Source organism: Myxine glutinosa, chromosome 2 (assembly GCF_964187855.1).
Source record: "Myxine glutinosa chromosome 2, kmMyxGlut1.1, whole genome shotgun sequence".
Classification (NCBI taxonomy): Eukaryota; Metazoa; Chordata; class Myxini; order Myxiniformes; family Myxinidae; genus Myxine; species Myxine glutinosa.
In genome coordinates this window covers 64,273,825-64,345,913 of record NC_136262.1, presented here as the reverse complement: position 1 = coordinate 64,345,913, position 72,089 = coordinate 64,273,825, and the positions used below count along the sequence as shown (strand labels likewise).

The 72,089-nt window shown below is 44.9% G+C and overlaps 1 protein-coding gene across 1 annotated transcript; it reads right to left on the bottom strand.

The window, feature by feature from the left end:
- Window positions 1-22,350: 22,350 nt before the first annotated feature.
- ECHDC1 (ethylmalonyl-CoA decarboxylase 1) lies at window positions 22,351-58,741 on the bottom strand. Its single transcript, XM_068108054.2, has 5 exons — window positions 58,461-58,741; window positions 32,809-32,951; window positions 27,407-27,459; window positions 27,232-27,312; window positions 22,351-22,911 (listed from the first exon to the last, which is right to left on the bottom strand). Exons 1-5 carry the CDS (start codon window positions 58,699-58,701, stop codon window positions 22,506-22,508), a joined length of 924 nt encoding a protein of 307 aa, XP_067964155.2. The 5' UTR covers window positions 58,702-58,741; the 3' UTR covers window positions 22,351-22,505.
- Between the last annotated feature and the right edge of the window lie 13,348 nt (window positions 58,742-72,089).

The window sequence follows — 72,089 nt, the reverse complement described above, 5'->3', positions numbered from 1 at the left end:
CATGTCGACGGAGAAAATAGTGACCTAGTAGTACTTTTGCACATAACATTGGTAAAACCATTAAATGCACATCCGGAAACATTCGGCCATTGATCACTAGCTTCAGCGGGCATTCGCCTTTGGTACACAGCCAAAGAGCTTGGGAAGCCATGAAAATCCTGCGCGTTGTCCCGAGAATTGGCCAGCCATGCTTCTGGACGAGCCGCAAGTCAACATAGCTGTCAGTAGAGCCCATGTCGTTCAAGGCGTCGACCATCTGTCCCTCAATCATGACTGGAATAACAGCGTTGGACAACACGGGTGGCCCTGTAGTTGTCGAAACATCCATTGGTGGCGATCGAGCCACGCGCGCAGGACCGACGCCAGCTAGTGTCGAGCGTGGTGCGGATCGCCCCTCGGGCGATGAAAGAGTTCCCGTCAAGGGCGTTCGGCATCCGCTCGCTCCGCTGCCTCAGCCCTCTCCGGTCGCTCACTGGTTAACCCTGCAGTGACGTACGGGCGATCGTATGCCTCCGATTGTGTCTGCGCCTCATAGTATATGAGCGCCAACTTATGAGCTGTCTGAAGAGTTAGGTCGGTAGTTTCCAGCAATCTTTGACGTATTATCGGCAAGTGTATCCCGGAAACAAATGAATCTCTCATTAAATCGTCACAGACCTGTTCATGGGACCTAGGTTCACCTGTACAGTCCTTCGCTAATCGGCGGAGGTCCTGAACGAAGTGGTCGATGGATTCCGAAAGATCCTGTCGTCGTGAAGAGAGCAGGTATCGGGTGTAACCCACGCTTCAAGTCTTGATGTAGATTCGACGTAGGTCGGCTTCAGCAGTAGTGTACGTGACGCACTGAGAAATGTAATGATAAACAGAATGTGAGACGCGAGAGTTAAGAACTGCGAGCTTGGTCTCATCCGTGAGATCAGCTTGGGCCCCCAGGTAACTTGTCAGCAGTCGAAGCCAGTGCTGGAACTGGGCAGCCAAGTCCGATGCTTGAGGATCCGCTCCGAAGATCAGGACGAGAATCAGCTTATGAGTCATATCGTTGTCAATCAAGACAAGAGATGATTGAGATTAATTGTTGTAAAAATCAGAGTTACAACATTGGCTCAGTTCATGAGTTTAATTTTAAATCGATCCCGAGCAATACCTGTAAAGAGAACCAGCGAACATCATATCAATATTCAGCATGCATATGAATCAGTAATGGGTTTACAGATGAGCACAAGCAAGCCTTAAACAAAGTGGCGGTACGTACCATCTATTTATGCACCTACGTAGCATACATTAAATGTCTCAGGAATAATCATTGCGCTGAATGACCGAGTTCTTATAACGGCGGCCTCGTGGACAGAAGACGCATGACACCTGGGTACAGACTTTAGACAGAATTTCATAACAAAAAGAATACAGAATGAAACATTCCGACTATATGAAGCATTCAGCTCAAATGGAAAAGTCCCTGGGAAAAAAGTCCTATGGGCGGTGTATAAGAACATTACATTGCACCTTTCTATCCCGCGAAAACCAAAGTTACTCTTTTCGTTACAGCATACAAAATTACATTTTTTAAATTAAAGATTTCAAATAAACTTCTTTAAAGTTTACATGCACATAGCTTATAAAATAAGAACAGAAAAAAATCTCTCGGCAATTTCCCGTCTGTGTTTATTTCTTTATTTTACATATGTGAATTACACGTCCATGCACATGTGAAATAGAGTTTGTTTATTAATTCTGGATGTGAACACGATTCAGCCTTGAAAACTCGTACGAAAAAAAAAAAACATCGATGGAATGAATGGAGTTTAAAAAGGATTACCTTTACTTCCGTATAATAATGATGAATTGAAATAGGAACGAATAAATATCTGTCGACAATTTCCTGTCTGTCGCGATACGGGAATGAAGCAATGCCCTCTCCCCACATTGTTGACTTTTTATTGTGACGACTGTCATCAAATGGAAAAGTCCGCCGCGAATTTTTAATACATCTCGGCATTTTCCCGTCTGTTATTTCAGGGAGCGTATGACATACCGTGCCGCGAATTTCAAAAAATGTCTCAGCAATTTCCCGTGTGTGCATGAATTTTCTCAATTATTGTTGAAACCGAGTCTAAAACCATCGATAAAGATGAAATCAGATGGTGAATTCGAGTCGAGATAAAGCTGTGAGAGAATCACAATGGTCTACAGGCCTTTGGAAATGCATTTCGTTCTATAAATGGTAACTTTCATCGAATTTTATTCCCATTTTTTTTCAACCGAGTCTAAAACCATGTAAGCAACTCTGAAAAATGAAATGAGATATCGAAATAGAGTTGAAATAAAACTGGGAGAGAGAGCAAGAGAGCAAGGCTTAACAAAAGAGGCCTCAAACCTATGCGAGTAAACAAAATGGTGGATATTTGTTTTTTAAGCCCCTCCCAGCCAGCGTAGCCACTCCCCCAGACAGACGTTTCACAGACAGACAAAATCACCTCCGGATAATGTGATATAGAAGACTAGTGGGGTCACCCAGGGGAATCCCACGGGCATGGACAGGTGTGACATTAGGACATATTGAATTATATGCTGCACCTGCATATTCAGTTTTACAAACTGGTTACTGGCAATTTATCAGATCCGCAAATGATGTCATCTACACAATGTATTTATTTCTGATAACATGTGAATGCATTTGCGTGCACATGGGAAATGCAGTTTGAAATGTGTATTTACATCTCGTGTAAAATGTGACTTCAAGAGCTCAAATCCTCTCCCTTCCTGCCCCCATCCCTCCCACTGCACCGGGGAGTGGATCACCCACAGGGGAATGGGTCACACACACACACGCACACACACACACACACACACACACACACACACACACACACGGGGGAGTGGGTCACACACACACACGGGGGGGGGGGGGGGGGGTCACACACATGTGCGCACACACACGCACACACACGGGAGTGGGGCACACACACACGGGGGAGTGGGTCACACACACACACACACACGGGGGAGTGGGTCACACACACACACACACACAGCAGAGTGGGGCACACACATACACATGGGGGAGTGGGTCACACACACACACACACACACACACACACACACACACACACACATGGGAGTGGGTCACACACACACACACACACACACACACACACACACACACACACACACACATGGGGGAGTGGGTAACACACACACACATGGGGGAGTGGGTCACACACACACACACAGGAGTGGGTCACACTCACACACACACAGAGTGGGACACACACACACACACACACACACACACACACACACACACACACACACACACACACACACACGGGGGAGTGGGTCACACACGCACACACACACCTAAGGGAGTGCGTCTCACCAGGGCCGGCGCCAGACTATTTTGCGCCGTAGGCAAGGCCAGCTACTTGCATCCCCTCCCCTCCCACACCCCCCCCCCCCTCACCAAATTTTTTTTTTGCCAACTTCGATTATTAAAAACAGATGTCTTGTAGAAAAAATAAAAAGCAGAAAACTTGAAACTGCTAAATTTATTTTAACTTGCAAGAATAAGTACCGTAAGATGCCAACAGCACCAATATTAAAGGCACAATATCCATAAATATGGCAGTGGCCCTGTTACCCCACGCTTTGGGGCAAATGGGCTTTCACTTAAAAAAATATGACACAACATGTGGTTTGCAATGCAAATAAAGAAAGTGGTCCCTTTACGAGTGTGTGAATGGAAATTACAGATAAACAAAACAGTTTTTGGTTTGAGAAATAAGTTTTAGATATGCAAAATCAAAATTTTAAATAATCAATCGTTGATTTTATCTTTCGCAAATACAAAATAAAATATTTTGGCACACAAATCATTTTGAACTAAAGAGCACTCGGTATACTGTGACCTGTCTTAAAACAATAATTTGTATAAAACTGTGACCCTTTAATGTTCAGTAATGCACTCCTCTGATGTCTGCGCCCTCGGCAGCTGCCTAGTTGGCCTAATGGTAGCGCCGGCCCTGGGTCTCTCTCTCACACACAACACACACGGGGGCGTGGGTACCACACACACAGGCATGGGTCACACACAAACACACACACACATGGGGAATTAGGTCACACACACACACATACATACACACACGGGGGAGTGGGTCACACACACGGGGGAGTGGGTCACACACACACACACAGGCTGAGAAGTATGAAGGTTTGTTGGAAGGGTATGTCCCAGATGGTACGTAGCTTCATACGCAGCTGCTCAAGGTGCCAAGAGACTAAACCCCTGTTTCAGAAAAAAATCAGGAAAGATGTCGACCAAATCTACTCGAACCTGGGAAATAGTAGAAGTACACCTCATGGGACCATTTCCAAAGAGTTATGCTGGCCACGAATACATACTCATGGCTGTGGACCATTACACCAAGTTAACAAACACTGCCGTTGATGATGGCCTCGGGTCAGACAGTTGCATGCGGACTAGTACGACAGTGGTTTTGCCGATATGGGGCCCCAAATTCCCTCCTTTCTGACAATGGTCCTCAGTTCAGGAGTAAGGCATTGGCAGCAGTCTGTCTAGAATGTGTTGAGCAAGTCCTCATCACACCATATCACCCGCAAAGCAACTGGGTGAAGCAAATCAACAGAAACATCAAGTTGATGATCCAAGCCTTCACTTCAAGAGATCATCGACAATGGGATATCCATCAAGCAGAATTGGCCTTTGCCTTGAACACGGCAACTCATGACATCATAGGTGTTGAACCTGTTTCCTGATGTTTGGGCGTCGACTGAGGAGCCCACTTGTGAACAGACTGGGTTTCGACGAGGAAGGCCTAGCAGCTGTCCCAAGCAAAGCAGTGGTTCATGGTAACTCTCAACATGCAAGGTCGATGTCTAAACGATATAACGACAAACGACAAAAAGATGTGGATGTTCAAGTGGGAGATCGTGTCATGGTGAGAACCCACAATCTAACGCCAAGAAACACTTCAGTGCGAAGATAGCACCACGATGGATGGGCCCATTTGTCATCAAGCGACAACTAACACCTGTGAACTTTCAGCTCGCGAGTGTGGAGACGCCGCAAAAATCAAGAATAGTGCATGTGGATCAATTGAAACCCATGTCATGAGGGATGAGGGCAAGCCATGACTCAACATCTTTTTTTGTGCTAGAACGTTTGAGCATTGCATAAAATGTTATATTAATCACCTGCTTGGGGACAATTTTATTTGAACTTGTGATTGATTCTTAGCAGCGATTCTTAAATTTGAACTAAAATGACAGTTTAAAATTGGATTGCAAATGTTCAAGTTGAAAGGTGAAGTTTTGTTTGTTGTGTTTTCCTTTGTTGATAGGATTGAAAAGACAGTAAAATAACCTGTGGGTTGATTTTGGAGGGGGGAGTGTAAGGGGATGTTGGGACTTCCGGATGTGACGCTTTGGAGAGGCTTGTGCAGCCTTGTGCAGCAAAAAAACACTTCCATGTGCATTTTTAGATTAAAAATTGCAAACATTGATTTTTTAATTCGGCACTTTAAATGGAACATTAAAATGTATGTTTGCAAATGTGGTGCGCTGGGCTGGATCGTTACCAAGATTGTGATTAAACCCCAGGCTGATGAATGCAGCTGCATCCTGTTTGAATACCCCGTTTCTCGGTCTTCACATACGAATCCTTAGTTTGACCGATGGACAGGAAATTTTCACCAAAGGAGCACCTCGGCCTGCAGAATATTTTAATGGTAACTATGACATCGTAGGTCACGTGGTACTGGTGCCATCTTGGAAAAAGCAAAAAAAATTGCACCTTTATATCTCCAAAAGTGCTGCGTAGAAAATATAGAAACATGGCTCATTGTAAAGAACTATCCATGGAGAATAACCCATGTGAATGATGATGTCATAAGTGCCTCCATTATGATGTCATAATTCGACAAGTACAAAACTTCAACCAATCAGGATGAAATTTATTGGGCATCATCGAGGGATAAATTGATGGAGAAAAAAAAAAAGAACAATGTGAAAACGGGGTTGTTATAAAGTGTGGGGATGTGTGTGTGGATGCGGGTGTGTGTGTGTGTGTGTGGGGATGTGTGTGTGTGTGTGGGGGGGGGGGGGGGGGGATGTGTGGATGTGTGTGTGTGTGTGTGTGTGTGTGTGGATGTGTGTGTGGATGGATGTGTGTGTGTGCATGTGTGTGTGTGGGGGTGTGTTAGTGTGTGTGTGTGTGTGTGTGTGTGTGTGTGTGTGTGTGTGTGTGTGTGAGGATGTGTGTGAGAAAAAAAAAAAAATGTGAAAGCGGGTTGTATCAAAGCGGGAAGTCGGAGGAAGCCGGTCATCACTGCCAGCAGTTATAAAGTGACAGATCTAATTATTATTATTATTATTATATAGAAAAAGAAAAGAAGAAGACCCTCCCCCAAAAGAAGCAAAGTCCGCTACGACATTGTACACTGTTGCTCAGCACACTGATGGGGTGTGAAGACCCGAAGAAGTGAAGTTGAGCCTTCAGCTCTGAAGGGACCAAAAGGATCAATTATAATATCAACGAAAATATAATAAAGATTAGCATATGAAAAAGAAGAAGCTTTATAGTTGAAGATCTGACAACCTCCTCCTCCCCCCCCCTTCCCCCCACCCCTACAAACAGATTGTAAATCATTTGTAAAGTTATTTTAAAGCGTTCGCTCGACCATGTGAAAGGGAAGGAAGGTGGTGTAGTCGTTTCCCCAAAGCTTTATGATGCTGTATCACATAAGTATCATTGCATCAACTCAATTACCCAGCATCTCGTTGTACTAATGGACATTGTTGGCCTTGAAAACAACTTGAGAAGTGGCACTTCTATTTTAAATAGTGATAGCTATGCAGCTTTATGGTTGATCGATTTCCTGCCTTACCAAGAACACCTGCTTCCTTTGTGAGGGGATTTCCTGTTTCCACAATCAGCACCATTCTGCGAGGAGTCGTGTTTTTGCAACGAGAACTAGTACATTGGACTGTTTAACTTTTCCAGGATTTTTCCTTTGTACAAAGGCACTCTCTTTAGCGGGACAAGCTCAGGATGTTTGGAATTAGGTGAGAAAATACAATCACATGCATTTGATTTACTTTCTTGGTACTATGGGATACAGTATATGGGATCTTTCTTCCACACTGCTCCAAATATGGTGAATCATGTGAAGCTTGCTTTGCAGACATGCTGGTCTCAGGTTGGTGATGCAAACCAACAAAAAACTCTTGGTTTGAGACACTTTTCTTTGAAAGACATATCAGGTGTTAGATTTATATTTTTATATCTTTAGAACCACGGGCCACGGGTCCTAAAATCCTGCTCTGCCGCTCTATCTCACCCTCTCTCTGTTCTTTTCACCCTCTCTTTTGCTCAAGGTCATCTGCCAGCATCTTGGAAATCAGCAAACATTACCGCTTTACACAAAAAGGTGCAAAAACAGATCCTTGCAACTACAGACCAATCAGCCTGCTTCCAATTATCAGCAAAGTCATGGAATCCATCATTGCTTCGGATATCAAATCCTTCCTCTTCTCCAATGGCTTGATCTCTGATCATCAATTTGGATCCAGACCAGCTCATTCTACTCTGGACATGTTGCTTCTGCTGTCTCAACAATGGATGGAGGTCCTCAATGCCAAACAGGAAATCAGAGCTGTCTCCCTTGACATATCACGTGCCTTCGATACAGTCTGGCACCCAGCTCTGCTCACCAAACTCTCCTCCTATGGTATCCATGGAAATCTCCACTCATGGCTTGCAGACTTCCTCTCTGGTCGAAGGCAACGTGTGGCCCTGAATGGATTTCTCTCATCTCCCCTTCCTGTTCTGGCTGGAGTTCCCCAAGGTAGTGTTCTGGGCCCTGTGCTATTTCTGCTCTTCATCAATGATCTCTCCGACTCTCTGGAAAATCCTCTATATCTCTTTGCTGATGACTCCACTATCTGCCGCTCCATTCCTCATCCCTCAGATCGGCAGTCTGCAGCCTCCTCACTCTCTGCAGACCTGGAAAAAAACAGACTGGTCAAACAAGTGGAACATGTCTTTCAATCCTGACAAATCTCACACTCTGACAATGTCTCTCCGAAAGGACCGGCTGGAAAACCCTCCCATCTACTTTCTCACCAATCCTCTCCAAGGAGTTCTGTCGCTCAAGCTTTTGGGTCTCACTATCTGCCATGATCTTTCTTGGGAAAACCACATTTCCAAGCTGGCCTCCAAAGCCAGTCGCCGACTGGGCATCCTCAGTCGTGCGAAGTCCTTCCTTGGCACACCTGAGCTCCTCACCACATATAAGGCTTTCATCCGCAGCTCAATGGAATACTGTTCCCCCCTCTGGGCTGGTGCTCCTGCCTCACACCTACCTCGGCTTCACGCTGTTGAAACCAAAGCTTTCAGAATCATTGGAATCTCCTGCGATGAAGTTAACTCCGAGGGCCTTTCACTCACTCACCGCAGGCAGGTTGGTGGTCTTTCTGTCTTCTACCGACTCCTCTCCGGCCTTGCTCCCCCAGCTCTCTCTGTGCTCTGTCCCCCCAATATTCCTTCAGGTCGCACAAGATCTGCATGCAACCCTCTTATGGTTAAACTGCCAAAATCTAGGCTCTCTGCTCACCATCACTCTTTCATTCCCCTTTTCTCCCACCTCTGGAATAAACTCCCCCACTCCCCTCAATCCCACTCCTCCCTCCAGGTCTTTAAAACAGCTGCTCACCACCATCTCTTATCTTCCCCCATCCAAAACCTTGATCTTTTCTACCCCCGCTAATTCACCCGATACACTTTTTTTTGAGATTCCAACTTCTTTCCTGGAAGTCCTTGCAGTGTTCATATGTTTTATACCTCTCCCACCTCCCCCAAAGCCCTCCCCCTCCCACATTTCTCCCGATGTCCCTGCTCTCAAATGTTGTGTTTGTGTCCTTCCCCCTCTCTCCCCATCTTGTCTGCCGCTCCCCTTATTTTTTGTGTTTTGTGTGTCGGTTTGACTTTTTGTGTGATTAATGTTAGCTCTTTCACGAGCCTCGATCTTGTACACAAAAAAAAACAAAAAAAAAAAACCGTTTCATCCAAATGTTGAATAGTTGGAAAAAAACTCGTTTAGTAATTCATTTCGTGTGAATAGAAGGAGTGAAGTCTGTGGCTACTGGTTCGCATCATTGCTGGAAGCGCAACTGTGCCGTTGATGCAGTGCCCCCTGCTGGTTAGGGCAGGAATTTCTTAACGAAGGATGAATATATTCAAAGGGTTCTTTATGAGTGTTGAAACAAACTTTGCACCAAGTGGTTTTGTTAATAACCACCGAGAGTTTTCATCATGGAAATGTTGTGCGGTGTTGTTTACAAAAGCGGTATCATAGGACCAACCTCCACCACCGGCCTTTCATTCCCATGAGGAAGACCATTTGAAGGACATTATCTTCGAAACATAATTTTTGGAACATGTGAAATTCGACTTTTTCCTTCCAAATTTTTTGAGGGGGAGAAATAATTTTTTGACTAACCGTCATCCTAAAATTAATTTGCAATTATTGGTCACTGGCTTTGAAAAAAAATACATTTTATATTCCGGAACCTAAGCGTCTAAAATCAAAGTTTTAAATGGAACTTCTCGCCACAATTAGAGCATTTAAACTGAATCAGATGCGGCAATAAATGTGAATTGCCGCTCCCAGCTTGCCGGCTCGATGACAGAAGACGCCATTTGCATTTTCACCGTCTCCATCCCTACCCCGTTTAGAACCCCATGCGGGCACGGGCAACTTGCTAGTTATTTGTAACTTTTCATTCATTCGCCGAGTGAGCATTGGTGGATTTTCGACATCGGTCAATTTTTCCTCACGCAGAAAACAAAATACATTTTATCATTCGCTCACTAAAGCAAATGACATGCATGTTAAATAACATGTTGCAATTATTATACAGCAATAATTGATTCAGTATGGTTTTAGCTCACCTGGATGTTTTTTTTTTTTTTTTTTGTATACAAGATCGAGGCTCGTGAAAGAGCTAACATTAATCACACAAAAAGACAAACCGACACACAAAACACAAAAAACAAGGGGAGCGGCAGACAAGATGGGGAGAGAGGGGGAAGGACACAAAAGAGAGGGGGAAGAGGAGGAAGGACACAAACACAACATTTGAGAGCAGGGACATCGGGAGGACTTGGGGGGAGGTGGGAGAGGATTAAAACATATGAACACTGCAAGGACTCTGGGGTGAATTACCGGGGGTAGAAAAGATCAAGGTTTTCGATGGGGGAAGATAAGAGATGGTGGTGAACAGCTGTTTTAAAGACCTGGAGGGAGGAGTGGGATTGAAGGGAGTGGGGGAGTTTGTTCCAGAGGCGGGAGAAAAGGGGCATGAAAGAGTGAAGGTGAGCAGAGAGCCTAGACTTTGGCAGTTTAACCATAAGAGGGTTGCAGGCAGATGTTGTGCGACCTGAAGGAATATTGGGGGGACAGAGCACAGAGAGAGCTGGGGGAGCAAGGCCGGAGAGGAGTCGGTAGAAGACAGAAAGACCACCAACCTGCCTGCGGTGAGTGAGTGAAAGGCCCTCGGCGTTGACTACATCGCAGGAGATTCCAATGATTCTGAAAGCTTTGGCCTCAACAGCGTGAAGCCGAGCAAGGTGTGAGGCAGGAGCACCAGCCCAGAGGGGGGAACAGTATTCCATTGAGCTGCGGATGAAAGCCTTGTATGTGGTGAGGAGCTCAGGTGTGCCAAGGAAGGACTTCGCACGACGGAGGATGCCCAGTCGGCGACTGGCTTTGGAGGCCAGCTTGGAAATGTGGTTTTCCCAAGAAAGATCATGGCAGATAGTGAGACCCAAAAGCTTGAGCGACAGAACTTCTTGGAGAGGATTGTTGAGAAAGTAGATGGGAGGGTTGTCCAGTCGGTCCTTTCGGAGAGACATTGTAAGAGTGTGAGATTTGTCAAGATTGAAAGACATGTTCCACTTGTTTGACCAGTCTGTGATTTTGTCCAGGTCTGCAGAGAGTGAGGAGGCTGCAGACTGCCGATCTGAGGGATGAGGAATGGAGCGACAGAGAGTAGAGTCGTCAGCAAAGAGATAGAGAGGATTTTCAAGAGAGTCAGAGAGATCATTGATGAAGACCAGAAAAAGCACAGGGCCCAGAACACTACCTTGGGGAACTCCAGCCTGAACAGGAAGAGGAGATGAGAGAAACCCATTCAGGGCCACACGTTGACTACGACCAGAGAGGAAGTCCGCCAGCCATGCGTGGAGATTTCCATGGATACCAGAGGAGGAGAGTTTGGAGAGCAGAGCAGGGTGCCAGACCGTATCGAAGGCACGTGAAATGTCAAGGGAGACAGCTCTAATTTCCTGTTTGGCGTTGAGGACCTCCATCCATTGTTGAGAAAGCAGAAGCAGCATGTCCAGAGTAGAGTGACCAGGTCTGAAACCAAATTGATGATCAGAGATTAAGCCATTGGAGAAGAGGAAAGATTTAATATCTGAAGCAATGATGGATTCCATGGCTTTGCTGATAATTGGGAGAAGGCTGATTGGTCTGTAGTTGCTGGGATCTGTTTTTGCACCTTTTTTGTGCAAAGCGGTGATGTTGGCTGATTTCCAAGCAGATGGCAGATGACCTTGAGCAAAAGAGAGGGTGAAGAGAACAGAAAGAGGGAGTGAAAGAGCAGAAGAACATGATTTTAGGACCCGTGGGCTGATGCCGTCAGGACCAGTTGCAGAATCAGAGTCGAGGGTTGACAGAAACTTTTCCACCTTGTCAGGAGGAAAGGACACAGAGTCCAGGAGCAGCTGGGTACGACTGGGTACGGTGGGTACAGAGAGGGATGGGTTTGGGACACAAGATTTAGAGGCAAACACAGAGTTGAGGCATTCAGCTTTTTCACGTGCGGAGTCAGCCGTTAAGCCGTTTGAGGTGAGGGAGGCGATGGAGGGGGAACAAACACCAGAAACAGATTTGACCAGACGCCACCAGGATTTGGAAGAGGGAGACAGATAAGAGAGTTCGGTCTTGAGAATGGTGAGATATTGTTTCCTGGCTCTCCTGAGGGTGGACACACACTTGTTTCGGGCTTTGTGAAAGGAAATGAGATTTCCTTCCGTTGGATTTGCTTTCCAGGAGACGAAAGCAAGTTGTTTCAGGGCAACAGCCTCACCACAAGATTCCGTGTACCATGGACGGGAGGAAGGGTATGACAACTGAAGACGAGATGGTATAAATCTGTGCATGAGAGAGAGCAATTTACTTTGAAAGAATTCCCAGGATGAGTTGATGTCAGAGGCGGTAGAGATGGGAGACCAGTCCAGATGATTGATGGCTGCTTGAAGACCGTGCCAGTTGGCCTGAGTGAAATGCCAGACTCGTCGACGCTGAGGAGGCTCTCTGAGAATGGTCAGAGAGATGTCCACTTTGACAAGCACATGATCAGATGAGCCGATTGGAGCAGAAGAGCAGCAGACATTTTCAGGGAAGTTTGTCATAACCAAATCCAGAAGAGAAGATGCTCCGTTGACTGAGATCCGGGTCGGGAAATTGACAGATTGTGTCAGTCCCAGTGAGTCGCAGAAGTCCTTTGCTGAAGAGCCATGGCTGGTGAGAGAGGTACCCACACCCAGCCAACTGGCATGGTGACAATTGAAATCACCACATATGAGGAAGAGAGAGTTGGGATGGGTAGATAGAAGTTGGTCCATATTATCAGACAGTGAGATGTAGATGGAGTCATCGCTGATTGGTGGACGGTACAACACACATATGAACAAAAGGTGGGAGCGAAGGGGAAGCCGTAGCCAAAGGTATTCCTGGGGGTGAGGTGGAGAGAGGGCAGTGGAGGGCGAGTGAGGAAGAGAGTTTTTTTATAAAGATAGCAACCCCCAGGAATACCTTTGGAAGGGAGTTCAGTTCAGGGGAAGTTCAGGGAATAGTTCAGGGGAGGAACAGGGAAGGAAGTTCAGGGGAGCTTCTGCAATGGCGTGTTGTCCGTCTGTCCGTCAACACTTGAAACGTCTTCTTCGAAACCGCTGATGGGATTGTGACCAACTTTGGCACAAATTATATTTGTTGTTTTGTGACTAAAGTTTGTTCACGGCATTAAAAAAAAAATCAGGGTCTAAGGGGGTTTACCGGGGGTCAAAGTGGATCCAGGTTTGACCCCCAAAAATCGGTGTTTGCTTTCTTCTCAGAAACTACACACGCAATTCCAATGAAACTCCACCACAACCTTCATCACCCGTGATGTACCAATATTTGTTCACTGCATTAAAAAAAAACTCTGCTCCTTTGGGGGTCTTCTGGGGGGTTGCCCCCCAAAATAGCTATTTCCTTTCTTCTCAGAAACTACACACGCCATTCTGATGAAACTTGACCACAACCTTAATCACCCGTGTTGTACCAAAATTTGTTTCTGGCATTAAAAAAAAAAATCAGGGTCTAAGGTGGTCTATGGGGAGGGGGAACGGGGTGGGGCTTACCCCCCCCCCCCCCCCAAATAGCTTTTTTCTTTTTTCTCAGAACCTACACACACATTTTGATGAAATTTCACCACAACCTTCATCATCAGTGATGTACGAATGTTTGTTCAAGGCATTGGAAAAATTGGGGTCTGAGGAGGTACACGGGGTGGGAGGGGGGATTGCCCCCCAAAATAGGTATTATTTTGTTAGTTTAAAGCCTTATGATTATGTTAGTATGATTCTACATGCTGCCCTGTCTTCTAGCAAATATTGAAATTGGTTTAAAATACCTTTAGTCGGTGCAGTATACTGTTTATTCTACCAGGTGAGCGCCAGGGGCATTGCCCCTACGTTTATTATTTTTACAGTTTGTATGTTGGAATAACAGATTTACGTGAATTTGTCATGCCATACACTACACCTTGTATACAATGATGCATCGAAAAAGATTATTGAAGGTTAAGGGTTTAAGATTCTTCATAAATAAATAGTTACTCGAAGCCACACTCTTAAGTTTGAGGAAGAAAATTGTCAGGTTCGTTGGATTTTAAAAAATAATCAAAATACCCATGCCATTGGGTGTCATAAACAAAGTTCAGAGTGCAGTCTTGAGTTTATAAATAAAATAAGGCAGGAAACTAAGTTTTTGGGGTGAATCCGAATTGGTGGGAGCAACCAACATGCAGCTGTATTTGTCGCGTCTCCACCAAATAAAGGTAAGTTGAACGGGTGAACCAAGCAATATGCTTATCAAGTGTTAGTAAGAAGCATAGCATAAGCATGCCTACATTGTTTTTCTGAATTAAAATGAATATTTTGAGATGAGCACTTTGTTCCTGACCTCGGGCCATGAAACCGGCGCCACCTTTAAATGTGTGGATGCCAACTTTGAATGAAGCCACAAATGTCAGTAGAGTCACTTGTGTCAAGTTGTGTAACCCTACTGACCAAGACTTCCTTACAGTGTGCTGTCTTTCAAACATATTACTGTGTCGTCATAAACAAAGAAATGTGTGCATTATTATTTCATACGATTATTATTACCAGTGTTTATTATTACTTATTTTTATTACCGAGTCAACCCCCTTGGCGTTAATTCAATCCCGGTCGATCACTGAATTAACGCCAGGGGGGTCGACTCAGCCTGTCATCCTTCCGAGGTCGGCAAATTGAGTACCAGTTCACTGGTAATTCCCTGTTTGTCGTAAAAAAAAAAGGCGACAAAAAGGGTTGGCGGCAGGAAGGGCATCCGGCCGTAAAACATTGCTTCAAAAAGGGGACCAAAAAAACAACAACAACCACGGTCCCCGAAAAAGGCCAACCCCCGCTTGCGGGGAAAAATGGCCTCTAAAGGTGTTTTTATTTATTTATTTTTTATTATTACCAGTGTATACCTGAATACCATTTTGATTTGTTTTGTTTCTAAAGTAATGCTACAGAAAGGGCATGTGTCATGTACTAAAGCCACCACTATCCCCATCCATCCACACCTTTGGAAACATACAGTATCAGGACTGACTCAAATAGTCCTTGAGCCAACCGGCCATTTTTTTAAAGTGAATGCTCTGGGGGGGGGGGGGGGGGGAGTAATTCTCATTATGATTTTCCATTAGACCAATGTCTCAAGTGTCAGAAAAGGTGTGATGGACATCTGAGAACGGTAGCTTAGTGCCCGGATGGACGCCATCTTTGAAACCACCCAGCTCGAAAATGCCCATTTGGTGGGGTACATTGTTGCACGTGTATCTGGACTTCTATACTAGCTATCGATGTGCGGTTGACGACTAAATATACGTCCGATGTGTACCGTCTAAATAAAAAATAATATGAAGCATTTTGTTTTAGATTAATTATTATAAAAATCAATTATCGAAAAAAAATCATATATTTTTCAATATTTTATTATTAGACTTGTACTTTTTTTAGTGAAACAACACTGGTATGATTTTCCAAATTATGCATTGTGCTACACCGTTTATCTGTCTATAAAAATAACTCAAAAACTAAAACATATCATCCACCACGAGTGTACACAAAAAATATATGAAAAGGCATGCACTTTCCACAAACCGAAACTATGTCAGTTGGAATTTCCCGCCGATAATCAACCCACAGAACCCAGTGCCGAAAGTGACGTCAGTCTATTCTATATCTATATTCTATATTCTATATCTCAGTCTGAGATTTGTTGCGGTGACCTGATTAATTTCTGAGGGGGGGGGGGGGGGGGGGGGTGGGTGGCTTAAGAACTAAAAGTGAACATGTTAGATGGCGCCACATACAACTCTATTATAGAGTTGTATTGTGGCGCCATCTAACATGTTCACTGACTTGGATGAGTATGTCTATGTAAGCTGGCGAGCTTTTCGGATATCGGAGTAATCTAACGTCAGTCTTTTTGTTCTTTCAGCTGAGATGGCCGGTGTCGAGGCGAAACGGGCGAAGATTGAACCTGAGTCCGGAACGTGCATGCTGTGCAGCAAGAAGTCGCCACTCTCTGAACTAAGCAAGGCAGCGGGCAACAGTTCTTGGAAGACATTGTGTGACGCAGCCGCAGTTAGAAACTTTTATCCAATTCTAAAGCTAGTCCAAGAAGGCGCAGTTGAACTTCCTAATATTCCAATATTATACCATAGGGCTTGTAGATCAGACTTCACTCACAAAAACCACCTAGCTACTTTGACCAATGCAGCTATAAGTTCTTCAGTTGATACTGGCGATGCGGTGCGACGGCGATCATCACGGGAAGAGACAGGATCAACTTCAACGGTCTACGATGATAAATGCATTTTTTGCCAGCGTGCTTCAAAATTCATAAAAGGCAGTCGTACCCGTGAAACAGTTGTCTTGGCTGTTGAACTTCGAGCAGATAAGACAATAAGAGATGCTGCGACAGCTCGCAATGATGAGAGAGTTTTGGCATTGACTACACGAGATATGGTTGCAGCTGAGGCTCACTACCACTTCTCCTGCTATAGAAACTACACACGGCCCCAAAAACCTCAAGTAGAAACTGACATTGAAGATAATATCGAGAAAAAAGAAATGATACGATGTATATTCAATTTCATTCGCACTGACTTGTTCTTGAACCCGAGGATTGTTCCAATAGTTGATGTTGCAACAGATATCCTGTCTTCAGATACATTTTCAGTTGATGTTCGTGACTCCATCAAGAAGAATCTGCAGCGAACATTACAAAGAGAGTTTGGAGAATCGCTCATCTTCTTCAATGTGAAACACCGTGTATACTTGATGCCCGATAATCTGACAAAGCGAGAGATTGCTGCAGAGTGCGTAAACCTGAAAGCAGAAGTGAAAGCATTTGAACGAACGGATGGTGAAAGTAACATTGTGCATGCAGCTACTTCACTGCGACACCAGATCAAAGATGCTCATTACAATGAACGTTGGCCGCCTCAGCCAGCAGAACTCACTTCAGATTATGTGAAGATACCAGATTCTCTTCGTGTATTTCTGCATACTTTGATTTGCGGGAGTGGGGGTAGCTCTGCGCGTGCCGACACACTGGTATGGTCGATGGCTCAAGATATCATCAATGCTGTACACCGGGGTACCATCAGAACATCGAAGCATGTCCTACTTCCGTGGGTCATGAAAACGCTCACCGGTAATACAAAGGTCATCAGAATATTGAATCGACTCGGGCACGGATGTTCGTACACAGTTCTGGAAGAAATCGAGACAGCGCTATGCATAGACAAATTAGCAAGTGTGGAGAAAGATACAGTACCACTTCCGTCACATGTGCACCCTTCGGTCCCGACTGTATTAGCATTCGATAACATCGACAGGCTAGAGGAATCGCTGAGTGGTGGCGGAACATCGCATCGCGTCAACGGTATCATCGTCCAACCGAAGTCGCAGTCGTGTTTGCCGCCCCAACCTCCATCGGCAGTATCCAAAGCAGATAAGAAGCGATCTATCCCGTCATCCAGCGATTTAGTTCCAATATACAGCGGTGGGAAACGAGAGGGCCCACCTGCAATCAAGCCTGCAGATCTTTCTGACACTCTTGCAGGCGCAACATCCCTTGCGCAGCGCCGAAATCACGTATGGATTATGACTCGCATGCTGGAACCATGCGACCAGACAATCAGTTCGTGGACTGGTTTCAACATCATGACTAGAGATCGTGTTCAGGTGACGGAAGATGTAGTTGGCTACCTGCCGACTATAAACGCGCCTGCCACAGATATGGCAACAGTGCAAGAAATCCTCAGAGAAGCTCTGAACATCATGTCATCACTTCAGCTTGAGCGTATACCGGTGGTGCTAGACCAGGCACTATTTGCTAAGGCGACCGAAATAGCATGGAAAGATGTCGATCGATATGGAAGAATCGTGCTCATGATGGGGAACTTCCATACCATCTGTAACTTCATGTCGAGCATTGGGAAAATGTTTGGAGATGCAGGCCTTCGGGATGTAGCTGTTGAGTCAGGAGTAATCGCTGAAGGTTCCATCAACAGGGTTCTGGAAGGCAAGCAATACAACCGTGCTGTGCGACTCCACAAGTTGATGTACGAGGCACTAATGCGCATCATTTGGAAGGGCTTCCAGGTGTGGATAGAAAGCAATCATCCTGACAAGGAACCCCAGATTCGAAGCACTGACCTCAAAATTCGCAGCATCAAGGAGGATGTTTGCCACGAGACTCTCGCTGCTGCTCTCGATGATGATTCATGTGTACAGAGCTTTGACATGTTCGCGAAATACCTACATTTTCTGCGAACCAAACATGGAGACCTGGCTCGCTTCTGGATGATGTATATTGATATGGTAGAGACCCTGCTGGGGTTGATTCGTGCGGATAGAGAAGGCGACTGGATGCTTCACTTGGCTTGTGTCAGAAGAGTGATCCCTTGGTGTTTCGCAATGAACAAGGTGAACTATGCTAGATATCTACCAGTGTACTATGCACAGATGACGCAACTCCACGAAACATGCCCCGAGTTGTACAGGCATTTCAATCAAGGCTACTTCTCCGTACAGCTTAGAACAGGGAATCCATTTGCCAGAATCGCTGTTGATCAGACAACAGAAGAAACAGTAAACAAAGATACGCAAACAGCTGGAGGAACACGAGGTTTTAGTCTTCGCCAAGGGGCTGTGTCACGATACTATCTAACTGCAGAAAATCGGGCTACTGCACTGAGGCAACTACGAGAAACTATCCTTGTGAATGGCAGCGACACATCTCATGCCAAGCACCCTGACTTGTCTACTTCTCGCATCAAACGTGATGAGTCTGGCGTCACAGCTATCTGTGATCTACTGGAAAATGACTGGACCAATCCATTCGCCGATGATCCGTCATGTCTTCTCAGTATATCTACCGGAGCGGCTGCGAGGGAGGACGTTTCTAATGACCTACTCAACACCCTGCAAAAGGGGGAAGCGGCGTATCAAAGCTTCCAGAAACGTCTTGAAGAGGGAACAGGCTTTCATGACACATTGAACAAGCTAAACTTGAAGACCTTTGGTAAGATCAAGCAGAAAGTTGTGAAGGGCACAAACAAGGAGATCGTCCTGAGAGCTGACAGACAACTGTTTGCCACCATGATACTCATCGCCAAGACAAGGAACCTCAACATGCAACTTGTCCTTTGTCACCCACTAGGGCCGTTACCATGGTCTTTGGCAAACGTTGATGGGTCAATGAAAAAAACGAACAAAGCTGCACTTGCGAAACACATGGAAGGTCTTGTGGAACCAGCCGAGAACGTTGACAAGCGAAGTGCAACAATAATTGATGCGATGGCTCTCATACAAAAGATGCATGGCGAGAACGACACGTTCGAAGAACTATCTGACCGCATCCTTGCTGCAGCGCTTCACGCTGGTCAAGGCAGTGAGCGCATCGATGTTGTCTTTGACACATACACAGAAGAATCCATCAAAGCAGCTGAGCGTGTGAACCGCGGTTCAAATGAAGGCATCAGTTTCAGCGAGATCAGACCCGCACACAAAATCATGAACTGGCGGCGTCTCCTTGCTTGCAGCCAGACAAAGGAGAAACTGGTTGTGTTTCTGGCGGAGTCGTGGAAACATGAAACAAATCGCGAAAAGCTAGGCAACAGAACACTATGTCACCTGTGGTGAAAAATGTGTGGTACTGACCCGCGATAGGTGGAAGTTGGTGCAAGCACTCGAATGTAGCCACGAGGAAGCAGACACGCGTATGTTTCTCCACGCAAAGCACGCCGCTACCCACTACAAGACGATCATCTTAGTGGCAGATGACACCGACGTTCTGATCATCAGTCTTCATCTCAGCAGAACCATCGATAGTCAGCTCTTCATCAGACGAGGAACAAAGGTTCGAGTCAGAATGATCGACGTTGGAAAGTTGGCTGCGGTATTGGGGTCTGGAGTTTGCAGTGCATTGCCAGGGCTTCATGCATGGAGCGGGTGTGACACTGTGAGTGCTCTGGCTAGCCAAGGAAAGATAAAGGCTTTGAAGCTTGTGCAAGCGAATGAGCTGTATCTTCAAGCATTCACAGATCTGGGATCTTCGTGGAATGTACCAACAGACGTCTTCAATAGCATTCAGGCCTTCACGTGTCAGCTGTACGCCAAGAACACGAAGATCGTCGGTGTTAATTCGCTCCGTTATCACATGTTCTGTGCAAAGAAGGGCCAGATCGAATCTGGACAATTGCCGCCTTGTGAAGACTCCTTGATGCAGCATACGCTTAGGGCCAACTATCAGGCGGCTATCTGGCGACGCAGCCTTGAAAACCTACCAGACGTCCCAACACCATCAGCAGGACATGGTTGGGAACTCGATGATGGCGGTTCGCTCACAATCCGATGGATGGCGGGTCTACCAGCTCCAGATGTCGTCTTGAATCTCATCTCATGCACATGCAGAAGGACGTGTCGACCGTCAGATTGCTCCTGCATACTGAATGGGTTGAAGTGCACTGTTGTGTGTAAGCTGCAGGGATGCTCCAACATGGTGCAGGATGATGCTATCGTGGCTCAGGATGCCAATGACTCTGATGGCGACTCTGATGATTAACTTTGTGTGCACTGTATATTGTATAGCATATGTTGTTCTCTATTATAATGCAGGCCAAATTGCCTGAAAATCTTTATAGACAGATAAACGGTTTAGCAAAATGTATAATTTGGAAGATCATACCGGTGTTATTTGACTAAAACATGACATGTTCAATGATACCTCCGCTTGCTTATTAGGAATATACATCGTATGGTGTTAAAATCAGCTCCATACGTCTTTCCAAACTCTAGTAATGAATAATTAATATAATTGGCGGCCATTTTGAAATCCAAGATGGCCACCAAAGTGCAGATTTCCTATGTAACAATTTCCGCCTGCTTATTAGATATCGTATGGTGTTAAAATCCTCTCCATACGACATTCCTAACTTGCGTTATCGTCAGAATAGATAATGCCAGTGGCGGCCTAAGTCATTTTATGCCTCTTTACATTTATTTGTTGTAAACTCGTGGTGGATGATATGTTTTAGTTTTTGAGTTATTTTTATAGACAGATAAACGGTGTAGCACAATGCATAATTTGGAAAATCATACCAGTGTTGTTTCACTAAAAAAAGTACAAGTCTAATAATAAAATATTGAAAAATATATGATTTTTTTTCGATAATTGATTTTTATAATAATTAATCTAAAACAAAATGCTTCATATTATTTTTTATTTAGACGGTACACATCGGACGTATATTTAGTCGTCAACCGCACATCGATAGCTAGTATAGAAGTCCAGATACACGTGCAACAATGTACCCCACCAAATGGGCATTTTCGAGCTGGGTGGTTTCAAAGATGGCGTCCATCCGGGCACTAAGCTACCGTTCTCAGATGTCCATCACACCTTTTCTGACACTTGAGACATTGGTCTAATGGAAAATCATAATGAGAATTACTCCCCCCGCCGGAGCATTACTTTTGGTCTGGCTCAAGGACTAAAAGCGCTATGAGTGTCCAAGCAGAAGAAGGATCAGCAACATGAGACCCAAAAATTGAAAAGAAACAAGATGGTTTCCCAACTATCAAAACGTGACCAATGATACAAACAAAAAAGGGCAGATGGACCAGGCAAACCATGGAGCAAGAGCAAAGGCAACGAATAAGGCTGTGGAAAGTGTACTAAAGCCACCACTATCCCCATCCATCCACACCTTTTTGGAATATCCTGCTCACAGACAAACAAACAGGGGTGAAAACATAACCTCCATCCACCCTCGGTGGCGGAGGTAATAATGACTATCATGTTTGTCTGTGTCTAGTTATATCTATTTATAGGTTCCTACGAGTAAAGATAATTTCTCTGTGGAATGAAATAATTGAATGATTATATCGACTATGAGAAGATTACGATTGGTGTTTTGCCATTTATGTCGAACTTGTATACCCTTTTCGTCCAAGAAAAAGAAAACCCAATTGTAATCGATTTATCATAGGGCATCAAACTTCAATGAGAAATTAGTACAACTTTTGTGGATTTATAAAAGTTTGTGAATTCTACACTTTTTTTGAAAGATTTGTAACACGAGCGAAAAATTAATGAATTAACCCACACAAACATCAATAAAAACGTACATAATGTGTATACAACACAAAAGGTGGTAGTGGTTCGTGTGCAGCCTTTGGCTGCTGGTTGCAACATTTCTGGAAGCATGGCTGTGCCACTGATGCAGTGCCCCATTACCAGTAAGATAGTATTCATTTGTCCAACCCCGGATGGATGACAGGCTGAGTCAATCCACCTGTTGTTATTTCAACGGCATGACAGGGGCTTGAACTCAGGACACTCAGATCTTAAGCCAGCCACCTTAACTGTTAAGCCAAAACCAGCCTTACCCAAAAGGTGTGCTGCTGTATTGAAATGTATTGAATTTCATTTTTAGCAATTCCAAATAAAATTAAAGAATATCAGAAACGATGACATGCGAATGCCAAAATGAATCAATACCGAAAATCCACCCACACATTGATATGACAAACAAAAATGTTTTCAACCAGTTTACTTGTGTTTAATGCGCTTTTGCAAAGCTGCAACATTGGCAGGACCACCCCAGAGTGTACCAAAAATAGTTCTTTCATTGGCTAAAGAATCTTCCATCTTATGTTCAGATGCCATAATGACGGCCTTCTTAATGGCCCGCGTAACCTCTGCTGGCCCTCTAGTCAGGTGGCCGAGCCACCGCATGGCTTCAGCGAATGCTAGAGTTTCCTCTGAACTCTCGAGAATTGCATCTGCCAAGCCCAAGGCCAAAGCCTCGTCTGGGTTGAGACGTGTGGCACCAGCAATTATCCGCAGGGTGGTGCACGGCCCTAGGATGCGTGAGAGATGTGTGACGCCACCCCATCCTGGAACCAGCCCCATGTGCTTGTGTACAAAACATATCTCGCCATATGGGGACATGAGCCTGCAACACGAGGACCAGGAAAAAAAAAACAATTATATGCACAAAGATCTCAGAAATCTATTGAAAGTCTTTCACATTACAATGATCGACATACCTGGATCATAATAATTATTAATATAATTGTGATATTGTAATGGAAATTGAGGCAAAAAAAACCCAATTACCCTTGTGAGCATATGCCGAAAGATAATTTTAAAAAGTTTCTTAAATTTTATTTACTAAAATGGTGTATGATAAAATAAAAAATAAAAACTTTTTTTTTTTAAATTAAGCAATCATATTAAAACAGGAATAACGAAGATTGCCAGGGGGAGGGGGAGAAGAGTTTGATTGAATAACAATCATTCTTGGGTCAAAAAGAAAGACGTGAATGTGTCGACGGATAGGCTTCACCCACATTATATGTCAACCCACTGTTATGTTTGATCTCCATGAAAAGTCACATTACAAATTTAAGGTCACATGAGAGAGATAGTGCCTTCAGAAAATATTCACACCATTTGACTTTTTTTCACATTTTGTTGTTACAGCCTGAATTAAAAATGGATTAAATAAAAACATTTCGTCACTCACACACAATACCCTGCAATGTCTTTTTTTTATTTTTAGAAATTGTTACAGAATAATTAAAAATGAAAAGCTGATATGTCTCGAGTCAAAAAGTAATCAACCCCTTTACTATGACACTCCAAATTGAGCTCAGGTGCATCTAATTTCCCTTGATCATCCTTGATGTTTGTAACTTGAATGGAGTCCACCTGTGGCCAATTAAATAGATTGGACATGATTTATAAAGAAACACACCTTTCTTTATAAGGTCCCACATTTGACAGTGCATGTCAGAACAGAAAACTCCACAATGGAGTGCAAGGAACTGTCCATAGAACTCCGAGATAGAATTGGGAGGAGGCATAGATCTGAGGAAGGGCATAAAACAATTTCCAGAGTGTACAAAGTTCCCAAGAGCACAGTGAGCTCCATTATTAGGAAATGTAAAGAATATGGAACTACCCATACTCTTCCTAGAGCTGGCCGTCTGACCAAACTGAACAACCGAACAAGAACGACCTTGGTCAGGGAGGTGACCAATAACCTAATGACCACTCTGACAGAGCTACAGAGTTCCTTGGCTGATATGGGAGAACCTGCCGGAAGGACAACAGTCTCTGCAACATTTCACAAATCTAAGCTTTATGGTAGAGTGGCCAGACGGAAGCCACTCCTGAGAAAAGGGCACATGGCAGCATGCCTGGAGGTTGCAAAAAGGCACGTAAAAGACTGAGAGCATGAGGAAAAATATTCTGTGGTCTGTTGAGACGAAAATTGAACTATTTGGCCTGAATGCAAAGTGCTACGTCTGGCGGAAACAAAGCACAACTCATCACCCATCTAACACCATCCATACCATGAAGCATGGCGGTGGGGATGTTTTCAGCGGCAGGGACAAGACTTGTAAAGATGTAGAGAACAATGAATGGAGCCAAATACAGGCAAATCCTTGAGGAGAACCTGCTTCAGAGTGCAAAAGTCCTTAGACAGTGGCAAAGATTTTCGTTCCAACAGGAAAATGACCCCAAGCATGCAGCCAAAGCAACACTGGAATGTCTTCAGAACAGGAACGTAAAAAGTCCTTGAGTGGCCCAGCCAAAGCCCAGACTTTAATCCCATTGAGAACCTTAAGAAAGACTAAGATTGCCGTTCACCGATGCTCCCCATCCAACTCGACAGAGCTTGAGCAAATCTGCAAGGAAGAATGGGAGAAACTCCCCAAATCCACATGAGCAAAGCTGATACAGACATACCCAGGAAGACTCAAAGCTGTACTCACTGCCAAAGGTGTTTCTATGAAGTATTGACTCAGAGGTTAAATACTTATGTAAAGTAGGTATTTCTGTATTTCATTATTAATTATTTTGGAGAAAATTCTAAAACAAAATTCCACTTTTACATTATGGGGTATTGTTACGTTTGTGGGGGTAAACGATGAAATACCTTAGTCGTGATAGAATCGTATAAATTAAAATGCTCTGTATGCCGCGAAGAACCCATCTCGATGTATACAAGTAGGCCGTCTGTCCGCGTAAGAGCGTTTGCATGTCGCCATAAGGTTGATTTTGTGCTAATTAATTATAGGGAATGTAAGGTTAAATTCCCCTGTACATGATTGCCTCCCTGCTTTTTTTTCGGCCTCAAGCGCACTTATTACATTCGGCCAGCCAATATCAAAGGCTCAGTAAAACAATGATTGCACTGTAAATGGACTTTCGCTCACCACGCCGCCAAGTCCGACACATTTGCTGTTCAGCACGTAAATGCCGTCTCACGGTACGGGCACGACTCCGCGCCATTTTGTGCGTTTCCCGCGCGGTGGTTTGGAGACGACGAACGACCAGCAAGCCTTACCAGCCATTTGGAGACACAACGCTGAGTGTCGGCCGATTACCACAACATTATTTATTTTCTTTTACTTTCATTTTCTCCTTGTTTGTCTAAGAGTCTGAGTGGAGACGTCTCAATTTAGGAAATAGTTTTTTTTTTAACTTCACACACATTTTATTGTCTTTGCATTTATTTTCATTAAATCATTATTTGTTGAATCTTACTTTTCTTGTATTGTGGATTTTGCTGTCCGGTCTTTGTGTTTGTGGGTTTGGATTAGCCACTGCGTGTGTTTCCGATCAGGTAAGATTTCAAACCTTCCCGCGCATGTCACGACCGCCAAGTTGGGGATATGACTCGGAGTAATGCCCGTTTCGGCCAGTCGTCCTCTTGGGATCTTAAACCCTGGCACATGATAGTATTATGTGTAGATAAGTGACAAAAACTCTCAATTAAATCCATTTTAAATTCAGGCTGTAACAACAAAATGTGAAAAAAGTCAAGGGGTGTGAATACTTTCTGAGGGCACTAAGTGGAAGAGAGACATCAGATGCTTCTATCTAATGTCTGGTGTTGGCCTAACGGTTATGGTGGCTGGCTTTGGATCCCTAGGGTCCTGATTTTGAATCCTGGTCAGCTATTGAATTAAAACCAGGTGGGGTTGACTCAGCTCGTCATCCTTTCGAGGTTGGTGAAATGCATACGAGTGTACTGGTAATCGGGACACTGCATCAGCGGCACAACCACGCCCTCAGCCAATGATGCTACCTGCAGCCCTGTGCTGCATACAAAAGAGAGATGATGCTTCTAACTTGAGTGATGATCTGCAAAATGATTTTCAAAGGGCACATGACCTTTGACCTGTTGATTCCAAAACTGAATCACTTCAGTTTTTGCTGTCCGGTCTTTGTGTTTGTGGGTTTGTGGGACAGAGAAACAAGCTATCTCTTGCAATTTTGTGAAAGCTTCGACAACAGTTAGGATTTCAGACCAGATCCGTCACGTCTTCCCTTGTCATTCTATCCGTGTGTTAAATTTTGTATTCATTCCCGTGTCTACTTGAGTCTGTTGTGTCAAATTTGTGCTTGGGTCTGTTTAGGCCGCAGCTACATGGCGTCTCGGCCTCGAGTCTATCCCAAAATCCCTCTTATATCTTGGATGTTGTCTTTGTATTAGAGTTCATACTTGTGCCAGGTTTGGAACAAAACGATTTTCATTTAAAGGGCACATGCCCTTTGAATCCAAAGTGTAATCAGTTAGTTTTTCTATAACCATCTATACTTGTGCCAAGTTTGGTTGCAATTTGTGTGCTTCACAAGCTATCTCTTGCAATTTTGTGAAAGCTTCGACAACAGTTAGGATTTCAGACCAGATCCGTCACGTCTTCCCTTGTCATTCTATCCGTGTGTTAAATTTTGTATTCATTCCCGTGTCTACTTGAGTCTGTTGTGTCAAATTTGTGCTTGGGTCTGTTTAGGCCGCAGCTACATGGCGTCTCGGCCTCGAGTCTATCCCAAAATCCCTCTTATATCTTGGATGTTGTCTTGTTTTGACTTGGAGACAAAACGAGAGAGAGAGACAGAGAGAGACACAGACAGACAGAGATAGAGAGAGACACAGACAGACAGAGACAGAGACACAGACAGACAGAGACACAGACAGACAGAGACAAAGACAGAGACAGAGACACAGACAGACAGAGACAAATACAGAGACAGACAGAGAAAGAGACATACACAGAAAGAGACAGACAGAGAAAGAGACAGACAGAGAAAGAGACAGACAGAGAAAGAGACAGACAGAGAAAGAGACAGACAGAGAAAGAGACAGACAGAGAAAGAGACAGACAGAGAAAGACAGACAGAGAAAGAGACAGACAGAGAAAGAGACAGACAGAGAAAGAGATGGAGAAAGAAACCATGACGAACCCAGAATTCTTACCTGAAATCACAAGCTGTTGTTAGTTCCGCACCACCCCCAAGAGCCTTTCCTTGCACCAGAGCAACACTTAAAATGGGCAATCTACGCACGCACACGGGAGGTTGCATTTGCTGGCATGCCATGGTGTCACAACACAAGTAATTGACACAACAGAAATGCATTACGAGGACCCTACCTTTGGAGGCGAGCTAGTGTGTTTTGCATATAAAGAGACATCATCATCCCCTCCTGAAAACAACAAAAAAGTGGTTGGTTAAAAGTGCTAAGAATAATGTTTAGATTTCTTAGAGATGTTGCTCTTTATCCACAAAAAGTACACATTTAAAGAAGCAGTTTTGAAAACAATCTTTAAGACATGACTTTTTGAACACGAATTGAAGCCTTCATAAACAAAATGCATTTTTAGGCATCCTATTGTGGAGAGAGAGCATTATAGATGCATACACATGCAAAATGAATTAAATTAACCATTGTGATAAAGCAGTTCCTGACGGTGGGTGTTAAGGTCGAAACGGATCCGAGTGTTAACGGAAAACTATACCGAGCAACGTGAGGCTAAAAGGGGTGATCCAAAAAAATGAATCGTTTATTCTGACTTTTTGCATTTGCCCAGGAACATTTTTAGGTTTTCTGATTTGAAAGCTCCAGCAAAATAATGGCACACATCGTAAATAATAAACATTAAAGGAGGCAAGTACTGTATATTGTTGCGGATCTCAACGTCGGCCCTTTTTCCCCTTACCAAGGGGGAATTAATCCCCTTGTCTGTGACTGACCGACGTGAGTCCTGAAGCTGCCCAGCTCCCTCCAGAGAGGCAGGTGAGCAACCTCGTTCGAGACCACGGACAAGATGTTATTTGCCGAGCGGATTAGCAGCCGCGGCTCGAACCATTAACAGAAACTAGACCCGATTCTTATGCGTTGGCCAAATCGTGCCACAGGTATTCAATGATGGAAAAGACAAGGACGAACGGATGTGAAGGAAAGAAGGCAAGGTAGGAAGAACAGGGATTTATTACTAACTATTATGTACAAGACCAAAGAAACCAAGGAAGAAGGAAAAATACGAAAATAAAGACAGAAGCAGAGGAGACACAGTGCAAATATTAACTTATACAAGCTTACTTATACCCAGGACAATACAGACAGAACGAACTCACTCACACGAATAGGGAATTACAGATTGGATTGGCTGGAGGGAGAGGAAGGTGGGACCACAAGGCTGGAAGGTTTGGCAGGGCGGCACAGCAAGCAGATCCTCTCCGGGCTGGAAGCGAGCAAGGCGGCGGTAGGCACACGTATTCTCGTTGCACGCGGCAGGGGCTGGTTGTCGCTGCACGCCTCGGGCTCCCTCGGTCATCTGCTGGTGGGGGCTCTCCCCCCACGGGTTATATAGCCACGCCCTACCAAGCCATGACCACACCTTACCAAGCCGTGCCCACCGAGTCCTGGTTGGGCGCAAGGGCTTCCTGGCTCCACCTCCTGAAGACGATGGGCCGGCCACGCCCTTCTCCCCCGAGTTGACCGCGTGCGTAATGGAGTCTTGGGGTGAAGAAAACCGCCCAAAGTTACTGGCAATTCGAAGAGGCCATGGGGACGTCGGAGGGATCCATCTTATTTCAATTCGGTGCAATGCAGGGTCAACTAGTGGGAAACAGAGCCTTAAACTACATAGAATAAGAAATAACTATTTAGAAGGGTATATGGTGGCCTACGTGCTTGCGATGGATTAACTAAAGGGACGACCTTTGACCTTTACACTTAACGGAGGTATTTACAAGGATCATTACACTATTTACAGAGGGTGATATTTACAACAAAGGATTCTCAAATCCGCAACAATATCTTTTAAGAGTTTTGTGCTCGACTAAACACAATTTGACAGGTTACATAGGAAATGCATTTCAAACAAAACAAGACTTGAACATGAATGCATGTTGCATGAATGGTATGTTGGGGGGCATTAAGGATATATAAATAGTTCATACCAATACCACAACTACTACTACTACTACTACTACTCTTTAACCACCCAAATTAATCCCATCTTTTTGTGCATGTGATGGGCAGAGAACATTATAAGCACAACTTCCACGAACCTTCTAGCATGGTCTGACGAACTGGAGGTGATATGTGCAAGAATTTGTAATTGGATCAAGGTGCCGGCAATAACTCACCTACTCTTCACGAAAGACACTGTGGGATCTTTATTATTGAGCAATAATGAGTGCTGGTAGACTGGTCCTTCACCTTAACGCCTTTCTGATGGACGGCACACACATTGATGCGTCTCCCTGGATGTGAAACACCAGACCAGGGTAACGGTGTATAATTGGGATGACATTCAAACAAAGGTTAGACACCTCCAAGCTCTTTTGCCAGCCGTGATCTAACACAACACACACAATACTTTGTGCACACATCATTTATGATTTATACTTTAAATTTGACTTGGTAAATAACATTCTCAGAACAAAGTCGTGAGTCTCAAATTTTACTGGACCTTTAGTGTTTTCACAACAATCATTTTCCTTTATATGGGATGAGACCTAAAGGTACCAAGCTGCTGCTACCCCACCTTTATGTATGCCAAAAATAAAAACATACACATTGCTTTTCAAAATGTATTCCATCTTTGGACACACACTTGCACCATCGAAGTGGAAGCTTTAATATGCCAGCAGCGTAAAATTACTTGGGACATGTACACAGCAGTGCAGGGTATCAATCTAAAAGCCTCATATGTCAAAAATCAATGTTGCTCCCAAAGTAATTGGAAATAATCACCATACTGCAAGCCATTTATCCTAAATTTCAACAGGCTTGATTCATCTTTAAACAAGGGACTAGGCCCATAGAGAAGATAAATCGAAATCCAATACTTATGCATACCTAAAATGGAAGGACTGAAAATAAAAAGTGCTGTTCTTCTGCAATGAATAAACATATATATGCATATAAATACCAAGAAATAAAAGCTGACCTGCACTCTTGCCTCATATTCATCTTTTGATCTCAAATCCAAATTTATTGAGTATATACTGCTAGTAATAAATTTGGCTTCCCTGTTCCAATACTTATCGAAGGCACTGTGTACAGTCAACTTAGCGAAATATCTTCTTTACCAGCATTCACTCAACAGAAAGATATGCAATTGGGCACCTCTTTCCCCACACCCCGATAAATAACATTTTCACCCGATATGACGTTTGTCCTTTGACCTCGATGCCAAAATCGAATCAGTTCATCTTTGCATCCTAATATATACAGTACTTGCATCAAATATGGTCAAAATCCCATCACTCGTTCAACAGTTAACATAATTTTGTACCCAACAGGATATCTGAACTTTGACCTCTTGACCCCATAATCTAATCAGTTCATCTTCACATCATTATACATACTTGTGCCACGTTTGACTTAGATCCCTTCAGCCGTTAAGTTATCGCGGTAAAGAAAACCTAGTATGAACAGACGGACAGCCGGGCGAACAACCCAAAAACATAATTCCTCCAGTGACTGTCAGCGGAAGAATAAAAACAATACAATGATGATTGTTCAGCAAAATAAGTTGAATGTCAGGTTATGGACCAACTGATTAACCCTTGTAAAATGCATGTTGTGGGCTATATATTTATTATGTATGCCAACATGGTGAATTCTCAACCTCTCCCCCACCTTATTTATATGCATCAAACAAGCCCTTCCTTTCCCATTCTCCCAATATACTCATTAAACTTCCACATTAACTACCTCATCTTGCTTCCTCTCATGGTAACCACCTCCTCCAATATGTAACAAGCGTTACGCCTAGGTCCCCCGTCGGTGAAGTGATGCGAGTTGACAAAGTGGAAGACGCAAGGCGGCCATCTTGGATTTTGACGTGGCGACCCAATTTTCAATAGCGTTCTTCCTTATGCGTAGATACACCCACACACCAGATTAGAAGTTAGTAGTTCGTTTATTTTTCAAGATATTTCGCTCACAAGGTTCAGACATATATATGGTGGCGGCCATCTTGGATTTTGACGTGGCGACCCAATTTTCAATAGCTTTCTTCCTTATGCCTCGATACACCCACACACCGGATTAGAAGTTAGTAGTTCATTTATTTTTCAAGATATTCCGCTCACAAGGTTTAGATATGGTGACAGCCATCTTGGATTTTGACGTGGCGACCTAATTTTCAATAGCGTTCTTCCATATGCCTAGTTGCACCCACAAACCAAATTGGAATTCGGTCCTTCGCTTACGCACGCACGCACGCACGCACACATGGACGGAGGGGAAAACCATAGTCCCCCTTTCGCTCCGCGGTGCAACGGTGGACAATAAACAGATGGCTCATGAAAATTGCAGCAAAAGAATAATGAAACGGCCTTGTTTTCAAGCTCTCTAACCAGTTGTAGAGAGCTCTGTAAGCGAACCTCTATGCCAATTGCATGTATATGTAAATCCATTCAAAATTTCATTTTCATTTCAAATTTCACAAAAATTTTTTTTTTCAAATTTCACAAAAAAAAATTTCAAAGTTTTCCCCATTCCCTTGGGAACAAAATTTCATGTTGTCATTTGAAATGTCCCTTCCATGATCCGCCATCTTGTCCCTTCCATGATCCGCCATCTTGTCCCTTCCATGATCCGCCATCTTGCTCACGTGCTTTTGCCCTGGTCTGGCGCGACCGATAAATTATTTTCACCTGTTGATTAAAATTATTTTCACCTGGTGATTAAAATCAATAAATTACAATACAGTACTGTACAGAACGGATTTTGAATTCGAAACCGCTCATCATTTACGCCAGCTACACAGCCTTATTTTTTACACCAGCTACACCGGCTTCAGTACGTACCTGCCAGTCGGACCTACGTACCTGGTCCAGTCGACTAGAAGTCTAGACTATATAGCCTACAGTAGGTAAGTCCTGCATTCTATCCCAATTTATCCATTCAATAAAATTAATTTGAATTTTAATTCTAAGCCCAAGATCAAACAACCTAGCCTAGCTAGGCCTAGGCCTACAGATGTTTGCGAGGGCTGCGTACTCGATCCACTGACTATTATCGACGAAGCTCTCACTCTACGCAATGCGTATTCATATTATACTTTTTGGTCTATGGTTAAGACCTACCATGATTGGCTCTGTGGACCCACAGCAGAATACAAATAAATCTTTCTAATAGCACCATATCAGTATCCAGTGGGAAATATTACTCATATATAGCTTTGGTTTTGCTAAGGTACACTACTCGCAATAAGTTAGGGATATTGTGGGAGTGAGTTTATTTTTTTTATAGGGATTAGGGTTAGGGTATTGAAACCAAGAATGCTGTGTTTTTTCACACTCATTAATAACCATAGAATTAGGACCAACAACTTTTTTCAACATAATTAATACACAAAATCAACCACACCAAAGAACCTGCCAATATCCCTAACTTATTGTGAGTAGTGTATTTATTAAACCCTCAATCGTACGATTGTAAAGGAATATTATCATGAGATAGCAGACAAGGGAAAGACCTTGTCTGTGAGAAGCTCATGCGAGGGATATCAAAACGACAAATCATTATTACCTGGGTTGTAGACATTGCTCTGACAGCATTGAGATCTGAACCTGAACAAAACGCATTTCCAGATCCATGCAGAATTAACCCTTTGCCATCCTGCCACACCTCCAGCTTCTCCACAGCTCGTCTCATTTCCACCATCATGACGCCTGTAATGGAAAATCAATGAGAGGTCATATGAAGCTTACAAAGCAATCAGCATTCCTGCCAAGACATTTGTCAAATGAACAACGTGCCCATCCGTGACTACGTCGACACAACTGCGTGTAGGTGGGCACGTGTTTTCAGAACGAGGATAAAAGCCCTTTGCTTGTTCTGATGAATGTGTGTAAAAGGTAGATCATGAAATACGCGGCTGTGCAAAAGTCTTTTGCATTTTTCTATTCTGATGCACGAGGAAACCAAAACTGTTCAATGCAAATACACCTTTATGAAAAAGAAAATCTTATTCAAATAACCAAATATATACACAATATACCTTGATGTAAACCAATAGTGAGTATGTTCGCCATTTCCCTTCAAAACCATTGAAATTCTAATAGGGACATCTTCAAATATTTTTGATCTAAATTTGTGGATCATCCAAGTTGCCGAGATTCATTTGTACTTTTTGCTTTGTCCAAATAGTACTTACGTTTATGGGGGTAGGTAAAATAATACGGTAGGAAAGGTAGAATTGTATAGGAAATAGCATGGACAACGTAACGTGTAGGAGCATTTTGATGTACATAAGCAGAGGAAATGTAGCTTAAGGTTCTTTAAATGTGCATCATATGAGGGATGATGCCGTGTTAATTAGTAATAGGGGTTAAGGCTAGTTTTCCCCTGTGCGTCACACCCTCTAATTTTCCCTAACGTTTTTGCTGACACGGCCGGCCATGTAAAACAACCACTAGCCAAGCCAAGCAGGAGTCAGCCGAACTAAGTTCAATGACTATGTGGGTGAACCTCCTCTATGCCCCATGTACCTAATATGGCAAAAGACCTGTCCAGAAGAGGCGGAGGATTAGTGGGTGGAGAAGGCCGGCAGGCCACACCCCCGAGGGATGTGATTGGCTCTCGCGGAGGAGGAAGGGGAGTGCACTTCTTCAGCTGGGTCTGACAAGAAGGCTGGCCATTTTTGGTATTGGATGGAGAGCGGTTTTTCTGCACCGACATTGAGGAGGGTTTGGCTGTGGTGCTCTTCGGGGGAGCTGGGGGCCACGCCATCCTTCCCCCACAGTGGCAACAATAAAAGAAGGAAGGTAAGAGGGCCGTCTTCACCACTTGCCTCATGGCCCTGGGTGCCTTCGTCACAGTCACCATCTTTTGCCGAACTCCTGCTTGTGGGGCTTCGAGTTTCGACGGCTACCAACCTCCAAAAAGACTCAGTGGGCCAAAGCCAAGTGCCGGCCAAGGGATTTTATTTTTATTGTATTTCTCCCCCTGTGTTGTATTCGTAACTGTTGGGAGGTGCCTCAAAATAGAATTTATTTTACCTCAGCATTTATTTTCATCCACACAGTATTTTGTTATTAAATCATTTGTGTTGCATTTTTATTGTCGTGTTTGCATGTTTTGTGGTTTCGGAATAAATCCGTGTGTTTCATTTAATTAAACGCCTCATCTCTTCCATCCTGCGCGTGCAAAAACAACCGCCATAATCGGGAGGTCGCCTCGGGAGTAAGGCTGGTTCGGTTATCCATCCTCGGGTGATCTTAATCGGCAGAGACGCAACAGTAACTTACAGCTTCAATGGCATTGGGGTCCAGGCTTTGAGGGGGCCATTCCACATGTTGAAATAATCCAGCTTCCTCTTTTTTTGCAAAATAATATTTAATTATTCCACCTGAGTATTTTGGATTATTATCTTGCTGTAAAATGAAGTTTTCACCATTAAGTCTTGCACCACTGGAGATAGTACGGTGGATTAGAATTTGCTTGCATCGTCCTGCAGTCAATATACCATAAATTTTCAACAATTTTCCAACACTACTTGAGGATACGTATCGTCAAACTTAAATTGAACCTCCTCCATGCTTAATTGTTGGTTTCAAGCAAGGCTCTTTACAAGTTTCAGTTGTTCATCGTCTCACATACCGTCTTCGATTAGATCAAAATAAATTAAACTTTGACGGTCTGTCCAAAGCACCTTTGACCATTGTTGCACAGTTCAATTTATGTGTCCTTCTGCATATTTTAACCTTTTAGTCTTGTTCTCCTTTCTAAACAGAGGTTTTATTTCTGCAACACGTAATTGAAGTCCTCATTACTCCTCCACCGAAGGGAGACTGAGGTTGTTTTCACACCTGTTTGTCTGTGAGCAGGATATATCAAAAAGTTATGGACAGATTCGGATGAAACTGGATGGTCAGGTTGGGTGTGTGGCAAGGACAAATTGATATGATAATGTTGAAGATACAGATCTGAATACGGACACTAGAATTTCGAAATGATTCTTCACCATTGAGAGATCGGGCCAAAAAACGACAAACAGGGTGTTCCAAAAAGACCTGGACAAATTTGGTCGTTAAGATATTCATAACCACAAATTACACAACGATACCCTTTGTTTTATATGATACAGAAACTCATAACGTTTTGTGCACACCATCAATCCACTTCAATGTGACCTCCGTTTGTCGTGCACAGGACATCAAGGTGGTACACGAGTTCTTGAAATGTTTGGTTCAACATGTTTGCGTCCACCAGTGCACATGCAGCTGTGATCTGAGAACAAAAATCCTGCATGTTTGCCCCCTGATGTTGTAGACATCTTTGACAAACCCCAACAGAAAAAAAAAATCAAGGGGAGTAGGTTTGGTGATCGTGGGAGCCAGACGGTTGGTCCGTCTGGGCCAATCCAGTGACCTGGAAAGTTTTCATTCAGGACCTCTCAACCAACTAAGCCCCAATGAGGGGGAGCACCATCCTGTTGAAAAATCATATTGGGTCGCAGGTCTTCAATCTGTGGGGAGGCGAAGCCTTCCAACATGTTCATGTAACTTGTTGAGGTCAGTGCATCCTCTGCAAAGAAAAATGGACCCACCAAGTGGTCATGGAGAAGGCCACACCATACATTGACCTTTGGACTGTTGCGTGTGTTCAATGACTATGTGGGGGTTTTCAGAGCCAAAGCTCCTCACGTTGTGCCAGTTGACCTTCCCCGATACATGAAAGCAAGCTTAGTCTGTGAACATGATCTTATCAGGTAATCTTCGTCATCTTCTATGCAACTGAGCATTTCCAAGGCAAATGCCTTGCGTTTGGGTCCGTCATTGGGTTTGAGTTCCTGCAGAATCTGCACATTGTAGATATAAAGAGGAAGTGGGGCACGGACCCCATCTCAATTTTGTATTTTATGCAAAATCCTGTGTACAGTGGTGGTTGGTAGTCTGTTCTCTGGATGAGTGTCGGATTGATTTTCTGGGACTTTGTTGAAATGATTCACGCACTCGCTCAACGCCTGCTGCACTTGTGCTTGGTCGACCGGTACTTTTCTGTTTCTGATAACTTCCAGTCTCCTTAAACCCCTTGTACCACTCTGACATTCGTCTGCAATGGCTGATTCCTTCCATACATAGCACGGAAATTACACTGAACTTGCATGTTGGATCTCATCTTGATGAACCATTCGACACACTGAGCTTTCTCCTGTAGAGTCACCATTTTCTTTTACATTAAACCACCAGACCTGAAAATTAAGAAAACTTTATCATTTTTTGTATCATATAAACAAAGAGTATAGTTGTATAATTTGTGGTACAAAATATATTAACAATCAAAGTTGGCCAAGTCTTTTTGGAACACCAAGTATAGCACGATATTTCAAAAAGTTATGGACAGATGATGACAAAAATTGGTGGATGAGTTGGGTTTGTGACCAGATCAGGCCAATTCGATTTTAGATTCGGTCCAGATGCAGATCCGGCCTATCAGTGGGATACAAAACGTAAACTGTTCAGCCTGGCAGCCTTATACCGGGTGCTGTTCTAGTTTCAAAAGTGAACTTCATGCAGTTGATGGATGGATAACACCTGATAGTCAGGGCCCTTAGGGATATTTTGGTTCAAATTCTTCCAAAAGCATCAAATTTGGCGCAGATGTTGCCCATGCCATACTCTTTCGATTTTTGACGGGCGTCGGGCGCCAAGGGCGGTATGATCCGGGGACCATACCGGTCCATCCCGCCATGTCACCTGACCAATGACGTCATAATTAGGATATGCATCCAATCACATGGCATACTATAAGTGGTCAAAGTTCAAAATGAATCGATCGAAAAATGAAGGCAGGGATCCATTTTTAAGGTTTTCATAAAATCCAATATGGCCGCCAGGTCACATGACCTATGACGTCATATTTATGACATGTATACAATCATGTATACATGAACCCGGATCATGATCGCACAAAAATTAAACACAAGGATATGGCATAGTTCATAAAACATCAAAATCCGTACCTTTGTAATTAGACTGATGAACTGCATATGCCTGAAAATTAGGAAATAGACATGTATATATTTCCTCTAATTGTCAAAAACAAGGTCAGAGTTCGATTACCCAACCCAGAAACATAAAATGGTGAACCTCGCGTAAATCTTGACAAAAAACTCAAAAACCGACATGTTTGACTCAAAAATGACCTTTAAGATGACCTTGAGGGTTGACCTTGACCTCGAATCATCAAAATAACATCATAATTGGATTCCTCGACCTCGAAAACCCCTGAAAAGTGGTATCATACATGATTCCAACCCTTTTGGTTATTTAACTGATTTTCCTCTAATCCGGGTGGTGGCCATTTAGTATTTCGCCAATATGGGGCCCCCGGGGGGGGGGGGGGGGGGCGCCCGTCAAAAATCGAAAGAGTATGGCATGGGCAACATCTGGGCCAAATTTGGTGCTTTTGGAAGAATTTGAACCAAACGGCCCCAAAATATCCCTAAGGGCCCTGACTATGAGCCTTCTGTCTGTTCTGTTGTCAATTCAAGGCTCGTCTTACATTTTATGGCATAGCCCATAGGGAAAAGCTGTCTAGAACTACCCAGGGGGCAAACCCCCCATTTTTTGTGAAAACAGACACGGTCTGCTATAAAAGGTTCTTGTATATGGTTGGATTCCTTAGACTCCCAGCAACAACTTCCAGGTGGACAACCTTTCCAACAGGCTACTGTAACTGTGCAATTCAAGATGGCGTCCAAGATGGTCGCCATATTTTTAAATCTCCATATTGTCATCAATTGTTATCTTATTTTCATGTGTAATACTTTGTTTCTCTGGTTTTCAAGGTCAGGGAATCTATTTATGATGGTTTCAGAGTGATATGATGTGTTTTATACCATGTACTAGGCCTAATATTTATTACATGTTAATATATTATTTTAAGGCGACCATGACACAGAAAATCTACATAGTAAGGGCATTTTATGAGATATTTCACAAATCTGTTAACTAAATTGTTACCAAAAAATTTCTTCACCAATATGTTTGTAAAGGTGTGTAATAACATGTGTTAAAATGTTGAAGTTCAACTCCCGTGGGAAACCCAGAAAAAAAAGCTGTTGAATTCGGGTACCGAAAAATTATTTTCGAGAATTTTTTTTTTTTTTTAATCGGCCCTTAAGTAACTTATGAGGGGTCAAATAAGGGTTTTTCATGATTCTGAGTTGATTGTTAACATTTATATTTTCACTTTTACATTTACACACAAAGTAGCTTTTATTTCACATACATATATAATACTCAAGAGTTATTTCTCATTCACAATGTCAGAAGTTTCAACAGTCATTGTCTATGTCTTCTTCAGACTCAACAACATCATGACTGCAGTTTCTGCATGTAATGCCATTACAGACTCCACAGGCCGAGATGCACGTGACCCCATTCTTCTTGCAGCTGCATCGCCGGTTGCTGCAATCTCCATGACAATTACAGCTCGTGAACTGCAATAGCTCCTCAGGAGCCGTGGGGTCCAGTGTTGGAACTGGCTCATACCCATGCACACCTATTGTCCATCCATAGTCACTGGGGTTCAGAGACATGCTCTGTAGAAGGAGTTTTGTGTCTCCGTGTAAGACTCAGTGTATCCCAGCCGGTGGAACTTGTTGAGCATCCATTTTGACCCAAATCTATGATCAAGTTGTATGGCATGTATATATTTTACATTTGGTGTGGCAATACTCCAGACAGAGGTCGACAGGCCTTAATAAAATTCTGCCCCCAAACGGCAACTCTTTCGTCTGTCTTGACAATCGGTCTCAAGAACATCTGAAGGCTTGCAGGAACAAGTGTCAGCTGACTATCGATGTCAGTCATACTGTGTGTGGTGGGGTATGACTTTGGACCTAAATCAATCAAGGCAATATCATTGGATATGAACTTGAGTGCCGTCTTTATGATCTGAGTCTTCTCATCTCCATGGTCAAGATTAGCATGATGCTCTCGCAGAATATTGTCGGTGCCATCTTTGAGACAGAGTACATCTGCCCTTCTTTCCTGTGTTGTGAAATACAAGGTGTCTTCGTATTTCTCTAGAAGTTTTATCTTTAGCCAATGCTTTGAATAAGAAAGGCTCTTCTCTGGTGACTGATCAAACTCCTGCAGCTTTTCATGGACTTGGTCCATGTTCATTACCCCATGCTCTAATTCTGAGTCTAACCATTCGCAGAATTCAATAAAAACTGCCTCTCGCTCCTCATCAATACTCCTCTGTCCTCTCTTCCTTTTTCCTTCCTCATCAGTCTTGGACAAACTGTCACCTCTCGCAAACATAAGTTTGCATCGCAAATGGTACAGTGTTTCTTCTGCTACCAAGTCATTGATCCCTTCCAGGCGTCCAGTGACTTCAGTGCCCCAGTCATCCCCGCGACTCCGTGCTGTCTTCAGCAAGCTTGCCTTCAGTGTATCTGCAGTCAAATTATCTGGCACTCTGTATTTCTTTCTAGCTTGTGCTGGATTATTTTTGTAGAGCTGGGCTGGTTGGTTGCAAAGAATGCATACATCCTTATACAGGAGGTCAACTGACTGTGATCTTCTAGAACTGCAGCCAGTTGATGAACTGAACTCACAAGTAGTGCGTCTTCTCTTCAACTTTGATGACTCTTTCTCTGCCTTTGATGCTTGAGCTGACTTCTTGGTGGTTGCAACAAAGTTGTTGTACAGATCATTTTTACACTTCTGGTGGTACCTCAGTTTTCCTTCCTTTTGAGCCTCCTTCATACGTTCCACAACAGTAACATTTTCGACAGTTTCTGCTTGTTTCAATAAAGTTGAGTATCCCTTTGGAGTTGCCTGTATGAGCCTTTCAGCTGGTGTATCCGAGCGTGCACAGATGAAGCAATTGAGCACAGGTGGAGTAACGTCTTCATCCATATTGCTAGACTCCATGTCCTGCAAAGTAGAAAATGAGATATATTTAGAAATTATTTTTCCACAAAGGAGTGTCTGTGGTGAAATATAAATGTTAACAATCAACTCAGAATCATGAAAAACCCTTATTTGACCCCTCATAAGTTACTTAAGGGCCGATTAAAAAAAATAAAAATTCTCGAAAATAATTTTTCGGTACCCGAATTCAACAGCTTTTTTTCTGGGTTTCCCACGGGAGTTGACCTTCAACATTTTAACACATGTTATTACACACCTTTACAAACATATTGGTGAAGAAATTTTTTGGTAACAATTTAGTTAACAGATTTTCATATGTTTCCCTTACTAACAAGAACAATACACAGTAGTTTACTGTTGTTGTAAGAACAATAATGGTACAGAAAGGTACTAGTTACCAAGAACAGATTACATGAGAAATGAACTACTGCATGTGCTTCACAGTTTGGAATGCAAGCCAAATGGCTGAGGCAAATATTTGTAAAATTCATGTCAGTGATACACGCCACAATGTTGCATCCTATGAACAGGTCTACCACTCAATATAATGCTGCAATACAAGTGTCCATGTGAACAGCTGATGGTATACAGTTAATTGTCACTGTTTGAGTCACTACTGTCACTGCTGTCAAATGCTGCAATGTATTTCACTCGGCTGCACTTGGTGGCTGATCCCTGGCAACGACATACAATGTAACAGGCCACGTTCTTCCTGGCACAGGAACAGTTCTTGTTGCAGCCTTTGGTGCAGCCACATGCAACAGCCTTTGTAATTGTCTGTGGCCAGGCTGATTGAGTTGACAGGACTGGAACTAGTTTCCCATCCTCCAGAGCCCAACCATAATCCACAAATGGGGGAAGCTGAGGCTTGGCCACATGTGCAGTCTTATCTATAATAGTTGCAAGAGCTGCACGCTGTAGATGTAGAAGGAATGTATGTTCTGTTGGTGGGAGTAGTTTCAGCATGGTTGACCTGTTGATCAGGAATTTATCGGCTCTAAGCTTTCCAAGATCGCAGTCCTCAAAGTCATCAGATCTGTTAGTGTACACAGCAATGACAAGTTTGCGTGCCTGGTTGATGAGGTCTGATGTGATCTGGTTGCGGTTCTGACCTTGCTCACCAAAGTGTTCGAGCTCAGTTATGTCTGTGGTATAGCTACGGTTCAACCAGGTCTTTTTGCCAGTGAAGAATGGGTAGCTGGTCGTATCCCTTCCACTCAGGCTGTGGATAAAGGGAAGTGCATGACATTTCGAAGGTCCCAGTGACCTAGCCATTTGGTGTATGGGCAGATATGTCTCTGCAGCAGTTCTTACCCACAGTTCAGGAAGATCTTCCAGAATGCTGGCAGCATAGTAGATACAAATGATGATTATATCTGTGTCATTGCCATGAATGACCACACTATCAACACCTTCATTCTGGACACTATAAATAGCATGAAGCATTACTCTGGTATCAGCCTCCTGCTGTGTAGACTCCAAGGCAGTGATGTCGGTGGCTGACCCCTCAGTGACCAGCATGCTCTTGGTTTCTTCATTGAAGCCTCCACCTAAGTAAAGGCGAGTTGAGCCCAGTGCTGGATTTAGCTGTTCACTCTTGCTCCATGTCTCACACAAGAAACTCAGAAGGGCTGCTTTGTTAGCTGACACAGAGAAGAATTCCTGTGGGTCAGGGGCTTTGTACTGCTCACTGACCTCAAACACCTTTGCTTGCCTGGATTGGCCATACCTGTGTTGCTGTTCTGCTGATTTGAGGCTTTGTTCACTGTATCGGTCGCAGCAGAAATGTATGATCTCTGTGCCAGCAGGCACATCTTTCAGCAGCTGCTCCTTGTAGCGATCAGCAATGTTTCCAAATGTCTCATTTTTCTTGAAGGACCAATGGCATATGGCATGCATTGCATCAACCACTACTGTCGTCTTCCAGTCTCCTTGTGGCAGAATATCAGCACTGGTCACTTGAGTCTCCTCCTTCAGTGTTTTCACTAGACTAGCCTTTGTACCTGCAGCCCTCATGGTTCCATCTTTATTGAATAAAGATCCTTGTGTGGTAATAGCCTTCCACAGTAAGCAGAAAAACCAGGCAAGACTTCTTCTGATGGCACATTCAATAGCTGTGATGCTGGTGCCATTCTTCCTAGTCGCCACACAAGTAGCATCACTTCGGCAGAGTTGTCAGATGCAGTCGCCAAACTCTCCACATCTCTGATGCTACTGAGGGACCTGGACTTCTGTCTATCCTTGCCAGATATGTAACACATAGGAAAGTCTGCATTTGGGACATCAGAAAGGGTCTTCTGACTTCCAGACGTTGCAACAGAGAGCGTGACACCCTCCCCTCTCCTTGACTGGTTGGCAGTCACCGGATTTTCAATGATGATTGCTGTTGCTGCATTAAAACTTCCCCCTCCCAAAGTCTTCTTCTTCCAGTCAAGATTGTCCATTGCGAAGACATGTGTTGTTCCATGCGTCATGCCCTCTGGGATGTACACACCATGTTCTACTACCTTTTGCATGATGTTGGCACTCTGAACAGTCAGTTGACGCTGCAAGCGCTCATAATTAATACCCTGTCCAAGCCTGTTGTTCAGCATGATCAAGGACTTACTGCGTGTCTGGTTGAACACATGGTAGGCCGTGGCTATTGCCAATGGGGTGGGTACACCAGCAATATGCTGCAGCAATTGCTGTGATGCGATGAGGGCTTTCTCTATTGTTGGCTGGTTGACCAGTCCTCTCCCAGATTCCTGCAGTTTTGTTGGTGTCTCACTGAGCAGCATAGCTGTGAAATTGAACAGGGAATCAGGAATAAGTCTGGCAGCAGCTGCAAAAGAAATCTCTGTTGACTGTTCATTTCGGCATTGTCTTTTGCATTGCTTGCAATCTGCTCAGAGTATCTTTGCTGCATGCCGAAGTGTACGATGCTTTTCATCCTCATGTTGCGCTGCTTCTAGGTGCCTCAGTTTCTCCAGTGCATCACCAAGGCGTATGGTTGATGCGCAAATGAATCCTGATCCACATGTTTGATCGAGGATGGAAATTCGCTTGCCATACTTCTGTTGCAGCCTCAATTTGAGGGTGATAGATCGGTACGAGTCTGCTGTTTTTACTCCTAGCTCTCGTAAAATGGCCCTGTATTGGTCCCGCAGTGACTTCACCAAGTACCCACACATGTCATGGAAAAGGGGGGTCTGTAGCTGTTCTAGGAGTCGCTCAAATGCAACATCATAAAAGTTTTGTGTTGTTGATTTCCCAGTGGGGACACGATGTGCTTTGAATGAAGCCATGCATGGCTTGTGGTATGATATATCATTGGCCACCATGTCATGCCCTTTACCAACCAGTCTGAGGAGAATGTCCTCTCTGTTTAGTTGCTTTGCCTTATCTATGATGTTTTGCTGACTGTTTTCTGTAGATACTTTGCATGTTGGCTCTTCGCCACGCATCCACCGTTTGTTGCAGATGAGGCATGCATTCTTCGCATCAAATGTTGGTGTGTTGGTCCTGGTTAACCTTGAATGCTGGGAAGAGGTACTGCATCCAGGCTGGTTCAAGTCTTCAGCATCACTGCTTCCAATGTTCTTCTTTTCAGTAAGTTTGTAACTCTTTTCATTCGTGTACCAGTTTCTACATTTACTGTGCCATTTGGGCATTTTGTCTGTCAGCCATGTACCAGTAGCCAAATCATATTTGAGTCTCTCAAATGTCTCATCTTGTCGAGCCTTCATGGCCAAAACTAGTTTGTCTGTTGTTGTAATATTATATAGTCCCTTTGCACCAAGTCCTTGACATATTATGCACTTTGTGTAGTCGATGTCAGTGTCCTGGCATCTCCTCTTGGGTTCCTTTTTCAGTGACAAGCTTCCGTCCACCACCCGTTTCTCTGCCTGGGTCATCATCATACCTCTCATGCAATCACCTGCAACAGCAAAACCACCACCATGTTATGCATACTAGCAACTAGAGTAGGCCTACATGCAAGCTATTGATATGCTACACTACATGCAAATTTCTGATATGCTAGACTACATGCACACCACACAATGGCCACACCACTACAGATCACACAGTTTTGAACATTTCTGCCCACATGATTTTTATGAGACAAATGGCATAAAACACATCATATCACTCTGACACCATCATAAATAGATTCCCTGACCTTGAAAACCAGAGAAACAAAGTATTACACATGAAAATAAGATAACAATCGACGACAATATGGAGATTTAAAAATATGGCGACCATCTTGGACGCCATCTTGAATTGCACAGTTACAGTAGCCTGTTGGAAAGGTTGTCCACCTGGAAGTTGTTTCTGGGGGTCTAAGGAATCCAACCATATACAACAACCTTTTATAGCAGACCGTGTCTGGTTGACCACTCTTGCCACCAGAGTAAACAGTTTGTCTGTCCATATGTATGTATGTCCCTCACAAACATACACCAATCAGAGCTGAGGATCGGATCACATGACAGGGGTGATGTGACGTGATTATGTCTGTGATGTCATTACAGAGTACAACGGCTGACTCCACACACCGCCATATTGATTTATATGCTGGTCAGGCCAAACATATCGTCGAACCTGTCATATATCACAATCGCCATGCTCTACCTTTACATTTTTCATTCAGTATGAAACACAAACAAACCAATTGTTAAAATGATCATCAAATATTGAAAGCATAGACATTATGGATCTTACAACGACACAGTACTTATAGGCCTTAGGCTTCATACCTCACCTTCAGGCCGCTTAGGACAAATTATCCCTGGTTTCTCAATACAGTAGTATCATTTTCGTAATAATAACGTTAATAATAATAATAATAATAATAATAGTAAATATCATCGTAATATTGCAATCCCTGTGCGGTGTAGGCGTATGGTAGGTTCGTTGTTGACTCGAAGCATATAAAATAAACCAGTGTCTCAATGGAATATTTTCACTTCCATGGACACAGACAACTTAAGAGACGTGCAGTACTTCAAAACAAATCAATACTTACATTATTTGCTAACTGGTATCTGCACCCAGGTCATACTATCGCCTTCAACTAAAGCATCAAACAAGTCCGACTATACTGCTGTTAGACTTTCCATCTTGCTTTTAAAGTATTGTTACGGTTTTTAGAACCGGCACTTGTAAATAATAATCCATTGTAAATAATTCCCTGTAAATATTCCCATCTTCTAAAGGTTAAAGGTCGCACCCTAATTAGTCCATATATAACATGTAGAGCACCATAGGAACTCGAGTTATTTCATTAGTATGTGTTTCAGGTAAGGCTCTGTTTCCAATAGTTTGACTCTGCGTTGCATTAATTAAATAACCTAGGTCCTTCAATCCCGTGCAGTTTGATCTCTCTCTCTCTCCAAGCTACTCCAGCATGCGTACCTACAGGCGGGGTTTGTCTCTCTCTCCAAGCTACCCCATCATGCGCACCTACAGGCGGGGGTTGTCTCTCTCTTGCTATTACGCGCCTTAGCGCCTGCTTGCTAGCAGCGTTCGCTGCATCAAACGCCATTGCGCACGCAGTCAGGCTGGCGAAGAAGGGCGGAGCGCGGGGAGGAGGCGTGCCCCCCCCCCCTCCCCTGTCGACTCATCATCAAAGGTGGAGCCAGCGAGCCCTCGCCGACCAACCAGGGCTGAGGTAAGCTCGCTAGTGGGCGTAGCCCTATGAAGGCGGCTTGATTTCTACGCAGGCTATATAAGCCCAAGCGAGGCGCCTTTACACAAAAAGAGAGAGAAGTGCGGTTGTTGAGAGAAGCCCAAGAGGAGAGAGGAGAGAGAGGGCACGGACTGGGTTGGGCGAGATTGCATCATCGATTGTATTGAACCGCGCATACGGCCGTGCGAAGGACTACCCCCCCCGCCACCTATAAGGTCCGACCGCGTGCCAACAGTACGTGCTCGCTGCTGCCGCGGTAGGAGTCAACACCCGGAGCCGGACTCGAGTGAACCTGGAGCCGGACCTCGATGCCTACCATCTGCCTGGACCTTCCTCCCCGACCATCTGCCTGGACCCTTCTCCTCCTACCACTACCCTTTCGTGTAAGTCTGTTTGTGTTGTCCTGGGTGTGCTAATTAAGACTGTATCAGGTTGCCCTGTGTCTGCTTCTTCCTCTTCCTTGTACATTCCCTTCTTTCATTTCCTCTTCTAATTGTACAAATTGTTAATAAATTGCCCTGTTCTTTCTGTTTTCTCCTTATTCGATCGTCTTCGTCTTTTCTCTCCATTGAGTACCTGTGGCACGATTCGGAACCGCTTTAATCGGGTTTAGATCTTTTGTTAATGGCTCGGGCTTCGGATTACTAACCTCTCGGCAAATTCCATCTTGTCCACGGTCCGAGCAGGAGTTATCTCCCTGCTTCACGGCCAGGGGTAGCACTCAATTATTTGGGACTTCATTGACCAATCACCCTGGCTACTCCCGACCATAAGGAGCGTTATAACTTCTAGGGTTGGGGGAACGGCCAGCTTAAAAGACAAGGGGATTAACCCCCCCCCCCCCTTGGTAAGGGAGCGGCGACCCCCGAATCCGCAACAGTATATTACTTTCAAGTATTGCTCATTCTCATTCGACAGCTTTTGGGTCTTCCAGTTCTGGGTTTGTCAATTACAGATGTTTCTTTGTATCTGTTGATTGTCCTTCAGATACCACACCTTGAAAATCGAGGCTTTCATCCGCAGCTCAATGGAGTACTGCTCTCCCCTCTGGGCTGGTGCTCCTGCCTCACACCTAGCTCGTCTTCACGCTGTTGAAACCAAAGCGTTCAGAATCATTGGAATCTCCTGCGATGAAGCTATCTCCGAGGGCCTTTCACTTACTCACCGCAGGCGGGTTGGTGGTCTTTCCGTCTTCTACAGACTCCTCTCTGGCCTTGCTTCCCCAGCTCTCTCTGGGCTCTGTCCCCCAAATATTCCTACAGGTCGCACAAGACTTACCTGCAACCCTCTTATGGTTAAACTGCCAAAATCAAGACTCTCTGCTCACCTTCACTCCTTCATTCCTCTTTTCTCCCACCTCTGGAACAAACTCCCTCACTCTCTTCAATCCCACTCCTCCCTCCATGTCTTTAAAACAGCTGTTCACCACCATCTCTTATCTTCCCCCATCCAAAACCTTGATCTTTTCTACCCCCGCTAATTTCACCCCAAATCCACATTTTTGAAATAACAACTTCTTTCCTGGAAGTCCTTGGTGTCCTTGTGTTTTATACTTCTCCAACCCCCTTCCCCCTTCCCACGCCTCCTCCCCCCAAGCCCTCTCCCTCCCACACATCTCCCGGTCTCTGCTCTCAAATGTTGTGTTTGTGTGCTTCCCCTTCTCTCCCCATCTTGTCTACCGCTCCCTCTTTTTATATATTTTGTTTGTCTGTTTGATTTTTTTTTTTGTGATAAATGTTAGCTCTTTCACGAGCATCGATTCTGTATCCAAAAAAAACAAAAAAAAAAACAATAATAATAATAATAATGTGAGCCTTCTTTATGTTCCTTCTTTATGCAGAAACAATTCTATGGCAAACTTCTCATGAAATTCAAGCCATTTTGTTTGAAGCCAACAGTAATCCTGATGGTTATTTATTCCACATTATAAAAAGTGGGCCTTTAGCTTCTGCAGTAGAAGTGTAGAGAAGAATACCTGAAGTTAATGACAAAGAACACCCGACAAGTCATCAATTAGATACGATTGGTAAATATGATGGAATAGCTACTAAAATACTTAATATTATCTGCTCATGTATCTTTATTATACATAGTCTAGGCTCGTGGAAGAGCTAGGACACAGAACATATCAGGACACAACATAAAGGGAACAGCAGGAGAAAGGGTTAAATGCCAATATTAGGGCAGAAGGAGAAAATAGACGAAAGAACCACCTTTAGAGGCCATTTTCCCCCGCAGAGCAGGGGTTGGCCTTTTTTGGGCACCGTGGTCCCCTTTTTTTGAAGCAATGTTTTATGGCCGGATGCCCGTCCTGCCGCCAACCCTGTTCGTCGTCTCTTGAGAAACACACGGATTTACCAGTGAACTGGTACTCAATTTGCCGACCTCGGAAAGATGACAGGCTGAGTCAACGTCCCTGGTGTTAATTCAACGATTGACCGGGATTCAAACCCAGGATCCTAGGATCCAAAGTCAGCACCATAACCGCTAAGCCAACACCAGGCTTAAGGAGAAAATAGACGGAGACGGACAAAACAGAGGGAAGCAAGTTCTACCAGTGATATCCTTTCTTACATTACAAATGCCAAGGCCTCTTCTCTAAGAGACTTTGGGGAATCCTTTGTTGTCGGCCTTGATATCTCAAAAGCCTTTGACAGAGTTTGGCATCGGGGTCTGATATCCAAGCTTCCCTATTTTGGTTTTCCTCCTTCACTCTGCTCTCTCATATCGAGCTTTCTCTCCAACTGCTCTATCTCCGTAATTGTTAATGGTTCGACATCTCCCTCCTTCACCATCAACTGTGGTGTTCCTCAGGGTTTCATCTTGTCTCCAATACTCTTCCTTCTTTTTATCAATGACCTTCTTTCTTCTAAAAAGAACCAATTGCACTTGCATGCTGATGACTCGACATTACATTCCTCCATGTTTTTCCCATCTGCTCCATCCTCCCTCACTTGATCTAAATCTCATTTCATTACAACCACCTCTTTAAATTTGGATTTGTTAAAATTTGAAATTTAGCCACCTCCAAACACTTACCCCACCCCTTTTCAAAAAGCAGATTTTTTACTTCCTCAAAAACTCAGACTTTTCTCTCTTTCTTCACTTCTCTATTAATGCAGCTCTTTTATTTAAGGTCTGGCCTCGATGAGGATGATATAGTCAAAGGAAAACTGGAGCCTTCAACATAAAAAAAAACCAAGAAAGAGCAATTAAAGACTGCAGACCCTCGCCAGGACGTGTTTTCAGTGTTTTATTTAAAGGCTTTTGTGTTAAAACAAATATGGCGGCCGAACCACGTGGCCGATAACGTCATCGTTATTTTTTTTTTCTCCACCAACTTATCCCGAGATGATAACTCAATAAATTTCATCTTGATCGGATGAAGTTTTGCACTTGTCGAATTATGACGTCATAATGGAGGCACCTATAAAATCATCATTAATATTTTATTCCCCATGGAGAGTTCTTTACAATGAGCCATGTTTCAATTTTTTTATAGGCAGCGTTTTCGAAGATAGAGGTGCAAATGTTTTCAGTTTTTCCAAGATGGTGGCCAAACCACGTGACCTATGACGTCATAATTATCATTTTAAAAATTTTCTACAGCTGGAGTTGCACCGATGGTGAAAATTTCCTGTCAATTAGACCAATGGTTGCAGAGAAAATCACAATTTATTCTGTGCGGAGAAACAAACAGAGACAAACAAACAAATGAAAAATCGGTCAGAGACCGAGGACTTGCCGGAATGTACTTTTTTTTTTTTAATCGGCCATGTTGGACAAATATGGCGGCCGAACCACGTGTCCGATGACGTCATCATTATTTGTTTTCTAAACTAATTTATTCCGAGATTATGCTCAAGAAATTTTCATCTTCATTGGATGAAGTTTTGTACTAGTCGAATTATGATGTCATAATGGAGTCACGTATGACATCATCATTAACATATTTTATTCCTCATGAAGACTTCTTTACATTGAGCCATGTCTCAATTTTTTCTATTCAGCACTTTCGGAGATACAGAGGTGTAAATGTTTTCGTTTTTTCCAAGATGGCGGCCGAACCACGTGACCGATGACATCATTATTTGTTTTCTAAACTAATTTATTCCTAGATTATGCTCAAGAAATTTCATCTTGAGCGGATGAACTTTTGTACTTGTCGAATTATGACATCATAATGGAGGCACTTATGACATCATTAACATATTGTTGTGGATATGAGAATGGTTTGTTTTTTTTGTTGTTGTAGTGTAAATTGTTGTAAAGTATCGCCCTCCTTACTCCAGTGTTGTATAAAGGTCAAAGGGCGTTCCCGTAGTTAGTTCCATAAAGCATACATGAAGGACACCATAATACCCCTGTTCAGTAGTTTATTTCCTTATTATGTGTATTAGGGTAAGGCCTTGTCTTCCATTAAGATGACACTCCATTGCACCAAGTGAAATAAGATAGATCCCCTTTCATTCCCATTCCCAAAACCTCCATTTCCAACTGCGTCATTGCCAAGCCTCAATTGCCAGCTACATCCCCTTCAAGCCTCCATTGCCAACTGCACTGGGCAGTTTGCCAGGTTTGCTACAGCTGTGGGTTGTTGATTTCGCCCCATAGCCGCCATTAAGCATGTGCTCAGCTCGGGGAAGAAGGGCGTGCCCGCCCATCGTCATCAAGGGTGGAGTCAGAGGGCCTGTGCCCACCAATCAGGGCCGAAGCGAGCTCACCGAGGGGCGTGTCCTGAAGGCCGGCGGCTTGATCGCCTGAGGCGCTATAAAAGCGCGTGCGCAAGAACAAAGAGATGTGGTTGGACCAAGCAAGAGAGAAGTGTGTGGGTGGACCAAAGGGAGACGTGCAAAGAGTTGTGGTTGGACCAAAAGGGAGACGTGCAGAGAGTTGAGTGGTTGGACCAAGCGAGAGACGTGCAAAGTGTGGTTGGACTGAGTACGAGAAGAGTTGAGTTGAGTACGAGAAGAGTTGAGTAAGGGATCCCTAAAAGAGCAGCTCCAGCCACCGCAAGTTCAGTCACAGCAGCTTCAGCCACAGCAGCAGCAGCCACAGCAGCTTCAGCCACAGCAGCTCGGGGGCCTTGACGGCAGTTTTTGAGCAGGGCCGCGAAGGAACGGCGGCTGCTAAACGCGCCGATCGGAAGAGGACGGCGGCTGTTAAACGCGCCGATCGAGAAAGGGCGGCGGCTGCTAATCCCCGACCCGACCGTGCTGCGGGTCCAGCTGAACCTTCCTCCCCCTCCAGCCATCCACCTCCTGCCATTCCTATCATCATTCCCCGTGTGAGTCTGTCTTTTGTTTGTTCTGTCCTGGGTTTAATTAAGACTGTAGGTAAGCTAATAATTGCATTGTGTCTCTGATTCTTCTGTATGTTATTTTATTATCCTTCCTTCTCCTTGGTTACTTTGAGCGTGTAAATAATAAATCCTGTTACTCTTCTGTACGTCTTCTTCTTCTTCCTCTTTACATTCGGTCGCTTTAGAGGTTTCCAAATTGAATACCTGTGGCGCGATTTCGGCCAACGTCCAGGAATCGGGTTAGTCGGGGTAACTGTTCGGCCGCGGTGCCATCCGCTCGGCAAAACAACATCTTATCCGCGGTCCGTAACAATATTTTATTCCCCATGGAGAGTTCTTTACAATGAGCCATGTCTCAATTTTTTCTATTCAGCACTTTCGGAGATATAGAGGTGCAACGTTTTTCAGTTTTTCCAAGATTGCGACCGAACCACGTGACCGATGACGTCATCATTTTTTTTTTCTCCACCAGTTTATGCCGACATGGCGCTCAAGAAATTGCATCTTGATTGGATGAAGTTTTGTACTTGTCGAATTATCAAATTATGACGTCATTATGGAGGCCTTGGGCCGAGAGAGTTAAAAATTGGGCACAGTCTATTCCAGGGCAAGCCAAATATGTGTGCAAAGTTTGGCGATTCTATGTGCAACGATGTAGACGTAGTGCTGCGCACAAACAGATAGACAAACAGACATACCAACCGATCAACATACTTGCCGGAAAACAAACAGACTCAAATGCAATACCCTCTCCTCTGGCAAGGGTAATAAACAACCCCCCAAAAAAGCAAGGGATGCAGGTAACAATGAGGGGTAAGGAAGAAGAACAGCCCCACACCACAACTCCCATTCCCCCAAGCAGCTTCTTATAAGTTTCCTGACAGTTCTCTCATTGATGCATTACATGATATTTGGTGAACATTTGAATCGGGATTAAATAATTTTTTAAGCGATTCTTCTCCATTGAGTGATAGAGCTAAAAGCCATACATGGCGTGATAGAGCTAAAAGCCACACATGGCATGATATCTCAAAAAGTTGTGGATGGATTTGGACGAAACTTTGTGGACTGGTTAACCGTGTGTGTGTGAGGACAAATTAGTTCCATTTTGTTGAACATCCGAATCCGGATCCGATAATTTTTTAATTTTCTATGTGTTTCTTCACCATTGAGTGATAGGATCAAAAACGATATGCAGCACGACATCTCAAAAAGTTGTGGGCGACTTATAACAAAACTAGGTGGATGAGTTGGTGAGGTACCAAGAACAAGCCGATTCGATTTTGGTTCAGGTCTGGATCCAGATCCGAGAATTCGGTGGGATACAAAAATTAAACTATTCAGCCTGGCAGTGGCCAGCCCCTCCACTTTTCTACCGAGTGCCGTTTACAACAACACAAGTATTCATGAAGGGTAACAGATTGGTTTTATTTGTTTAAACTTCCAGGGACTCACCTTTGTTATTGCTATTTAAATCAGTGCACGTGCATGTCAACCTGTTATTGAACAAGGAAGGGGTGGGGTGGGGAGAACAGATCCCCCCCCCCTCCACTTTTAAAAGAGGAAAGGGGTGGGGGGGCACCAAACCCTTCCACTTTTGAAAAAGGAAGGGGGGCACAGACCCCATCCACTTTTGAAAGAGGAAAGGGGGCACAGAACTTCGCCACTTTTGAAAGTGGAAAGAGGAAAGGGGGCACGGATTCCCTCCACATGGCATAATATCTCAAAACGTTGTGGATGGATTTGGACGAAACTTTGTGGACTGGTTAACCGTGTGTGTGAGGACAAATTAGTCCCTCCACTTTCTCACGGACTTTCTCACGGAATCCCTCCACTTTTGAAAGAGGAAGGGGGGGGGGGGGCACGAAACCCTTCCACTTTTGAAAGAGGAAGGGGGGCACGGAATCACACTTTTCAAAGAGGAAAGGGGGCACGGAATCACGCTTTAAGAGGAAATGGGGCACGGAATCCCTCCACTTTTGAAAGAGGAAAGGGGGAAGGGGGAAGGGGGAAGGGGGAAGGGGGTAACGAAATCCCTCCACTTTTGAAAGAGGAAAGGGGGCATGGAATCCCTCCACTTTTGAAATAGAAGGGGGTGCAGAATCCCTCTACTTTTGAAAGAGGAAGGGGGGCACGGAATCCCTCCACTTTGGAAAGAGAAAAAGGGGGCACGGAATCCCTCCACTTTTGAAAGAGGACAGGGGGGCACGGAATCCCTCCACTTTTGAAAGAGGAAAGGGGGAAGGGGGCACGGAATCCCTCCACTTTTGAAAGAGGAAAGGAGCATGGAATCCCTCAATTTTTTGAAGAGGAAAGGGGGCATGGAAACACACTTTAAAAGGAAAGGGGGCACGGGATCCCTCCACTTTTGAAAGAGGAAAGGGGGCACGGAATCCCTCACCTTTTGAAAGAGAAAAAAGCACAGAATCCCTCCACTTTTGAAAGAGGAAAGGGGGCATGGAATCCTTCCACTTTTGAAAGAGGAAAGGGGGAGGGGGGTAACAAAATCCCTCCACTTTTGAAAGAGGAAAGGGGGCACGGAATCACTACTTTTGAAAGAGGAAGGGGGGCAAGGAATCCCTCCACTTTTGAAAGAGGAAAGGGGGCACCGAATCCCTCCACTTTTGAAAGAGAAAAAGGGGGCACGGGATCCCTCTACTTTTGAAAGAGGAAAGGGGGCACTGAATCCCTCAACTTTTGAAAGAGGAAAGGGGGCACAGAATCCCTCCACTTTTGAAAGAGAAGGGGGGGCATAGACCCCATTCACTTTTGAAAGAGGAAAGGGGGGCACGGAATCCCTCCACTTTTGAAAGAGGAAGGGGGGCACGGAATCCCTCCACTTTTGAAAGAGGAAGGGGGGCACGGAATCCCTCCACTTTTGAAAGAGGAAAGGGGGAGGGGGCTAACGAAGTCCCTCCACTTTTGAAAGAGAAAAAGGGGGCAAGGAATCCCTCCACTTTTGGATCAAAGAGGAAATGGGGGAGGGGGAAAGGAATCCCTCCACTTTTGAAAGAGGAAAGGGGGCACGGAATCCCTCCACTTTTGAAAGAGGAAAGGGGGCACGGAAAGCCTCCACTTTTGAAAGAGGAAAGGGGGCATGGAATCCCTCCACTTTTGAAAGAGGAAAGGGGGAAGGGGGCACGGAATCCCTCAACTTTTGAAAGAGGAAAGGGGGAAGGGGGCACGGAATCCCTCCACTTTTGAAAGAGGAAGGGGGCATGGAATCCCTCCACTTTTGAAAGAGGAATGGGGGCACGGAATCACACTTTTCAAAGAGGAAAGGGGGCACGGAATCATGCTTTAAGAGCAAAGGGGGCACGGAATCACGCTTTAAGAGCAAAGGGGCCACGGAATCCCTCCACTTTTGAAAGAGGAAAGGGGGCACTGAATCCCTCAACTTTTGAAAGAGGAAAGGGGGCACTGAATCCCTCAACTTTTGAAAGAGGAAAGGGGGCACAGAATCCCTCCACTTTTGAAAGAGAAAAAGGGGGCACAGGATCCCTCTACTTTTGAAAGAGGAAAGGGGGCACGGAATCCCTCCACTTTTGAAAGAGGAAAGGGGGCACGGAATCCCTCCACTTTTGAAAGAGGAAGGGGGGCACGGAATTCCTCCACTTTTGAAAGAGGAAAGGGGGAAGGGGGCATGGAATCCCTCCACTTTTGAAAGAGGGAAGGGGGCACGGAATCACTCCTTTTGAAAGAGGAAAGGGGGAACAGAATCCCTCCACTTTTGAAAGAGGAAAGGGGGCACGAAATCCCTCCGCTTTTGAAAGAGGAAAGGGGGCACGGAATCTCTCCACTTTTGAAAGAGTAAAGGGGGAACGGAATCCCTCCACTTTTGAAAGATGAAAGGGGGCATGGAATCCCTCCACATTTGAATGAGAAAAAAAAAGCACGGAATCCCTCTACTTTTGAAAGAGGAAGGGGGGCACGGAATCCCTCCACTTTTGAAAGAGGAAAGGGGGAACGAAATCCCTCCACTTTTGAAAGAGGAAAGGGGGCACGAAATCTCTCCGCTTTTGAAAGAGGGAAGGGGGCACGGAATCACTCCTTTTGAAAGAGGAAAGGGGGAACAGAATCCCTCCACTTTTGAAAGAGGAAAGGGGGCACGAAATCCCTCCGCTTTTGAAAGAGGAAAGGGGGAACGGAATCCCTCCACTTTTGAAAGAGGAAGGGGGGCACGGAATCCCTCCACTTTTGAAAGAGGAAGGGGGGCACGGAATCCCTCCACTTTTGAAAGAGGAAGGGGGGCACGGAATCCCTCCACTTACTGAAAGAGGAAAGGGGGAACGAAATCCCTCCACTTTTGAAAGAGGAAGGGGGCACGAAATCCCTCCACTTTTGAAAGAGCAAAGGGGGCACGGAATCCCTCCGCTTTTGAAAAAGTAAAGGGGGGCACGGAATCTCCGCTTTTGAAAGAGGGAAGGGGGCACGGAATCACCACTTTTGAAAGAGGAAGTGGGGCACGAAATTCCTCCACTTTTGAAAGAAAAAGGGGGCACGGAATCCCTCCACTTTTGAAAGAGGAAAGGGGGCACGGAATCCCTCCACTTTTGAAAGAGGAAAGGGGGCACGGAATCCCTCCACTTTTGAAAGAGGAAAGGGGGCACGGAATCCCTCCACTTTTGAAAGAGGAAAGGGGGCACGGAATCCCTCCACTTTTGAAAGAGGAAAGGGGGGGCACGAAACCCTTCCACTTTTGAATTAGAAGGGGACATGGACCCCATTCACTTTTGAAAGAGGAAAAGGGGCACGGAAATCTCCACTTTTGAAAGAGGAAGGGGGGGGGGCACGAAATTCCTCCACTTTTGAAAGAAAAAAAGGGGAAGGGAACAAAATCCCTCCACGTTTGAAAGAGGAAAGGGGGCACGGAATCCCTCCACTTTTAAAAGAGGAAGGAGGCACGGAATTCCTCCACTTTTGAAAGAGGAAGGGGGGCACGGAATCCCTCCACTTTTGAAAGAGGAAAGGGGGCACAGAATCCCTCCACTTTTGAAAGAGGAAGGGGGGCACGGAATTCCTCCACTTTTGAAAGAGGCAGGGGGGAGGGGGCATGGAATCCCTCCACTTTGGAAAGAGAAAAAGGGGGCACGGAATCCCTCCACTTTTGAAAGAGGACAGGGGGCACGGAATCCCTCCACTTTTGAAAGAGGAAAGGGGGCACGGAATCCCTCCACTTTTGAAAGAGGAAAGGAGCATGGAATCCCTCAATTTTTCGAAGAGGAAAGGGGGCATGGAAACACACTTTAAAAGGAAAGGGGGCACGGGATCCCTCCACTTTTGAAAGAGGAAAGGGGGCACGGAATCCCTCACCTTTTGAAAGAGAAAAAAGCACAGAATCCCTCCACTTTTGAAAGAGGAAAGGGGGCATGGAATCCTTCCACTTTTGAAAGAGGAAAGGGGGCACGGAATCACTACTTTTGAAAGAGGAAGGGGGGCACGGAATCCCTCCACTTTTGAAAGAGGAAAGGGGGCACCGAATCCCTCCACTTTTGAAAGAGAAAAAGGGGGCACAGAATCCCTCCACTTTTGAAAGAGAAGGGGGGCATAGACCCCATTCACTTTTGAAAGAGGAAAGGGGGGCACGGAATCCCTCCACTTTTGAAAGAGGAAGGGGGGCACGGAATCCCTCCACTTTTGAAAGAGGAAGGGGAGCACGGAATTCCTCCACTTTTGAAAGAGGAAAGGGGGAGGGGGCTAACGAAGTCCCTCCACTTTTGAAAGAGGAAAGGGGGCATGGAATCCCTCCACTTTTGAAAGAGAAAAAGGGGGCAAGGAATCCCTCCACTTTTGGATCAAAGAGGAAATGGGGGAGGGGGAAAGGAATCCCTCCACTTTTGAAAGAGGAAAGGGGGCACGGAATCCCTCCACTTTTGAAAGAGGAAAGGGGGCACGGAAAGCCTCCACTTTTGAAAGAGGAAAGGGGGCATGGAATCCCTCCACTTTTGAAAGAGGAAAGTGGGAAGGGGGCACGGAATCCCTCCGCTTTTGAAAAAGTAAAGGGGGCACGGAATCTCTCCGCTTTTGAAAGAGGGAAGGGGGCACGGAATCACTCCTTTTGAAAGAGGAAAGGGGGAACAGAATCCCTCCACTTTTGAAAGAGGAAAGGGGGCACGAAATCCCTCCGCTTTTGAAAGAGGAAAGGGGGCACGGAATCTCTCCACTTTTGAAAGAGTAAAGGGGGAACGGAATCCCTCCACTTTTGAAAGAGGAAAGGGGGCACGGAATCCCTCCACTGTTGATGGAGGAAAGGGGGCACAGCATCCCTCCACTTTTGAAAGAGGAAGGGGGGCACGGAATCCCTCCACTTTTGAAAGAGGAAGGGGGGCACGGAATCCCTCCACTTTTGAAAGAGGAAGGGGGGCACGGAATCCCTCCACTTACTGAAAGAGGAAAGGGGGAACGAAATCCCTCCACTTTTGAAAGAGCAAAGGGGGCACGGAATCCCTCCGCTTTTGAAAAAGTAAAGGGGGGCACGGAATCTCCGCTTTTGAAAGAGGGAAGGGGGCACGGAATCACCACTTTTGAAAGAGGAAGGGGGGGCAAGGAATTCCTCCACTTTTGAAAGAGGAAGGGGGGGCACGAAATTCCTCCACTTTTGAAAGAAAAAGTGGGCACGGAATCCCTCCACTTTTGAAAGAGGAAAGGGGGCACGGAATCCCTCCACTTTTGAAAGAGGAAAGGGAGCATGGAATCCCTCCACTTTTGAAAGAGGAAAGGGGGAACAAAATCCCTCCGCTTTTGAAGGAGGAAAGGAGGCACGGAATCTCCACTTTTGAAAGAGGAAAGGGGGCACGGAATCCCTCCACTTTTGAAAGAGGAAAGGGGGCACGGAATCCCTCCACTTTTGAAAGAGGAAAGGGGGGGCACGAAACCCTTCCACTTTTGAATTAGAAGGGGACATGGACCCCATTCACTTTTGAAAGAGGAAAAGGGGCACGGAAATCTCCACTTTTGAAAGAGGAAGGGGGGGGGGGCACGAAATTCCTCCACTTTTGAAAGAAAAAAAGGGGAAGGGAACAAAATCCCTCCACGTTTGAAAGAGGAAAGGGGGCACGGAATCCCTCCACTTTTAAAAGAGGAAGGAGGCACGGAATCCCTCCACTTTTGAAAGAGGAAAGGGGGCACTGAATACCTCCACCTTTGAAGGAGGAAAGGGGGCACGGAACTTCGCCACTTTGAAAGAGGAGGGGGGCACGGAACCTCTCCACTTTTGAAAGAGGAAGGGGGGCATGGACCCCAACACCCCTCTCTTCCTCCGCCCACGTGGTAGTAAATTAATAAAGCATCAGAGAAGAAACAAAGCATTCACCAGAAAACGCATTTCTGTGTCTTGGGTTGTTCAGGGTGATCACAGCCAGTCCCGAATTCTCCCCCTCGCTCTCATCATGCAGCTTTAGGTCCACCGACCCTCCAGGAAAGCCCAGCAATTGCTCCTCCAGCGCAGCATCGTCAGCATCAGGTTCCGCCGGCAATGACAGGCACCGAAGACAAAGGGAGAAGTTCGGAGGCCGGCGAACGATCCACGAACGGAAAGCACCGAAGGACAACATTGCAACGAGTCCTTGTTATTGGTGATCCTTTTTTTTTTTTTTTTAGCTTAAATTCCGTCGAGGCAAGAAGAACACAAAGCTTCTTTGGACATTAATATGGTTTCTAAGAAAAACGAAGATCGATATTTGCGTCACTCCTGTATTATAACAAACTATATTGCAGGCAGGAATGGAAACCAACCTCGTTAAACAACATATCCCTATACACCTCAACAAATCTAGCGGGGAGGATCTGATGTTAAATTGAGAAAACACAAGAGGCAATCTTTTGAGACATGTGGTGAAGAGGTTGTGGGTAACATTAGCAAAACAAGTTTGGGAGGACAGATTTGCAGGAAAGGGGCGTACGTAATACATAGATGCCTTGAATAAAATGGCAAAATTCTGAAAAGATGGTTCCTCAAGTACTTTTTTCATTCAATTGTTATAGCTTTTGTCCTTTAGAAAAGAAGCGTTGAATCTGTTTACGAAAGAAATTTACTTTTCCACAACCACCTGCAAGTATTAAATCGGATTGAGCACCGATAAGCAAACCAATGAACAACCATATTAAAGTTGCTGACAAGCAACCATTGGTTGGTAATGGTAATGCAAGCGCAGGTTTTGATGGGTCGATTGACTGCAACCTCTTTACGAGACTTAAAGCATCGCAAGTGAGGACACAAGGTGTGTTCAAACATCAGTTTATTAATCGAAAGTGGGTGGTGGTTCGTGTGCAGCCACCCGGCTGCTGGTTGCATCATTTTTCTGTGGGCACGTCTGCCGCTGATGAAATGCCTCTGTATAACTAGTAGACCAGACGGATTTGTGGAAAAAGGCCATGTATAAGCCTCTATGTGAATTTTTGGGTAAAAGTTGGGAACCTTACTTTTTAACATAATTAGGGTATGCTGAATTCGATTAACCCAGTTCCCAAGCTGAATTTGGAGTTTTTGACCTAATTAGCATAAACAGTTTGGCCACCAAATTGCCATTTTTGGACAATTCCTTTGGACAAGCATTCATATATCCTGTATATACATGCAGCTCCTTTACTTTAACTTTACAACTTGCACCCCAAAATGCACCTAGAAGCTTTTACATGGCCTTTTTTCATAAATCAATTGAGTCTATATTATGGTTGGCGACATATTGAAAGAGACATTCAAACTGATATTGAAGTTGGACACTATAAAATGGGAAATGGTTTTAATAAAGACAATGTTTCATACAACCATTTATTCTAAAATTAAGAATACATGGCCATGAAGCACAAACATTCAGGAATGTCACACATGTTGTTTTGCCAAACTACATCAAATTCATACAAGGGGTCTGATCATCACTCTGTTGCTGCAGGCACACATTGATGTGCACCTCAACTCTGAATAGCGACATTTGCAGCGTCGAGTCTTGCATTGCTTCCGGCATGCACAACAAATCATCTCGAGGAAACTTTCTGGGATTGGACTCGGTGACATCAGAATAGGCCCTGGTCCTGAATCACCACGTTTCCATCCCATTTCCACAGGTGCAGGAAGGTCAGGTATGGCACAATGAGCATTTCTCCATACCATGGCTTGATAGTGTACTCGCATCAAATGGAAATGAAGAGCATCACTTGTCGGTGACATTGCTTCTGGTTTACCAGTCTTGGAGAACAACATATGTCATGCTGAATCAACAGAGGTTGTTCTGTGCACATTATATATTATGCAGACGAACGCTTCAGCAGATTTGATTGTCTCCTCTGTGAGTTCACCAATGCCAAAGTTCTTCAGCAGTTTATTAAAAACTCAAAAAAAATAACTCCAATTTCGGCTTGGGAACCGGGTGAATCGAATTCAGCATACCCTAATTATGTAAAAAAGTAAGGTTCCCAACTTTTACCCAAACATTCACCTAACATTCACATTTCTCAAAAATCCATCTAGCTCTAATCTATAGTTATCTGGTTACTCATTTTGCCGACCCCACCTGGCGTTAATTCAACGGGATGCAAACTCAGACCTTAGGATTCCAAGTCCGCCGACCTAACCATTAGGCCAACACTGTTACAGGTGTTAACTTCTGTTGATAACACCGCCTAGTGTATGACTGTGGCATGACAATACTGTGCACATGTACTTCCGGAGTTACCTCCGGGCCGGGAGTGCCGGATGCGGAACATGGATTGCTCGAACTACTAACGGCTCCGTGTCCTTTTATACGAGCGTCTGAAACATGGTGACAGAAGTGGCTTGATGCAAGTTATCCCATGACGGACTCCTTCAAGCACCACCGCGTGTACAAAAGTGAGTGAATAACTGTGATCTCCCGCCGCAACGTGCTGTGCTGAAACGCCTCGGCCATAGGCCTTGATCAACATGGCTGCCAACATTCCACCCCCGGACACGATTAAAATGAGTAGTGACTGAAGCAGTAATTGGGACAATCTTAGAGCTGAATTTGAGGATTATCTACTCGCAACCGGTCTGAATGAGAAGCCAAGGGAAGTGCAAGCGGCAACTCTGAGAATGGTGATGGGCAGCGAATGTCGTCATGTTTATAAGCACAACTTGAATCTCACAGCCGAGCAGGAGAAAGACGTGACGGCCATAATAATTGCGTTAGAGACGTACTTCAAGCTGGCAAGAAACGTGATTTTTGAACGATACGTGTTCGGCAGCTGTAAGCAAGAAGAGGGAGAATCGATTGACAATTTTGTTACGCGTCTCAGAGAGAAAGCGGCATCTTGTGAATAGGGCTTATTGAAGGACGAGCTGATTAGAGACAAAATCGTTCTCGGCATTGCTAATGAGAGTACACGCCGTCGCCTCCTGGGGGAACGGGATTTAACCCGAAACACAGCCATCGAGACATGCCGGGCAGCAGAGCTCACGGACATGCGGATGAAAACAATGGAGCAGCAATGGCCGCTGTTCGACAGTGTCAATGTCATAGCGAGGCAACAGTACAGCAGGACCGGCCCTCCAAAAGCAACAAGGCAAAACGACCACCCTCCCAGCAAGTCGACAGACGACCGGGCCACATGTAAATACTATGGCAATGCACACAGACGAGGACGAGAACACTGTCCAGCCTATGGTAAGGCATGCAGGTTATGTGGCACGGCGAATCACTTTGCCAAAGTATGCTTTAAGAGCACGAGAAGGCCCGCAGCAGGGCAGCTTGCACAAGGTGGAAAATACTGAATCTGAAGAGGAAGATGATAACAGTGGCAATTTCATTTACACAAGCGAGTGCATCGGTGCTTTGAGGTCGAGAGGGAAAAAATGGTCCATCACACTACAACTGCATAACAAGTTACAGCAATGCCAGCTTGACTCTGGGTCAACGTGCAACGTAATGAGCCGTAAAGACAAGATGAATCTCGCACCGAAGGCGCGACTCTTACCAAGTAACACAAGACTGAAGTTGTATTCTGGCGAGTTGTTGAAGTCACTGGGACTTTACAAAACAAAGTGTGTAATACGTGGACGAACACACAAGCTTGAGTTTGGAATTGTGGAGGTCAGTCAGAAACCCCTGTTGTCAGGCTCCACATGTGAGCGCTTGGGACTGATGCACTTCACTGTCCCTGCTGAACTGCACAAAATGGAGCACCATCTGACTGGGCCTTTGACCAAACAACAGCTCATATGCATGTACAACGATGATTTCAATGGGCCAATAGAGTCAGTTCCAGGAGAAATACATGTTGAACTGGATGCCCAAATCCGTCCAGTCCAGTGCTCCCACCACAATGTACCCGTGGTCATGAAGTCCGCCGTGAAGGCACAGCTGGACAGACATGAGGCAGATGGGCACATTACCACTGTGACCGATCAGACAGACTGGATAAGTAACATGGTCATAGTAAAAAAGCCTGAGAAGCTGAGAATTTGCATAGATCCAACGTTTTTGAACCAAGCACTGTGAAGATCTCACTACCTCATGCCAACACTTGAAGATGTCTTATACAAATTACCAAAGGCACGGGTATTCACACTCGTAGATGCACGTGATGCCTTTTTACAATGCAAGCTAGACGAGAAGAGCAGTTACATGACAACATTTTGGACTCCCTGGGGCAGGAAACGGTGGCTCAAACTGCCTTTTGGAGTCTCTGTAGCACCAGAGGTGTACCAATGCAAGCAGCATGAGCTATTGGCTGGGCTAGATGGAGTAGAGCCCATTGCAGATGACATCCTCATTGTTGGCTGCGGGGATACAGATGACGAGGCAGATAGTGACCACGATGCAAAGTTACTGGCGCCGATGGACCGCTGCAGGCACGTTAAACTAAGACTTGGCCTGAAGAAGCTGCAGTTCAAGGTAGCAAAGGTCCATTTCCATGGACATGTACTGTCTTCAAATGGCCTGACGGCTGATCCCGAAAAGGTGAGAGCCATTCTGGAAATGTCACACCCAACAGATGGGAAGACGGTTCAGTGTTTCATTGGCTTTATGACCTACCTTGTCAAATTCATGCCACACCTTTCTGAGGTTTGTGAGCCGTTGAGGAGACTGCTGGACAAGGATGCGATATGGCATTGGCTACCGAAACACGATGCTGCAGTGCAGGAAATAAAGCGCCTGGTCACCACGATGCCTGTATTGAGGTACTATGACATCTCAAAGCCAGTCACTATACAAAGTGACTCAAGCCAAAATGGATTGGGGTGCTGTCTCATGCAAGAGGGACAACCGGTTGCATTTGCATCAAGGGCGCTAACGCTGACGGAACAAAACTATGCACAAATCGAAAAAGAATGCCTGAGCATAGTGTTTGCCTGTCAATGCTTCCATCACTATCTGTATGGCCGGGAAGTGATCACGGCAGAGAATGATCACAAGCCGCTCATTGCCATTTTCAGCAGGCCTCTCCTAAGTGGCTCCAGAGCATGCTGCTCACACTCCAGAACTACAGCCTCAGGGTTGTGTACAAGCCTGGGCCTAAAATGTATATCAGCGACATGCTCAGCAGGGCAACAGCAGTGGTCAGTACTTCCAATGTGGAACTTGAGTGACACACAGTTTGTAGCATGCAGCAGGAGCAGTATGACGTGGAGCAGATCAATCAGGCAGATTACCTGAATGTCACTGATCGACGCCTGCTTCAGATCAGACAGCACACAGACAGGAACAAATACCTGCAAGCACTAAAAGCTGTTGTCTTGGCCGGGTGGCCTGACCAGAGAGAGGAGACATCTCTTGCTGTTAGAGATTATTGGCTATGCAGAGATGAAATCAGTGTGCAGAATGGCATGATGTTCAAAGGTCAGAGAGTTATCATACGCAAGTCTTTGTGCCCAGAGATGCTGGCACGCATAGACCGAGCGCCAGCGAAATTTGTTCAACCGGAAAGAGACAGAAGGTTTCATTACATGAGGTGGTTGATCGTCCATCACTGACTGAAGGTCGGGATTGCTGCCGGGTCATAGCCTGTACCTTAGGCCTACAGGTGACCTTTTCGGGTCACCAAAAATGCACTTATTCAACCCAACATCGACAAGGAAACGAATTGCACCATGACATTTGGTAGGGACCGTAGTTCACCAAAAGTACTGTGACAGCAATTTTATACTGTACATTTTCGAGAACAGCAGCTTTTTTAATAGGTCACGTGACCACATTTATTCAACCCAAGAGCGACAAGAATCAAACTTGGTTCATCTATCTATAATTCCAGCAATCTCTGTGTGTCTGTGTGTCTGTGTGTCTGTGTGTCTGTGTGTCTGTGTGTCTGTGTGTCTGTGTGTCTGTGACCGCTGTTTCTCGACAACCACGGGTCCGATATACTTGAAACTTGCCAGGTATATTGCTGGGGACCCGAGGATGTGCCTTTTCAAGGTTTCATATTAATCGGACAATTACTTACCGAGCTATGTCCAAAAAACGCTTCAACCAATCAGAGAGCAGCGAGCTATCACGTGTGCCGAACGTGGCGATCAGACTCTGCCTCGGACGGCACATTTGACAGCGTATTCATTTATTTCACGTTGGAAAACTATGTTGCCGTTAAACTATGTTTTAAAACGAATTCAAACTGCGATTAAATTAAAACGATTCATCCTAACTGCGATTTGCGAACTTCCGGACAGTGACGACTTATCTTCCGGCAGCCAATCACAGAACGCTCTGTTGCGTAGGTGTGGCCGATGTGAGACGAGCGGAGCTGAGCGCGTTACGAGCTGACCGCCATTACGGTACGTAATTCGATTTCTTATGCGCATTATTTCTCCCAATTCAGTCAGAGCGAAGGGCGGAAGCGAAGAGCGTTGGTTTTTTTGTTTACGGGCGTACGGGCGGGGTAGAGCGTACGGGTAGCGTTTTTTTTTTTTTTTGGCCACGGAACGGGCACCCACGTACGGGCAATGCCCTATGTTGGCGTTAAACTATGTTTTACAACTAATAAAAACGAATTTGCGATTCATTCGCTTTCCTGCGCGTTTGTGTACGCGATGGCGATTTCTTTACCAAACTCCGGAAGCCGTTCGCTTTGGACCGAACCATTGCATGTAAATAGAGGGGGGGGATTGTCACCACTCGCAAGCCGTTCGCTTTGGACCAAACCATTTCATGTAAATAGAGGGGGGGGATATAATTTTAGATATATATATATAGTACGGGCATGCCCTAGTCTATCTATAATTCCAGTAATCTCTGTACGTTTGTACGTTTGTACGTTTGTACGTCTGTTTGTCTGTGACCGCTGTTTCTCGACAACCACGGGTCCGATATACTTTTAACTTGCCAGGTATATTGCTGGGGACCCGAGGATGTGCCTTTTCAAGGTTTCATATTAATCGGACAATTACTTACCGAGCTATGTCCAAAAAACGATTCAACCAATCAGAGAGCAGCGAACGATCGCGTGTGCCGAACGTGGAGGACACACTCTGCCTCGGATGGCACATTTGAGAGCGTATTCATTTATTTCACGTTTGCAAACTATGTTGGCGTTAAACTATGTTTTAAAACTAATAAAACCGAATTTGCGATTCATTCGCTTTCCTGCGCGTTTGTGCACGCGATGGCGATTTCTTTACCAAACTCCGGAAGCCGTTCGCTTTGGACCAAACCATTGCATGTAAATAGAGGGGGGGGGATTGTCACCGTACTCGCAAGCCGTTCGCTTTGGACCAAACCATTTCATGTAAATAGAGGGGGGGGGGATATAATTTTAGATATAGATATAGTACGGGCAATGCCCTAGTATAATGCAATGGTTATTGCCAAACACGAAAATACCAATGACAGCAATTTTCTCCTGTACTTTGACCTTGACAGCAACCTTTGACCTCGACACACCCACAACGCAGATGCTTATGCAATCCAAATGCGACAAGTATCTAACTTTTTAAAACGCGATCTTTATATAACTATTCTGCCATCGATTTCCATGCTTCCGCCTTTTTAAACCGATCCCTGTATTCGGCAGCCCACACATCCCATACATTTTTCGAGTCGCCCCCCGGGCTCCCCCTAGAACCGCCCCTGCAGGTGTTTCCACTTGTGAGAAACTCGCTCGTGACAGAAATCACTACTGAAGCTGTTTACATGAAAGTCTGAAGGCTTGCTTGGGATTAGACGTGTTATCATGGAGAATGAGGTGAGTGTCTTACTGATTCGCGGACTAGCGATCCTTTTTCTCACGTATGTTTTTCTCGTCTGTGTGTCTGTATTACCGGAAATAACTCATGTCAGTCCATTGTTCGATTGTGGCATGTCCTAACCCTATAGGCACTGAATACAAAGTTCAAGTTTTGTTTGAAATTGGTTTTGTACTTCAAGTAACGACCGAAAGAATGGCAGGTGTGTGTATGGTGTCCCAACAGACTCCACAGGTATTAGATTGCACAGGTTGACCAGCGACTTGGTTGCCACTGTGGTCGTTAAAATTTGAATAGCGGGGGGTGCCTGGATGCCTATGTGAATCCGTCGTGCCTATCGGGCTAATATCAATATTTAAGGATAGTTGGCGCCCCTTTTTCATCTTTTGGCTTTTGTTAGTGTAAAAAGAGCAGTTTGCATGAATAGTCTGCTCGAGAACGACACCAAATTCAGTTTGCTTTATTTTTCTATTTCAGATTTGTTTCGTGTGTTCGATGAAAGGTGATGGTGCGCTCAAACAGATCAAGGATGACGAACAGTGGGCAAGAGTGAAAAATGCCGTGGATCGACGAAAGTGCCTGCAAACGGACATGTTTCAAGAAACGACCGAACGGATTCGAAATTGCCGAGACATTTCATACTTGCGATACCATTCGGCCTGTCTAAGCAAATTCAGTCTGTAAAAAAACGCAAGGCTGAGGATGAAAGCAGCAAACCGTCCAGCCCAGCTAAAAAGACACGGTCATTGTCCGGCATGTTAAAATCCACTCCTCGAGGTGTAATAGTGGAGAAACGCTGCGTTTTCTGTTCAAAAGAAAAGAAACGATCCAAGTGTGGACAATCATTTGAACCTTTGAGTGCGATGCTAACTATGAACGGTAGCAAAACAGTTGTGGCCTGCGCAAGAGCGAACCCAAATTCTGCTTCCAGTCAGAAAATTCTGGCGCTTGCTAGAGGTACGGACGACCTTGTGGCTCCTGAGGGCATGTACCACAATACATGTCGCTTGAAATTCCTTCGGAATTCCGGTGCAGAAAACGGTGGCGGCTACGATTCCGCAACGGTGGCGGCACCGTCAGCTGTTCATAAGGTAGCATTCGACGCGATGAAAGGCTTCATAGACTCGCAAGTTGTGGCAAAGCGTAATCCCATCCTTGTTGCATCTGTAATGGAGTTATACAGATCAGAATATTTGGCCAACGGTGGGATTTCCGAGGATATAGAAGGATACACCACACAGAAATTACTCGATAAGATAAAAAACACCTACAAGGACAACTTATGCCATGGGAAAGAGTCGAACAAAACAGGAAATTTCATTTTACGTGCCATCTCTCAGTTTTGATGACGCAGTCGCGGCTCTGAAAAACACCAGTCGAGATGAACAGGAGGTACGATCCACTGCAATGCTACTGAGAGCGGAAATTCTCCCAATGGAGAAGACCAAAATTCCCAGCCATACAACCATTGATTCTTTGAAGAAAAACGCCCCGGAAATACCTCCGCTGACAAAACTTTTCTACAAAACCCTACTTTCTGGAGTCGGCGACACACCATCAGCCACTAAGAAAAGGAAGTGTGAAGCGCTCTCATCAGATGCAGTATACACTGTATCACAGGGGAATGTGAAACCTTGGAAAACCACAGCGCTTGGTATTGGGTTTTCTTCGATGTTGGGAAGCAAGAGTGCACTAACAGTACTGAATAGACTTGGACATTCTGTGAGCGACGATGAGTGCAAAAGACTGATTTCCGAAATCGCCTACACCTGTGCTTCAGGGGAGAAGGAGACGCCGGCGGGACTGCTGACCGATTCACAACTTGCAACTGGTATGTATATAATACTTCAGTAAATATGATTATAAACATCTGACTATAAGTAATTTATATTGTATAAATAATCCTATATATTCATATATGATAAAATATGTCTCTGAAATTAGGGTCGAATGAGAAAGAACGTGATGAATATTATATTCGGTTGAATGCGCTAAAACCTGAGACAGTCCACAGCCCATATTATTCAGGCAGGATATAATTATTTCTAAATTTCTGCTTCAAGTACAGCCTGGGACAACTTCGACTTGAACGTGGAAACCCTGGATGGCAAGAACAATCTACACGTGACCGTGGGTATAGCTTACCAGAATCAAAACGTGCCAGATGAACATCCCGCCGAAATCATTGCTGGACCATCAAGGGAGACGTCAAATCTCAGTGGAAGAGCCAGGAGAACGTTTGAAGGTATTGTGAAAGAGTGCCCCGCTTTCCGTTTAAATTTGCGAGCAGCCAAATTCCCACTGTCGACAAATGACAGCGACAACTATATTGGAGCGCGCGCATTGGATATTTTGTGGGTGATCAAGTCCATGTATGAAACGGTACCCCAGTTCAATGGATTTTACTCTTTCTTCGTGGAAGATCGCCTTCCAATGACAGTGATAGCCTATATGGACCCCATAAATGAGTCTCCAACACTTAGCAAAGTCGTCCAGGCGACCATGGAACGATCCCTTAAAGTGGCTGAAGAAACTGGTCAAATATGGAACCCAGTCACATACGATCTGAACATTGCCATGAAGGCGTTCGCCATTCAAGCTCTCCGTGCACCCACATTTGATAAGCTCATCATTTTACTGGGCAACTTCCACATAGAACTAGCATTTTTCGGTGCTGTTGGAACTTATATATCTGATTCCGGTTTGGAATATCTGTTGACCGAGGGCGATGTTCTTGCCGAGGGTTCTTTGAATGGATTCGTGAAGGGTAAATTTTATAACCGATGTACCCGCATTCACCAGATAACGGCTGGGGTCCTGGAGCAGTTACTGTATGAACGGTTCCTCTCAGACCGAAGTGATCATTATGAAGAAGTACTCGCCGAGATAATGTCGTCAGATTTACATGATACGAACAAGCTGCTCAAACTGTCTACACAGGAATGTTTCCATCGGCTTGTCAGTGACTACGAGCAGTATTTTCACGAGACCATGAACGGCTCCCTAGGCAAGACAGCGGCATATTGGGCTGTGTACGTCTATCTCATCAATCGCATTTACCGAGAGCTGCAAAGGGCTGTACGAACCAACGATGTCGACCTGTATGTGACAGTTCTGCCTCATCTGATGGACATTTTCTTTGCATTGAACAGACCAAATTATTCTTGGTGGGGTTCACTCTATCTGGACAAGCTGCGTCACCTAGATTCAGCTGCAATGGATGTACTGAAAGCCGGTGCCTTCAGCACAAAACGTACGAAGAAGTCGTACTCCCGCAGTGCGATTGACCTAACTTTGGAGCAAACAGCGAATAGCGACGCCGCATCTGCAGCCTCCGGAGTCGTTCACTTCGCAAATTCGGAGAAGGCTTTTCGGCGGTGGTGTGTCAGCCTTACCCAACGTAGCATGGCCGTAACTGAGTTGAAAGAGATGTGTGGAATCCAAAGGGGAGAAACACCGGCAAACCAGTTGCGCACACAACGTCTGCGGAAAGACAAAGAAAGCACCGACCGTCTCAAGCAGCAGTTCATTGAAACATGCAACCCCTTCGATGCTGCCACACCAGACACCCTCGTCAACTTGGCTACGGGACAAAGTGCCGTAGAGGCGACGACCACCTACCTCACCACAACTCTTCAACGGGGAAAAGCGGCTAGATCGGAGTTTCTGTTTGAGTGCGCAGAAGACGGAGCAAGGTTTGTAAAAACGGTGAAGCGCATCAAAGTGCAAAAGTTCGCATCCGAGAACGCTCGAAAAGCGACCAAACGTGAAAAAGTTGGTACCGAAGGTGTGAGAGACGCCTTCGCTCACATACTGGCGATGGATGCGGTATGAGAAGCTATCGACCTCCGAGATCTACTAAGCCATCCAATCACCCCGATTCCCCTGTCAATCGCACACAGTGATGGGGCAGTGACGAAGATGACGAAGTCAGCGCTCACGAAAGTTCTGGAAAGAAAACAGAAAGAACCTTCCAGCGACATGGACATCTCCCTCTCAGTGAGGCCATCGGTATATCTCGTTGATGGTGGCCTTATTCTTTACGAGCTTTTGACTTGCCACAAACAATCAACGTATCGCTCGATAGCTAGAGATATAATGGTGCACATTTGTTCACACGCCGGTACCGCAATTGAGGTGCACCTGCTTCTTGACAAGTAGGGCCTACCTGACGCCATCAATAAAAGATCTGGAGAGGAGGAACCGGGGTGGTGGACATTAGGATTTTGTGATAACAGGGCCGGAACAGAGGCAAAAGAATAATGGCAGTGAACTCCTGAAAAACTATCATTTCAAGAATGCATTTCTGAAATTCATGATGGAAGAAGTCCAGAACGAGCAGTACGCTAGTATCATTGACCGCAAAACAGTGTATGTTTCCCACGGGGGAAGTTGTATAGAACTAAAGGTGAACAGTAAGGGGTTGCTGGTGGTGTCCGTTCCCTCACAGTATCAAGGCCAACATGAAGAGGCAGACACTTTAATTGCTTATCATGCCGTGACGGCGATGTCAGGTGACATAACCGTGCGCTTCTCGGACACTGATGTTTTAGTGATACTGTTGCCAATCGCTGCAAAGCATCCGCACCGCATAATGCTAGACTACGGAAGCGTAAACAGTCGCCGCTTCATCAGCGTGTCCGAAATTGCACACGTACTGGAGGACAGGGAAGCCGGTACAACAGAGGCTGTCGTTGGTTTTCACGCCCTAACAGGATGCGACTACACATCGGCGTTCTACAGAAAGGGTAAACAGAAACCCTTTGAAATAATGGAGAAAGGGCATGTCAAGGCTTTGCAGTCTTTGTGTGATGACGAAATGGATGTCGTGGGGTTGGAAAGATTTGTTTGCCACGTGTACGGCAATAAAAGCACCAAATGTGTTGATGAGGCGCGAGCAGAGGCCTTTTTCAAGATGGTAGGGGCGGGAAAGTTATCTGACCAAGTGAGGAAGTTGAACTGTGCTTCACTGCCGCCGTGCAGGAGAACCCTTCTGCAGCATCTCCATAGGGCTCACTATGTCTCCTTGATGTGGAAATCGGCTTCGAAAGCGAATCCAACGGCCGGAATGTATCCCACCAACTATGGCTGGGAAATGGATGCAACTGGCAACTACACATTCCAGTGGTTTCTCGGACCTGTACTGCCTGAAGAGCTGAAAACGCCTGCTGCCCCAGAGACTGAGGAGTTTGTAGAGGATCCCTACGAATGCGACACAGACGTGGAGGACGAGGCCGACCGAGACCAGCCCATACACACGCTCTCACCTGATAGTGATGGTGAACCCTGGAGTGGGGATAGCGGGAGCGAATCCGAAATGGAGTGATCAACACAGTTTATACACTGTGATCAATGCGGCAGGAACCTTATGCTTATGGAACTACTGTCAACTAGCCGAAACCCGTGGAACATCCACGGAAGGGAGGATGTGGTGTATGGATAGAGTGTACCATTATGGATGGCATAGGGGATTTGCTTGTCCGAGTAAGAGTTGGGAAGAAAGATGAGAATGAAGAGTGCGTATATGAACAACGATCGCCGACACCGGCACAAATGCATGCTCTGGATTGTCCAATCAGCGGACGGCTTGCTTCGCCTTCGCCCAGCAGACGCCAATACGATGGCGTCGTAAGATGGCGTCGTATCGGCAGTTAATCGGATGATTTTGGGCCCCAACGTCGGCTAATTCAGGTTTTTCGAGTATGGCTGTACATGATAAACAAAGAGCGCGGTTCGTAGATCGTAAATCCATTAGTGCGGTGGGCATCGGGTCACTGGGTGCGGCGTAAAAGGGATAACAAAGTCGAGTCC

Excerpts from the sequence above, each read along its gene's own strand:
- ECHDC1 (XM_068108054.2), bottom strand. The coding sequence starts at position 58,701 with ATGTTGTCCTTCGGTGCTTTCCGTTCGTGGATCGTTCGCCGGCCTCCG. Across the intron at positions 27,460-32,808 it reads GAGCAATGTCTACAACCCAG|GAGGGGATGATGATGTCTCT; the intron begins GTAATAATGATT and ends TGTTGTTTTCAG. Across the intron at positions 27,313-27,406 it reads ACACTAGCTCGCCTCCAAAG|ATTGCCCATTTTAAGTGTTG; the intron begins GTAGGGTCCTCG and ends GTGCGTGCGTAG.